Genomic DNA, 66,433 nt, shown 5'->3' with positions numbered 1-66,433 from the left:
AGCATCATCTTCAAAACTAAGCAAACATAAAATACAGGAGGAGGGAGAGGGGAGGGGGAAGGAGAGGAGAGGGAACAAAATCTGCAGCTATTTTGAATAGTTAGCTCTGGTCCAGGGCTGTAAGAGGCTGATTCTGAGACTGGGATGCATTCGGCAGCAACTCTTGTGTGCTGTGGGCTTAGTACTGGTACAGTTAGCTTTCCCGGCAAATGTTTGGAATAGACAGTGTTTCCCAGTAGATACTTAGAAACACACCTGCTAAGACACCACTTCCCTGAGGACTCGTGGAGACCTATTCCTAAGACAAAAGGATCACCATTCACTCTCTCCCTGTGCCTCCTATGTTATAGAAGACAGAGCTCATAGTGTGCCCAGCCATGCCTCTGTGGTCAGTATTCCTTATTGGCTTAGCATCTAGGTTATCTTTTTCCTCTATCAAGGTGAAAGATGGTAGCCAGAATTCTCTGGATGAATTAGGCTTACCAAAAAAGTTCTACTCTAAACTGGACACTGCCTTCATCAGATCAAATTCTTATTCTTTTAACTTCAGTAGATAAAGGGTCGTCCTCTTGCCCACTTTCAGAATAAGAAAACACATGGGAGATAGTTGCTCCTGGGAAATCTCCCTAACCCACATACACAACTTAATGTCTTAAAATACTAGTAATTAGAAGTAGACAGACAAAGACTTGGATCCCAGCTTTTGATCATAATTAGTTTATAAGCCCCCAAATTGGACATTAATGACTTCATGTGGCTGCTGAGCAGACAAAAAATTCCATAAACAGAAACTTTTACTATTATGATGACGTAAAGGGAGTTGAACGGGTTGAATTTTTAGAAGCAACATGAAAAGAAAAATACCTAGACTATAGAGTGGGGATAAATGAAATGGAGCTCAGTGTCCCACAGTGAAGAGGCCACCCAGCTGCTTAGAGGCTCTCAATGGTTAAATGCATCATGGCCTTGAGCCCAGTCTCAATTTCCAAAACTCGGGAATCATTTCATACAGGGAGTTTGACTTGGACCCACAAAGTCCTAGAGATGTGTACATAGGCTAGACACCAGTAGTCAGTGAACAGGACAGATGTTAGCCTGGTAGGCACAATCCTTCTCTAGAAACTAGCTTCATGGGCAAACACCCGATCAGTAGGTACTCCTAACAGTAGGAATACTAACAGAGATGTTGGTTTTGGTACTTCAGAATTCAAGGGCAGCTGTCCATGTTGGTTAGCAGCACAGGTATACAATAGAGACACCTAAGAGAGGAACAGATATTCCTGGAAGACTGGTCCCTCTGCCAGATGGAGCCCTAAGATGTGTGGCCAGGATTCTTGCAGAGGCTCCTCTCTTGGCATTCACGCTGAACCACTTCCTTTTAGATCAACGATCCTGTAGGTATGTTTACAGCTCATATAGTTCTTAGTATTTCCAAGCTCCTGGGAAGGGCAGTTTCCATGGACAACTTTGGATGGCCTACAGGAATGATGATCTCTATTTCCTCACTTCTAAGGAAACAGGTTCAAAAAAAGGACAGCAGAAACTAGAACAGCCCCCTCCTGACTCCTCCCTTCGACCGATGCCGCTTTCCCAAAGCCTTGTTGGCAGCTGTGACCACACACTAGGTTTTTAAACCTCAATTGCACTCCAGCTTCTGCCCCTTCCTCTCTTTTTTTCTCTAATCCTTATTTGGAAGAAGAGGGGGGATTTTTGATGAATGAGATAATCTGGCAACAAATGTGGTAAAAGAAACTTTTTTCAATGATTCCCTTAACTAAACCCAGGCTCAAAACTTATCCTGGATATGGGCACAGACTGGCAGAGGAGTGGTCAGTAGAGTAGCCCTTAAGCTTCTCAGCCTTAGTTACATTTGCCGTGGCGCCTCCAACTGATGACTTAGCTGGGCCACAGGCATTTCACCAACCTGCCTTCTTTCCCAACAACAGTCACCAAAACACCAGGATTGGGACTGGAAATGTAGTTCAGTTGTTGCAATGCTTGATTTCCATGCATAACGACAAACCATGCTCAGGAGAGCCTGGGGCTATCTTTATACCTGCAGAAGACCCACAGCATTCTCTGGGTCTCCTGGGCCATTTGTTGGGTCACCTTACATGTTCCAACACAATTTTTCACTCTTTTCTAGGACAGTGATGGATTTCCAAGGTCTGAATATTTGAAGCCAAACGCCTAAGCTCTTAGGCAATTGCCTGTAACAAGGTCATTTCTTTGGCAAGTGTTGGTTGAGTGCATACTGTAGGCATCACCAATAGTTGCCTGGCAGTAGCAACATACTAAAATGCATACCACATCCTCTGAGGAAGGCATTTGCCAAAAATATTTTTCCGGTTTCATTAATCTTGAGGAAACAATCAGACCATCCACAATGTGAGACTTTCCATCAAGTAACTAACTGGACTAGACTGGTTTGTTTTGGGAGACAGAAAGCCCAGCTGCTGGCTTTCTCTTGGGAAAGAAAGGCAATGCTATTTGAGATAGACACACACACACACACACACACACATACACACACACACACAGAGAGAGAGAGAGAGAGAGAGAGAGAGAGAGAGAGAGAGAGAGAGAGAGAGAGAGAGAGAGAGAGAGAGAGAGAGAGTTCCAGGCCAGCCAAAGCACATCAGCGGAGCTATACGCCTACAGAAAACCCACAACCTTCCCTTCTCTGGGTCTGTCCTTTCCCTCTGGATTGCTGGGCTATCTGTTGGATCACCTTATATGCTATAATTGCTTATATGCTATATAAGTTATATATATGATTATGTGCATAATTATTTATTTTATATAAACAGTTCCGGTCACCCGGGCTGCTCCATGAGAACTTGTCTCAAGGAACAAACACAACAGGCTGGTTATTTGTGCATTAAATAATTACTGTCACACAATTAAGTGACCAAAAGTCAAACAGAAGGACAAGGACTGAGGTAGAAATTAACTGGCTCAGTGAACGGCTCAGTGAGTAAAGATGTTTTCAGCTCCAGTGAATTTGATCACTGATACTCACATGGTGGAAGGAGACAATTAACTCCCCAGGTTTGACCTCTGACTGCCACACACCATGACACACACTCAGCTATATACATATGCATGTACACATGCACAAAAAATGAAAACATAGGCTAATCATTAAAATACCCGTATTGCCCCACATAGTAGCTACTAGCCAAAGGTATTTAAGAGGCAGGTTGGGGGCCAGGCAGTGGTGGCGCATGCCTTTAATTCCAGCACCAGGGAAGCAGAGGCAAGTAGATCTCTGTGGGTTTGATGCCAGCCTGGTCTACAGAGCAAGTTCCAGGACAGACTCCAAAGCTACACAAAGAAACTCTGTCTCCAAAAACAAAACAAAATAAAAGTAGGTTGGCAACTGGAGAGGAGACTTTTTTTCCCTTTGGTTTTTCGAGAACTGGCTGTTTTTTCAGTGGACCCAAGTTCAATTCCCAGGAGCCACATGGCAGATCACACTTGTCTGTGACCCAGGCCCAGAGGAACCATCCCTCTTCTAGTCTTTGTAGGAACTGCATGCATGTAGTACACACACATTCAGGCAGACACTGATACAAATAAAAATAAACAACAACAAAAAATGGTTAGGTAATTGATGAACTTTTTAAAAAATTTATTCTTTTTAAATTAATTTAAATGTAAATAGCAACACATGGCTACTGAGTCCCATAATGGGCTCATCATAGTCTTGGATTATAAGAAACTTGAGAGAGTAAAGATGTAGTTCACAGAATGCTTGCCTAATATGCATGAGGCTCCGGGTTCCATTTCATCACTGCAAAAAGAAGAAACAGAGGCAGAGAGACACAGGGAGACAAATACAGACTACAGATAATAACTAAATGCCATCCATGAGCCGGCACTGGATTCTGTATCAGAGGTGGGGAGACATGAGAAAAAGTATTTGGAGACCTATAAAGAAGGAGAAATCCATATTATTAGATGATATGTTAAAATTGAGACCAATTTTCTTTAAAGTGTGAATTACTTGATCCTATAGGAAGTGCCAGGGTACATTCTACCCTAGCAGAGAAGTTATAGTGGCAGAAACTAGTAGCGTTGTGTTGACCGTCAGGAAACACAGAGCAATGAAGGCTGGTGGTCCGCCTGCTCTCTCCTTTGTATTTAGTCCCGGACCCCAGGCCATAGGATGGTGTTGCATACATGTATGTAATGTGGGTCTTCCTACCTAATTTAATCTAATCTAGAAACTCCCTCAAATTATGCCTGCAAGTCTGTTCCTGGGGGGGGGGTCCCTGCAAGTGTCATGGTAGGCAGGGAAATGAACCTGGAGAGCTGGAGAGACAAGAAGGAAAACTGCTCACCCCAACTTAGTTGGTACTTCCAGAGAGTCTAACAACAGGTAACTGCAGATTGCCACCATATTTAAGCAGTACAATTTGGAAAAGTTTCCAGGTAATAGCCATTAAAATTCCAGGTTTACAATATAGCTTTGACTGCATAGAAACTCCTTCAAAGCACATGTGACCATGAAGATGGTTCTATAGCTTAGGGCCTAGGATCTGCTGTGGTCTCTGATGGAGATAGCAGAGGTCAGAAGGCTATAAAATACGTGTGACATCTCCCCTAAGAATGAACTCTATTAACTAGAGCGAAAGATAAAAATCTAGGGATGGAAGTCTAGGATAAGCATTCTGGAGGACTTGGGTGAGGTCTGGCTCTCCAGATAGCAACGATCACTAGGTCAGTGACAATATATCTACTCCCAGTTTTCTGGGTGGAAAACGGGTATTTGTTTCCTTCATTAAGTAGACACTCCTGCATTATTAATACTCCTGGTTTCGACAGTGTTCATCTGTGAGCATGAAGACCTCCTGCCCTCTACATGGTGATTCTAAATTCTATCAAGTTGACAATCAAGACTAGCCATCGTAATTGATAAACCAGTGAAAGAGCAAAGTGGTGTGAATTTTTTTCTTCTGCAGGCTCAAAAAATTCAGGATAAAAGATGAGAAGCAAAAGTTAAAAATGAGGGAGACAGATACCCACCAAGAGAGTGGCAGTGACCGTACAAAGGTGACCACTGTTCCTGGCTTCCAAACTCCATTCCCAGTCTGTGTGAGCAATTCAGATTTCCAGAATCCACCCCCTCCTGTTTGTTTGTTTGTTTGTTTGTTTGTTTGTTTGTTTTTTCAAGACAGGGTTTCTCTGTGTAACAGTCCTAGATGTCTAGGAACCCTCTCTGTAGACCAGACTGGCCTCAAACTCACAGAGATCTGCCTGCCTCTGCCTCCTGAGTGCTGAGATTAAAGACACACACCACTATCACCCTGGCTTTTTTCAAGTTTTTTGAGACAGGGTTTCTCTGTATAACAGCTCTGGCTGTCCAGGAACTCACACTGTAGACCAGGCTGGCCTTGAACTCATAGAGACCCATCCACCTGCCTCTGCCTCTTGAGTGCTGAGACTAAATTGTGAGCTACCACCACCATCTGGCTTAGATTTCCAGACTCTAAATACGGTTTCTTGTCTCATGTTTATAACTCTCTCCCTGAGAAACTACAATCAGAATGGCATTTTAGTAAGAAGGGAAGACGCCTATCTCCATCAAAAGAGTAAGATTACTTCTTTTCTCTTTTCAAGATGTCTGAGGCCCGAACTCAGGGAGATCCACCTGTCTCTGCCCCCCAAATGCTGGGATTAAAGGCAAGTGCAACTACTGCCTAGTAAAATTTCTGATCTTTTTAAAGATTTTTTTTAATGCATTTGAGTATTTTTTCTGTATGTGAGCCACATGTGTGTCTGATGCCAGGAAAGGCCAGAAGAGGGCATCAGTGTCTATAGCAATACCACCATGAAAACATCTGATCTCATCAGCAAAGGTCGTTGGATCCCTGGAACCAGAGTTACAAGCGGTGGTGAGTTTGTGAGCTGCTGTGGGGTGCTGGGAACTGAACTTGGGTCCTCTGTGAGTGTAAGAGGTGCTGTGCTCTTCACCAATGAGCCACCCCCCCCCCAGCCTGGAATATTTGACTTCTGATTCTCTTGCTTTTGCCTCCTAAAGCGCTGAGATTATAGGCCTGTGCTGTCAAGCCTGGCCTGTGATTACTCCTCTGGCAGGAATTCTGTGACTTTGGAGAGCAACAGACTTGTGCATCTCTTAAGTCTTGACCCCCCACCTTTCTGATTTAAGAATCTGGGCCAAACACAAACCTTTGAAGTTCTCATACACTTCGCAACATTCTGTAAGTCAAATGATTATAAATGTCATGCCTGAGACAGCTCTGGCAGGGTTCAGGCCCCAAAGGCGGGGTGGAGGGGGGTGGCAAGACCCATATGATACAATCTGAGGTTGAATTGGGATGACTGCCTGTTTATTGAAAAAAGAGTGCTGTGAGTTCAAGGCCAGCCTGGCCTACAAAGAGAGTTCCAGGACAGCCAAGGCAGTTACACAGAGAAACCCTGTCTCAAAAACACAAAAACTGGAAAAAAAGAAAAAAGAAAGAAAATAATACACCTTTTATACTCTATAGTGCACATAAGATTAAGTGAGAGAAAAGAGGCATATGAGCTGGGGTGTGGCTTGAGATCAGGGATTGAGGAAGCTAACATTGACCTTAACACAGTCATAGACACCAGTCATATGTTAATAGAAGGGCCACAAGTTCCTCTTGCCACAGATAAGAATGACTCCTTTTTTAGCAAGCAGGAACTTTCTTCAAGCCCCTGAGAGAATGAGAATTTTTGTTTAAATATCTGATCTTGAGAAAGGAGCTCTCTTGGGGGATCAGACACTCCATTATAGAATATTACAGTGTTTTGTATTACTTAGTTTATCCAAAAGCTAAAGCTTAAAGTGAGCAAAGACAAAGGTAGACAAATATTACTGTGAACCCAACTAGACCTTAGGAATTTATAAATCTTGATTATCAAATATACCTTATTTATCAAGAAAATATTATTTATCAAACATACCTTATTTATTAGGCAGCAAATGTTAAATTTCCTAACAGCTTGATGTTAACTTGTATGGGAGTAGGCAGAGTTATCATGATATATGGTTCCATGGGGATTTTTTTCCAAAGAATTATTTTGTTTAGGGAGGCTGCCATTTTATTGATTCTCATCCTTTAAAGCCCGAACAAAATTTCCCAAAGGAAAAGGCATAAGGGAACTCCCATTACACATAGTGAGAATCACCAAAAATGAAAGCCAAAGGCTACTGGAGAATTATGATCTGAAAAGTAGAAATGCTGGGACTTTGTCAAGCACCAATGGTCACCATACGGTCCACACCACTGTCACATAATTTCAAAAATATGTATTCTTGGAAACCTTATTATTTTTATGTATATGGGTGTTTTGCCTGCATGTATGTGCAACACCTGTGTGCAGTACCTGCAAGACCTGCATTACAGGTGGCTGTGAGCCACCAATGCAGGTGCAGGGACTTAAACCTGGGTCCTCTGGAAGAGCAACCAGGTGCTCTTAACCGCTGAGTCATTTCTCCACCCCAGTTGTTACATAATTAAGTAACCCAGTGTCAAACTGACCAGCACTCGGGAGGCAGAGGCAGGCGGATCTCTGTGAGTTCGAGGCCGGGCTGGACCGATAGCCTCCGAAACAATACAGAGAAACCCTGTCTCGTAAAAAAAAAAAAAAAAAAAAGAAAAAGAAAAAGAAAGAAAGGAAGGAAGAAGAGAAAAGAAGAGGGTAGAGTTTGTGCCTGGATTTAATTCCCCAAAACTACAAAATTGGGTGTGGATACGGAAGAATCGCAAGTTCAAGTTCAACATGTAGGTCGTTGAGGCCAACTTAGCCTACAGAAAACCCTATCTCAAACAAACAAACAAAAAAAAACATTTAAAAAAAAGTGGAGCTTATCCTACCAGCCACAGCTCCTATCTAAAGGTCAGACAGGACAGAAAAATTACAGGTAGGAACATTAAACATATTTTCCAATCAGTTTATGATTATTCAGAAACAATAGCAGCAACAAAAGGAAATGACCCGGTGCTGGTGTAAGAAAATGTGGAAGTGTGAATGGGGAACTCTCTCTTGTTTATTCTGTACTGCTATTGCCAAGGCTAGTTTTAAGGTTTTTTTCTTGGTGACTTTTGGCAGATTTTTCTAAGGATTGATCTCTTGGGACAAATGTCCCTGAATCTGCCAGTTATTGGTTATATGGGAAACATGATATCGAATTTACATGGTTACAGATTTGACTGGGTAGTTGAGACAAGAAGCAGAGAATTCACTTGGAACATGATGGAGTAGTTTATCTTAGTGTTATAAAACCTTAAAAATGTGATAAAACCTTCTGGAAACCTGTAAAGTGTGATGAAAAAAAACATTTGGGGGACAGATTTAGGCAGAAGAGATCATGGCCTATGTAGTTCAAGTTGGTCCGCGAAGTTGCTTTCAAACCCCTTGTAGGAAGGGGTGGAGGAATCCTTGAACACGCTATGTTACAGAAGATGATGACCTTGGATTTTCTGATCTTCCTGTCTCCATCTCCCCAACACAAGAATTACAAGCTTGTGCCACTACGCCGAATTTCAGAATTGTTTTAAAATAGATTTCTGAACGCTTGAAAGTTTGAAAACCTTGAAACTTAGCTAGGTTTGCGCAAGATAGTTAGGAAACTACATTTCCCAGGAGTCCACTCGGCAAGTCTCCACACTCACCCGGTCGCTTCATCAAGAAGTCCGCTGGGAAATGTAGTGCTTGCAGCAGCGGGGCACACATCGCTGGGGAAGGAAGGCGGGAAGTGCGCCGCCGGTGGCAGGACAGGGACCGGACAACGACTCAGCACACCCCCAATTTTGTGCGGTTGGAGAAGGGCCCAGGTCCTCTGTACCTAGCGGAGCGAGGTGCCAGTAGGGTTCACGCGCTGGCGAGCTGCCTGGAGGTCCCTGACGGGAAGGTGCCAACCGCAGGGGGTCGAGCTCGAACCTGCCCCACCCTGGCTGCGGCCGCGCCGGGAGGAAGCGCGCAGAGGCCGAGTGCAAAAGTTTCCTTTTCTGCTTTCCCGTCAGCAGAGCAGCTTCAGCTAACCGAGGGTGGGGATGCATGACTTCAGTCGGAAGAAAGCCCGGGAGCCCAAGAGGCTAAAATAAGCGACTTCCCGAAAAAAAATTTAAAAACAAACAAAAAAACCAAACCAATACAACAACAACAACAAAAAACCTCTCCCCACCGCTAGTCATGGGCAGCCGCGATCACCTGTTCAAGGTGCTGGTGGTGGGGGACGCCGCTGTGGGCAAGACGTCGCTGGTCCAGCGCTACTCCCAGGACAGCTTCAGCAAGCACTACAAGTCCACCGTGGGAGGTGAGAGGCCGCGGGCGCCGGGGAGCAGGCTTCGGGGCTTGCAGCCGGCAGCCTCCGGGTACTGGGGTCGTCTCTGGGGGCTTCCCAGCCAGTGCCAACTGCCGGCAAAGATGGGAAACGGAGAAGGTGGAGGGGTCTGAGTAGGGCTGTTCACAGCAGCCAGCAGCACCCTCCCGCAGCCATACGCTGCCCTGAGCAACTTCTCCAATCGGCAGAGGCCGTGGTTCAAGTGCAAGCTGAGGAGGGTTATCCTGTGTCTCACCAACATGAGACAGGTGTTGAGGAAGGTACCGACTTGAGCTGAGGAGGAGAGCCCAGGGGCTAGGCAGTCAGAAGGACCGGATGTGGGGAAGATTGGGAGACAGATTCTGGTCAGGACTGATGAGCCCTGTGGGTTGCTTTAGTAAAGATAATTCGTGGGCTTCGTGGGAAATTGTGAGGAATTCAAGCAAGAATGTGAAATACACTCCGAGTGGCCTGTCTTCCCACCCTTCTTCTCTCACGCTGGGGAAGGGAGGGAGGAGGGAAAGGAACTCCAAAAGTTAATTAATTTCTTTCCTAGTGTGGCCTTTGAACCTAACTGAGCTGTACCCCCCCACACACACACACACACAACCACTGCAAGTAGAAGTTAGTTAACCATGTGGTGATGGGAAAGACTAACCTAAAACAAAAATACAAATTTTTATTTAAAACTCGCACCAACATAGATTTTGAAAGCATGTGCCAGTGTTCATATAAAAGTTGTTTTTGCATTAACTATTTACTCCGAAATGAAAACTTTAAAAAATATTTGGCCAAGTATGGGAGAGATGACACAGTGGGTAACGGAGCTTTATGCCAAGCCTGACGCCTGAGCTGGAGTCCCCAACCCCACAAGATGGACAGAGAAGAGACTCCCAGCATCTGTCTTCTGACCTCCGTGGGAGCACTGTGGCATGAGCATCCACAGACACACACTGTAAAACATTATCATTTTTCAAGAGAACCTGACAAAACTAAGGGCTTACTTAGCATTTCAAAGACTGTGTTCCTAACTACTTTGCTCCAAAATATGAGTCACTGTTTCATGGATTTGGGTTGAAAGTGTTCTTTGAATTAATTCTTAGTTTTCCTACAGCATGAATATAATCGATTCTGGCAAGTTTGGGTTTGTTTGTTTCCCAGCGTTTGTTATACATTCTCCCTAGTTTTTACTTCGGTCACAGATGTAGAAGAGTATGTTTTCAAACTGAAACTGCTGTTTGTCTCCTTGACAAATAGCTTTTCCTGCACAGTGTGGCTTCCTGTGCCTTTAGCTCCACACTCGGGAGGTGGGGCAGCAAGACCTCAAATTGGTGCTAACCTGCACTGCACAACGTTGGGAGGTTCCCCACGGATAGTTAGTGGTTCAGCCCAAGGTCATGGAGTTTTAGCATCTCCAGACCCCATGACAGATTCCAGGACAGCTCTTAAACTTCATCCTCTGGAACCTTTTCAATTATCCCATTGTGTCTGCCTGACACAATTACGAACGCTTATGGAGGACAGAGAGTTTTTTGCTGTGTTTTCTCATCACACTATTTGATTAGATACCAACAGTGACGTTGAATGTGGAAGATACAAAACTAACCACACCTCAACTTCATTTCCTTCATCTGCCCATCATCTTTTCCTTGAGAAAACCCCCTAAGAACTCCCAAAGGTCATTTAACCTGCGAATAGGAATTATTTCCATAGTCACTCCCACTTGCCTGTTCCTAGTCATGGAGATAACGAGTATCAAATAACTTGATCTGATGACGGAGGAGAAAACACTGAATGGCTATGAATTATGTGTCCTTCACTGATACACTGTGTGGACTCATCTCCATTTATTGAAGGCTTAAATCTAATTGGAGTTTCAAGATCCAGGGGTTGTCATTGTGTATTTAATCTGAGCTTATCCCTGGTTTTGTTGTTGTTGGTTTTTTTGTTTGTTTGTTTTTGTTTTTGTTTTTTGAGACAGGGTTTCTCTGTGGCTTTGGAGGCTGTCCTGGAACTAGCTCTTGTAGACCAGGCTGGTATCGAACTCAAAGAGATCTGCCTGCCTCTGCCTCCCGAATGCTGGGATTAAAGGTGTGTGCTGCCACCACCCAGCACTTATCCCTGTTTTGGTTTTGATTTTTAAAAATAAAACACATTTATTTTGTGTGTATGTATGTATGCATAATGACATCCATGTCGAAGTCAGAGGATAATTTGTAGGGTTTAGGTTGTGGGGACTAAATTTGGGTTGAGAGGCTTGGCAAAAAGTACCTTTAGCTTACCCACAGAACCATCTCACTAGCCCATCCCTGGATTTTTTTTGAAAGGCAGATTTTTATTAAAGTATACTATGCATATATTTTCAGTGGACTTTGCTCTGAAGGTTCTCCAGTGGTCTGACTCAGAGATGGTGCGGCTTCAATTGTGGGATATTGCAGGTAAAAGGGAAAGATAAGATGGGAACAAGGGAAGAAATTATTTAACCAGCAGGCTGCCTGGGGTGGGGTGGAGGTAGTGTGGAAAAGGAATGGCAAAACCAGTATCTTTTTTTCCCCCTGAAGCTGCAAGTTTGAGCTGCTCTGAGCTTTTGAGGTGATTTTGGAGATGTCCTGCCCCAGAGACAAAGAGATGTGGTGCCATCTCTATGGGTGCTGCTAAGGAGGCAGAGCATCCAGGCCACCCACGGATGGATGCTTCCCTAGTAGGAGGGTGCCCTCTGCATCTTCAGCTGACTTTAGTGAGAAATAAGAGCTCCAGGAAATAAGACAATGACCACGGGGAATCCTTATTATGTGCTGTTCTTCCAAGTATTTCAAATTGACTGGTTCACTAACTTTGTCATGAAAGCTTTTATCATACTAGACACAGGACAGATCTGAAGTGCTCAGCCTGATTTTCATAAAGTCACATAGATGATAAGTGGCAGATGGGGATGTGGACATTGCAATTTGGATACAGAATCTGCAGTGGAAGTGATTGAGTTTACTAATCCCTTAATGGGATAGATAGAGTCAGAAGGGAGAGGTAAGGGCCCTCTCTGATGTATACAAAGATGCCCTGTCCTACAGTGAAGGGAGAGTAGAGGGTATCGGAGAGGGTGACCACTCCAGACTCACCTTTTGAGAGCCTTCTCTTCCTTCCAGGACAGGAGCGGTTCACCTCTATGACACGACTATACTATCGAGATGCTTCTGCCTGTGTTATTATGTTTGATGTCACCAATGCCACTACTTTCAGCAACAGCCAAAGATGGAAACAGGATCTGGACAGCAAGCTCACACTACCCAGTGGAGAGCCAGTGCCCTGCCTACTCTTGGCCAACAAGGTGTGTGGCCAGTTTAAGTAAATGGCCCCTGGCATCTATCAGTGGCTAGAGTAAAGGTATCTAAAAGGCTCTGTGTTTCTGAACATGCATATCCTCTTTCACTTTTTTGTTTTTTAAGCTAGAATCTGTATAGACAAGGCAGACCTAAACTAACAGTTCTGCTTCTGTTGTCCATTACCATAATTAGTGCCACTATGTCTGGCCACCAGCATGCCAGCATGCCTGTTTGTCCCTTTCAAGTTGGCAGTCACCTCCACTTTCTTTTGAAGAGATATTGAGAAAGTGACTTTCTGTTTGTTTTTTTCTGTCTTACATTTTGTGTGGAGTATGTTTTGTCTGCATGTATGTTTATACATCATGTGTGTTCCTAGTGCCCAAGGAGACCAGAAGAGGGTGTCAGACTCCTTGGATCTAGAGTTACACAACACTACGAGCTGGCACGTGGGTGCTAGGACTTGAACCTGGGTTCTCTGAAGAGCAGCCAGTGCTCTAACTGCTAAGCCAACTCAACATTCCTGAGAGTGACTCTTTTGTTTTAAAGGGAGACTCTTGACTGCAGATTTTAGATGTTGGTGGTCTCAGTCATTGTTTGAAAATTGTTCTAAATGTACAGATTCCTATGAAGATTATGGTATTGTCACTTATATATTTCCTTTGTCAGAGTGATCTGTCCCCTTGGGCAGTGAGCAGGGACCAGATTGACCGGTTCAGTAAAGAGAACGGTTTCACAGGTTGGACAGAAACATCAGTCAAGGAGAACAGAAATATTAATGAGGCCATGAGGTGAGTAGCTCTTGGTGTTCTGGGGACACACACACAGACTGTGACCCTCTTTTCTGATTTCTGAGCAAACAAGTACAGATGAAGCCACTGGAATGCCAGTGTCCCAAAGATAATTGAGGACAAAGGGGTGCTTAAACCTGGTGTCCTTCTGGAGTTCTGCCTGGTGATAAGACAATGCCAACTGTGTCTTCCTTTTCACTGTCTACCTTCTAGGGCCTTACTTTTCTTATTTTCTTTTTTAAAAGAGTCCTTGTTGAAAAGATGATGAACAATTCCAGAGAAGATATAATGTCTTTGTCCACTCAAGGGAACTACATCAATCTCCAAGCCAAGTCCTCCTCTGGCTGGACATGCTGCTAGTTCTGTTTTCCAGGTAGGTCTCCGAGTCTTCCCACCTCTTGCTGTTGGTTGCCCACCAAACATAAAAAGCCTGGAAGAACATTTGAACTGCTTCTTGTCAGCTGCCCAGAAAGGAGGCCCATTGGGACTTGGGAAAGGGACCTATGTGCACTTTGGTTGCTCTTGGATGTTGCCTCTGACTTACTGATGGCCCGTGTAGTCCAGTTAGACTTCCTATGTGACAGTGATCACCTCATCCCCTAACTGTGGCATGAGTTTATGGGAAGGATTTAAAATTAGCACCTGTGTGTTTGTTTGTGTTTGTGGTGTTGGGGATTAAACTCGGGGCCTTGTACATGCTGGGCAAGCACATTGCTACTGATGTACATCCTAGCTCTAGCATCTGGGTTTGAAAATAACTCTCAGGGCCAGCAAGGTGGCTCAGTGCATAAAGGTATTTGCCACCCAGCCAGAAAACCTGAGATCAGTCCCTGGGGCCACGTGTTGGAAGGACTGGCTCATATAGACTTGTCCTGTGACTTCCACACACTCACCATGGCACACTCATGCTCTCACACATACAGAGTAAATAAGTAAATATCAAAAGTACAAATAAAATAATTCTCAAAGACACTTGTGGTGCATATGCCTAGAATTCTAGTAACTAGTTGGCTGAGGCAGGAGGATTAAACTTGATTGGACAATTTGATCTATATAGCATAAGATCCCATCTTTAAAACGAATAATAATAGCACTATAAGGTTAGTTCTCACCAATATTTTGAGATTTTTTTTCTAGTTGATGTAGAAAAACACCATGAGCTCAGACTGAGGGGAAATAAGATCAGATAGCCTTTCAACCAAATTCCATTTTCTTTCAGATTCTTCCTGTATTGGATTTGACATTTCAACATTAGATTCTGGAGTGCATTAGATATCTACTGGTTTAGGGCTATTGTGGTGAAACAGGATCACTGTATATCTGATGTTTTAGTCATAATTAACTTTACCTTGTCTTGGCTTCAAGCATAGTCAAGCTTTGGGCTGGAGAGAGGGTTCAGCAGTTAAGAGCATTGCTGCTTTTAGGAAGAAGAGGAACTTGACCTCCAGCACCCACGCTGGTGACAGTCACACTGGTGGCACTCACACTGGTGACTGACTGGCGATCACCTGTAACCCCAGATGCAAGGGGATTTGTCACCTGTGTTCAAATGCATGTACAGACATGCACATGCATACATGACATGCACATACCTATACATAATTAAAAATACATCTAAAAAGCAAAGCAGCAAAACAAGGTCATCTTCAGTCACATTTTTTAAAAAAGTCAAACTTTTGGCTAGGAGTAGTAGTACTCCTCTGTAATCCCGCCACTTGGAAGGCCAAGGCAGGAGAATTTGAGACCAGTCTGTGCTACTGAATGAGACTATGTTTGAAAACAATAAAAAGAGCCTGGAGAGATGGCTCAGCTACTCTTCCAAGGGACTAAGGTTCAATTCCCAGCACCCATGTGGCGGTTCACAATGGACTGTAACTCCTGTTTTCAGGGGATCTGACGCTCCCTCCGGCATCCTCGGACATTGCACTGCATGAAGTGCAGAAATACATGCAGGCAAAACACCCATGTGCATAAAATAAAGGTTAAAAAGCCAACAATAACAGAAACACTTCAGCTGTAAAACTACCTATTGGCTTTTGAAACGGGATCACACTGTATTGTCCAGGCAGCTTCACTCTCCCAAGTGTTCTGATACAAAGCTAGCACCACTGATGCCCGTTGCCCAGCCTTTTCTCACCTCGAGATTCTCAATATTGCCATCTTCAGATAGTGTTCTGACTACAGCTATCCTCTCCTGCCTCCCCTTGGTTTTTATAGAAAGCACCTTAACATTCACCCAGGCAGACTCTAAACCACAATCACCTCGCTTCAGTCTCCTGAGTGCTTGGATTAGAGGTGGACACCATCACTGCCAGGCCTAACTGTGGTGGTTGTAGAGACAGAAATGTAATGGAGGATGTCCTTCTGTGTCTATGTTTCTCTTATTGGTTGATGAATAAAACACTGGCCAATAGGGGCAGGAAAATAGGCGGGACTAGGAGACTAAGAGAATTCCAGGAAAGGTAGGCAGAGAGGCGCCGCAAAGAGACATGTAGAGACTGGGAGGATAGGACACACCAGGTGTTCTCTGGTAAAATAAGGCCATGTATAAATACATAGATTAGTAGCTATGGGTTAATAATTAAGACAGAGCTAGCCAATATGAAGCCCTAGTCATCAGTCAACGATTTTGTAATTAATTTATCGTCCATGTGTTTCTTTGGGGTTGAGAGGGGCAGCGGGACCTGGTAGGACAAGAAACTCCAGTAAGAGAAATGTCTTAACAAATTTCATTTATGTGAAGAGAACATTGATTTTTATGAACTTATTTGAATGACTGAAAAAATTACAGATGGGAACTCGGCTTTGTATTCATGGTAGGTAGTACTTATTGGCCTTTAGTATATGTTTGTTAAAGAGCTGTTTATGCTATTTATTCAAGAGTATTGTGAAAATGGAAAGGATCTTTTTCTTTTTTGGCCTTTTGAGATGAGGTTTTGTATCAGGCCAGTATCAAACTTGGTATTTAGCCAAAAATGACCCTAAGCTTTGTATTCTCCTGCCTGTACCCCCCCAAATTCTGATATTTCAGGTGTCTTCTATCACATCCAGTCTTTGTAGACCTGGGGCTGGAATCTAGGGCATCATGCATGTTAGACAGACTCTCCCTCTGAGCTACATCCTCAGCCCACTACCCTGTTTTTAAAAGAGTACAAACACTCTGTTAATTTATTAATGCTGGCTGCTTAAGTACAATGGCCTGTAATGATGCAATTCCTTTCTTGTTTATTTTTATTGCTTTTTTGAGACATGGTTTCTCTGTGTAGCCTTGACTGTCCTGGAACTTACTCTGTAGACTAAGCTGGCCTCAAACTCAGAGATCTGCCTGCCTCTGCCTCCCTAGTGCTGGGACTAAAGGCGTGTGCCACCATCCCTGTTGTAGAATATTAGTTAAAGATGTATTACATTCTTGTATGCTATGGAACACTTGATTAATGATGCAAAGATGTGTTGCATTTGTTTAATTCTGGGAAGCTGTATTACTTTGCCTGCCTAAAACACCTGATTGGTCTAATAAAGAGCTGAACTGCCAATAGCTGGGCAGGAGAGAGAAATAGGTGGGGGTTGGTAGGCAGAGAGAATAAATGGGAAGAAAAAAGAATCCAGGAGCAAGAAAAGGAGTGACAACACCACGGGTCAGCCACCCCGCTACACAACAAACCATGGAGTAAGAAGTCAAGAAAGGTATATAGAATAGAGAAAGAGGCTGACTGTGGTGGTGCACACCTCTAATGCCAGTACTCTGGAGGCAGAGACAGGCAGATCTCTGTGAGTTTGAGGCTACTCTATCTACAAAACGAGTTCCATGTCAGCTTCCAAAGCTAAACAGAGAAACCCTGTCTCGAAAAGAAAGAGATAAAAGCCTAGAGGCAAAATGTAGACAGGATAATTTAATTTAAGAAAAGCTGCCTAGAAAGAAGCCAAGCTTAGGTCAGGCATTTATAAGTAAGAGTGAGACTCCGTGCGTATTTATTTGTGAGCTGGGTGGTGGGCCCCAGGAGAGTAAAGAATACAATAGCATAAGAGTAAAAAAACCAACTACAATGCCCAGCAAATGATTCAATTCTTTTTTTTTTAAACATTTATTTATTTATTATGTATACAGCATATGTTTGTATGCCCGCAGGCCAGAAGAGGGCACCAGATCTCATTACAGATGTCTGTGAGCCACCATGTGGTTGCTGGGAATTGAACTCAGGACCTCTGGAAGAGCAGGCAGTGCTCTTATCCTCTGAGCCATCTCTCCAGCCCGATTCAATTCTTTTGTTGTTGTTGTTGTTGTTGTTGTTTTTCGAGACAGGGTTTCTCTGTATTGTTTTGGAGGCTGTCCTGGAACTCGCTCTGTAGACCAGGCTGGCCTCGAACTCACAGAGATCCGCCTGCCTCTGCCTCCCGAGTGCTGGGATTAAAGGCGTGCGCCACCAACGCCCAGCCCATGATTCAATTCTTAATAAAAAGAAAGAAAAAAAGAAGAAAGAAAAAATACCATCAATACTGCTTGAAGATATAACCATTCTTTGTTGTTGTTTTATGATATTTTTCCCCTTGAGATGGGGTCTTATGTAGCTCAAGTTTGCCTAAAACTCCTGATCTCCTGCTGGGTTTACAAGCATGTACTATGCCTGGCTGTGACCATTTTAAAAGATGAACATTCTTTCTTTCCCATTTGTTGACTCAGGGTCTACATGCCTTTTTGAGCATTGCTAGAGGCTGGCTTGACAGTTTGTCTAGGTTTTCTCTCATAATTGGGAGACATTATAATCCTAATCCTCATTAAAGGAGGACCTGAGGGCCTAGGAGAGGCCTCGGTGGGTAAAGACACCACACAGGCCTACCAGCCTGAATTTACTCCCAGGGCCCATATGAGAAGCCCTGCATTCCCTGTGGAAAGATGTCAGGTAGAAACAGTGGGCCCACAACTAGCAGACTGGATAGTATGTAGCACATAGTGCAGCATAGGCCAGAAACCCTGTCTCAAAATCAAGGTGGAAGGGGAGAACTGACTCCTAAAAGTTTGTCCTCTGACCTCCCCAAGCACACTGGAGTGCATGTACCTGCACATACATACAATGACCAGGCTGGTCTCGAACTCATAGAGATCCACCTGCCTCTGCCTCCCCAATGCTGGGATTAAAGGCGTGTGCCACCAATGCCTGCCATGGAGGCATTTTCTAAATTGAAGTTCTCTTTTTCCAAATGACCCTAGTTTGTGTCAAGTTGACAAAAACAAAACACAACACTGACCATCATGTTAATATACTTAGAATATGAACACTGGGCCGTGCTATGTTTTACTCTGGCCTTTTTGAGGGGCCTACCACCCAGCTCCCAAATAAATCACACACGGTGGCTTATTCTTAGACATGAATGCCCAGCCTTAGCTTGGCTTGTTTCTTGCCAGCTTTTCTTAAATTGTCCCATCTACCTTTTGCCTCTGGGCTTTTATCTTTCTTGCTTCTGTATATTTTACTCTCCTTCTTACCCCAGGGCTGGCTGTGTGGCTGGCCCCTCCTGTCCTCCTCTCCTTGTCCTCTTACTGCTCTTCTTCTGCCTCATTCCTTCTGTTTATACTGTCTGTCTGTCTGTCTGTCTGTCAGGTGTCAGACACGCCTATCCTTGCTCCTGCCTCACTATTGGTTGTTCAGATCTTTATTGGGACCATGAGGTGTTTTAGACAGGCAAAGAATCACAGCTTCACAGAGTTAAATTTATTTGGCATAAACAAAAGTCACATACCTGCAAATACTATTCACACATTGGACTAGGGAGGTGGCTCGGTCACTAAAGTGCTTCCCTTGCAAGTGTGAGGACTTAAGCACTCACTCACATAGCAATCAGGGCAGGCAGCATGTGCCTTGGGCTTGCTGGCCTGCCACTCCAGCTACTCAGTCCATCTCGTCTAAGGACAAGATTCCCCTCCAGACAACACATATATTCTCTCCCTTTCTCAAATAGGAGACAAAACTATGAACAGAAATGTGTTATAATCCCCAGAGCACTCTGCCACACAGTACCATGTGGAGTCTGCTAGAGACAGAGAGAAATGAGCACTTTACCTTGCAACGCAGCATAGCTGTGCCAGCAATTCATTCCCTAAGTATTGTTTTACCTCTTTGTCTATCACTTAATTTCTACTCTTGCGAATATGTCTCCTGATGGCTTCGCTTTGTTTGTGCATTGCTTGGTTAGGTTTTAGGACTGCTGTCTGTTTCTCCACCAGTCTACTGTAGGCATTCTCTACTATACCCCAGCCACATCCCATACAGCCCTTATTCCTGTATATTTTCTACTTTCTTGTGTCCTAAAGCCTGCTCTTTTTACTGATTAATTATAAACTTCTGTTACCTTTAACAATCTCCAACAGGATCCCAACTTTCCCTTCCTAGCTGTTTTTTATGTGTTTTTGATTTTTGAGACAAGGTTTCTCTGTATAACAGCCCTAGCAGTCCTGGAACTAGCTCTGTAGACCAGGCTGATCTTGAACTCACAGAGATCTGCGTGCCTGTGCCTCTGGAGTGCTGGGATTAAAAGAGTGTACCACCGCTGCCCAGCTCCAAGCTATATTTTACAGATCTCAATTTTCTTTGCTTTTTTTTCAAGTTAATCTGATACTTTCTCCTCCTTACAATTTCTAGTTCCTAATCTTGCCAACAAAAATCCAGGTCTACTCCACACCGTCCTTGGTTGTTTGCCCTCCAATAGTTATTGAAGATGAGGGGCCATTGTTATTGATCAGCTAGTGTACGGTGGCAGTATCAAACAGATGCAGTTATTCTCCTAGCCCATACCTTACTCAGAAGATAATACAGAGCTACACCTGGAGTCCAGAGCTCCTGGACGGAGGAATTATTTTCTTAACTACATAGTCAACACTACTACATCCAAGTCCCACTTGAACACTGCCAGTATGTCAACTGAAGAATACAGCTAATAAAAAAATAATAATAAATCGGATGGTGGTAGTACATGCCTTTAATCCCAGCAGAGGCAGGTAGATCTCTGTGAGTTCGAGGACAGCTTGTTCTACAGAGTGAGTTCCAGGACAGCCTCCAAAGCTAGTGTCTGAAAAACTAATTATGATGATGATAATAATAACAATAATAATAATAATAAGTCAAGCAAAGAAAAATGACCAAATGTGTAAATCTAAAGAAAAACCAATCTGAAATGCTATAAATAAATAAAAAACAGCAAGTCAAATAAAAAACTATGTTAAGTCTCAGCAATAGAGCAGATGAGGGAGAGGATAGAGTCTCTGCACTTGACGACAAGATGGGAGAACTGGAACAGTTCAACAAGGGCAAAGATAAAATAAGAAAATTCCAGTGGGAATTCCAAGAGATATGAGATACTCTGAAAAGACCAAAACCATGAGGTATAGGCACAGAGAAAAATCTCACCCTAAAGTCATACATCTTCAAAAGAATCATAATAGAAAACTTCCCAGAGTTAGATGTCACTCCAGATACTCCTCTTGTCAGTTATAATTAAAACACTGAATATACAGACCAAAGGAAGCGTGTTGAAAGCATAAAGAAACATCAACTCACATGTAAAGGCAGGTCCATCAGGATAACATGAAATTATTCATCTGAAATATTAAAAGCAAGAAGTTGCTTGGAGTGATGTATTTCAAATTCTGAAAGATAGCGGCTACCAACCCAGAATACTATGCTATCTGTCAGAATTAAAGGACAATAAAAAACTTTCCAGTATAAAAATAGACTAAAGGAATTTGTGATTACTAAGCCAGCTCTGCACAAGAGAGTTGAGGGAATCCTTAAAGAGGAAAAACAAGGCCACAGGAAAGAATAAATCATACTGGAATAATAATAAGCAATAGAGGCAAAGCAAGGAGCAAACAGCACAACACAATCAACACAATGGCAGCAATCAGCACTTAACCTTCAGAGATAATTGTCAATATTAATAGTCTCAATCCCTCAAAAGACGTAGACAGTATATTGGATCCAAAAAGCAGAAGCTGCCGGGCGTTTGAGGTGCACGCCTTTAATCCCAGCACTCGGGAGGCACAGGCAGGCGGATCTCTGTGAGTTCCAGACCAGTCCGGTCTACAGAACGAATTCCAGGACAGGCTCCAAAGCAATGCAGAGAAACCCTGTCTCAAAAAAACAAAAACAAAACAACAACAACAAAAAGCAGAAGCTTCCAAGAAACACACCTTGCTATATTACCTTATGGTGAAATGGTGGAAAAAGGTATTCCAAACAAATGGTCCTAAGAAACAAGCCAATGTTGCTATTAAAATATCTGACAAAATAGCAGCTATAAAGAAAAGTGAAATTTGCAAGAGAATGGATTGAACTGTAAAATACTATATTAAATGATACAACCCAGGTCTAAAATGACAAACGGCACATGTTCATCTCATGCGAATACTAGCTTTGAATTTTTAGATATGTGTGCTTAATTTGCAGAGCTCAGGAAGCTAGACAGGGCCCATGAGGGAGTGGATAGTAGAACACATATGAAAATAGGAGGAGGGAATACTGGGGACTAAAGATTTAAGCAGGGATAGCAGTTTAGAGACAGGAGAGAAGGGAGTAAGAGTAGCAAAGCTAATAGTATATGGAAATCAACCGCTTTGTGAGCTAATTAAAAATATGACTTTTTTTAGGTTTTATTTTTTATGTGTGTCAGTGTTTTACCCGCTTGTATGTATGTGTGTGCATAATGTGCACGTCTGGTACTCTGGGAGTTTGGAAGAGAGCATCAGTCCTCTGAACATAAAGTTAGAGACGGTTGTGGGCCACCATATGGGCACTGGAACTCAACTGGATCCTTTGCAGCAGCAACAAGCAGTTTTAAACCATTTGAGTAGAGGGGCTGAAGAGGTGGCCCCATGACCAAGAACACCTATTGCTCTTGCAGAGAACTCAGGTTTGGTTCCCACAATACACATGGTGGCTCCCAAACGTCTGTAACTCCAGTCCAAGGGGATCTGATGCCTTTCTTGGTCTCTGCAGGTACTGTATAAGTGTGATGCACAGACATACACAAAAGAAAACACCCTATATATAAGAAATAAAAATATATATTTAGAAGAGTTTTAGTACAGGTATTCTGCATGTGTGGACTACGCTCCTCCCAGAATACACGAGTGATTGAGTGAAAATCTCATTTCTGGGTGTGTAGTATTTCCCTGTAAATTATTTGTCAGGGAACTCCAGAAGCCCCAAAACAATAGAGGCTTGCCACTGCTCTTGGTCGTCCACCAGAACTAGATAATAAGACTCTGTTGATGAAAATACAACATACTTTAGTTGCAGGACATAATGAAACCGAGCTGAAATTGACATGATAGCTTTCATAGTGGATAGCTTTCATAGTGAATAGCTTCCATCGGGCCAGGCAAGGCTACACAGACAGATGAGGGAGAAAAGCCACCAGTAAACCTCATACCACAATTCTGGAATGCCAATCAACATATGCCCACTGGCATAATAGTGGCACAAAGGTTATGAGAGTAACTGACTACTTTGGGATTGGATTTGAGGCCTGTCCCACAGGAGGAAATTCATGCCTGCAAACTTTGTCAAAAGTCTGAGGCTTGGAAGGCCTTAGTCCCTAGTGGGGAACATACTACAGTTATCTCACCAAATAGACATGCTGCCAAGCTGCCTGCTAAACATTTATGTTCATACACATAGATTACTGTTGCCCTCAACATAAGTCAGAGAAGCTTGTCTCTGCAGTGGTTAGCAGTTAATGTAGACTGATAACTGTCAAATTGCTAAGTGATTACTGAGGGCTCAGCCCCCAATAGGACATCTGTTATCAGCCACCACTACCACCTACCCTGATCAAAGGCCCAGTGAATATCAAAGAAGAAGGATCAGAAAGAACATGAGGGCTGGAGGATTGAGAAGAAAGCTGTGAAATGCCATCTTCTGGACAGGACGAGGGCATTGCACTCGTGAACTCACTGAAGCTATGGCCACCTTCACAAGATCAAGCTAACTACATCAGTCAGGCAGCAGCAATTGAACTCACTGGGTTTTCAGAGGAAAAAGAGAGAGAAAGAAGACATAAGAAGTGTAGAGGGGGATGTGTTGGGGATGCATGGGAGGAGTAGGGATGAGTGGGGATGATGAAGACAAGATACATTGTTTAAAATAAAGACTTTCTATTTATAGAGATACATTATTTAGAATAAAGCCCCCTCCAACCACTCAGGTAATTTTTGGCCAATAAGAAAATGCAAGAATTCTCTACATTGTTTTCTGAAAACTCCAATGAATGACTGAGAACAGGGCTGCCCTGGCTTTGTTCTTTGAACAGGAGGACAGGTGACTAAATAAACAAAGGAGAATAGCCGTGGGGCAGCCAATTGGGGCCATCAGCATCTGAGTGAAGATTTGTTCTTTATCTTTACTAAGTATCCAGGATTATTCCACAAGGCTTCCGTAAGTGACTGGTAAGGTGCAATTGAATTCCTCATCCTTAAATTTCCCTCCCTGTTTTGTTGTTGTTATTTGAGTCAGAGTCTCAATGTGTAGCACAATTTGGCCTAGAACTCACTATGCAGTCCAAATTGGTCTCAAACTCTAAGCAATCCTTTTGCCTCAGCTTCCTGAATGCTAAAATTACAGGCGTGAGCATTGTCTCCAAATTAACTTCATTCGTTACATGGTCTGTCTTGCTTCTTTGGGGCACTGCCCCATTCTTTCTGGGGGTTTTCTTTTCTTTTTTTCTTTGTAGCTCTAGCTGGCCTACAACTCACTAAGTAGACCAGGCTGGACTCAAGCTTCAAGAGATCTGAATGCCTCGACCTTTGCCTCCTGAGTTCTAGAATTCAAGGCATGTGCCACCATGCCCAGCCAATGAGGCTTTTCTTATCTGCCATCCTTTTGTATGCAGTAAGCTGCATTTGACACGATCTAAGAGCACGATTATAAGATGAAATTCTGTAAAATCTGGTGAGCCAATTGCCCAAGGAAACAAACCTCAGTGTTACCTAGGATTACTAGGTACCAGAAGATTCCTCGACTAAGTAAATTACTCACCACTAAATAGAGTCAAGCAAGATGTCACAAATCTACAACTCAGGAAGCTCAGGTAAAACTGCAAGTTTCAGGCCAGCCTGGGTTACAAGACAAGACCCTGTCTCAATAGATAACAGTAATCATCATCGTCATCATCACAAAATAACTCCCAAGGCTGCAAGTGGGGGAGGAAAGAAGTCACTAGAAAACCATCCATCAGAACTCTCCATGTATTTGCCATTCAGACATAAATACCAGAAAATGCAGACTCTGTCTAGATATGACCTGGTAGGAAAATTCTGCTGTAGTTTCGAGAGCAATCTGGAGAGTTTCTGCATGATAGTGGTGCGTGTACCTGTTATACGGAACTGTCTCACATGAGATTGTGAATGCTAGTGAGTCCCAACATCCAGTTCCAGCGTGGGTTCTGAAGGCCAGAAAACTGGGAGAGCCATTATTCCAGTCTCATTGAAGGATGTCAGGCAGGGCTCTCTCAAGCTTGAGAGAAAGCAGTCTTTTGTTCTACCGGGGCCTTCAGCTGATTGGCTGAGGCTTCCCCACATTAGGGAGAGCTGTCAGTCTGCTTTACGCAGTCTACCAAGAGCATTTGGCCAAATACCTGGACTCTGACTCAGCCAAATTGACATGAAATTAATTATCCGCACATTCTTTATAATTCCTAGGCAGTAACCGGCAGCATTTTGATACCTTCACACAAATTGAATTTGATCCCCATTCAAGTTAAGAACTAACTCTGTTGAGTGGAGATAAAAAGGAGAAGGATGTGAAGATTAAGAATTCATGATTTATGATATGAACCAGAAGAACCGCATTTTGTCACTCAGATCTGCAAGGTGTGTGTGCTTCTTCAGCTGTCTTTGAAATAAGAAAACCAACAGTTCTTTCTATTTTATGCTTGAGGGAACAAATGTCTCAAAATTTGACTGACTGCAAGGCAGCTGGTTGCATTTGTAATTGAGCCAAGACATAACTGCACGTCTTCTCATTCCCCAGCTCTACTCTGTCACTTGGGTTTCTGGGAAACATTTGGCCTAAAAAACCCTTTTTAGAAATTAAGCTCAGACATTTAGAGAAACAGAACTGAGTCCTTCGGGGTTTTAAGCTCCTGATTTGTGTTAGGTGTATTGCTTTTAAGGACGCATCCCTGCATAGGATAGAAACACGTTATTAAATTTGGGGCAAACAAGCTGTAACTTGAATAACAATCAGTACAGGCACTTTGTACAATGTTTCAGCGACCAGTTGTACTGCGATACATCATCAAGTGTAGTGAATATCTGGGTTTCATTTGTTTGTTTGCAAGTCCAGGGACTTTGATGGTTATTCTAATTTCCAACAGCTGCTGGTGAGAGCTAATGTTAACTTGAGTTAACCACATTTTCCTAAACACCCCACACAGACCATTTTTGTTTTCACAATGACTGTAAGAAAGAAATACAGCTGGGCAGTAGTGGCACATGCCTTTTATCCCAGAACTCAGGAGGCAGAGTGAATTCAAGGCCAGCCTTATCTACAAAGTGAGTTCCAGGACAGCCAGGGCTCCACAGAGAAACCCTTTCTCAAAAAACCAACCCCCCCAAAAAATATAGAAAAAAGAAAAGAAATACCTGAGGAAAGTGAAGCTCCTTGATCCATTTTGTGGAGCTAAAGGTCAAACTCTGGGCCCCATGCACAAGTTCTCTAGACTGAGCTGTGCTCCAGCCCTACTTAAGTAACAGATTCTTTTCCCCACAACTGGTGATTATTCCAACAGTGGTCATCAAATATTCTATTTCTTTCTAATTTGAAAGCACAAATGAAAACAACATTTAAATTAAGGATGTTTCTGGAATGTGTGTTCTATTACACTGATTCTCATACACTGTCAATAACGTGTTGTCAGTGTGTAGGTGTCTTAAACTACATGTTGGCATTGTCAGGCAAAGCATTTCTAATTTTCTTCCTATTTTTTAAAAAAATTCTTGACATTTATTCTCCGGAATAAACTTGAGAGTACTAGTAAATTCTGTGTAGATTTGGGAGATTTGTTGATTCATGTGCGATGATGCAAGCTCGATCCCTGGTGTGTGCCTATAATCCTAGCACTTGTACAGTGAGATGGGAGGTGGAGCCAAGAGGATGTTGGAAGTTCCTGGGCCTCTTAACCTAATACATGCAGGGTAGCAGAAGCCAGAGACTCTGTCTCAACAAGGAAGGAATAGAGAAGCAACTCCTAAAAGTTGTCCTCTGATCTCCATGTGTGTACTATAGGGCATAACTCATGCGCACATACACACAAATAAATACATATTAAGAATTCATATGCATATGCATATATATATATATATATATATATATACACAGATGAACTTTTGTGTAATTGTTAGTTTAGCTCTCTGGTTATAATTGGCTGACTTCTTTTTGGGAAAAAATCATACCTATATCATATATACACATTGCTTTCCTTTCAAAATTAATTTATTATTGTATGTATGTCTATGTGTGGACCTCTGGGCATGTGGAAGTCAGAGGATAACTTACAGGAGCCTGTTCTCTCCTTCTAACATGTGGGTCCCAGGGGACTGAGTCCGGTTGTCAGGCTTGGTGGCAAGCGTCTTTATGCACTGAACCATCTCACTGGCCTTCTTTTCTGAGACAGTCTTGCTATGTAGTCCAGGCTGACCTAGAACTCACTCTATGACTCAGGCTGGTCTGGAAGTGTGATCTTAAGTACTGGGATCACAGGTATGTGTTACCACACCCAACAAGAAGGGAGCATATTTTAAAGACTTTGCATTTAACACCTACAAATCATATGGAGCCGGGCGTTGGTGGCGCACGCCTTTAATCCCAGCACTCGGGAGGCAGAGGCAGGCGGATCTCTGAGTTCGAGGCTGGGCTGGACGGATAGCCTCCAAAACAATACAGAGAAACCCTGTCTCGAAAAACCAAAAAAAAAATCATATGGCATACACTAAACCTTGGTTATATGAACAAATGAATGGGATACAAGAACTAAATAAAATTTTAAAAGAGGATGACAGTTCTTTTCCTGAGTATATGAAATGGGAGGGGGGAGATCATATAGCCCAGGCTTACCTCAAACATTAAGTATACCTGCCCATTGTCTTATGTGTCTCAAATGTTTTCTGCAGTTCATGGCTTTTAAACAGAGTGATCTCACATTTGTTGATGATGAATCTGCTTGTGGTAGCTGGAATTCTGGGTTTAGACGTTACACAACCTGTCTGTACTTTGGGAAAAGCTCTGTGTGGAATGATATGTGGACCGTGTATTAAAAAGATAATACTACCTGTTGCACCTATCACAGATCACAGAATAAGGAAAGTGAGGGCTGCTCTAGTGATGTAAGCAGGGATGGGGTTGTCTTAGTTAGGGTCTCTAGTGCTGTGAAGAGACACTATGGCCACAGCAACTCTTACAAAAGAAAGCATTTAATTGGGGTGGTTTGCTTATAGTTCAGAGGTTCAGCCCATTGTCATCATGGTAGGGAGCATGGCAGCATGCAGGCAGACATGGTGCTGGAGAAGGAGCTGAGAGTTCTACATCTGATCCACAGGTGGCAGGAAGTGAACTGAGACACTGGGCATAGCTTGAACATAAGAGACCTCAAAGCCCTCCCCCACAGTGACACACTTCCTCCAACGAGGCCACATGTACTCCAATGAGATCACATCTCCTCATAGTGCCACTCCCTATGGGCTTATGGGAACCAGTTACATTCAAACTTCCACGGTGGTAATGGAGAAAAGGCAGACACCATGACTTGGCTATAGCTCCCCACCGCCACCAAGTTCTAGTAACTCGATCCGCAGCGTAACTGTCTTGACAGATGATAGGACATTTAAGAGGCCGAGTACATGTAACCTAGAGGAGGGTCATTAGTTCATGGAATTACCATCCTCATAAATAGATGGATGTCTTTCTCTGTAGGGTGGATTAGCGTGGTCTCATGGGAATGCAGTAACATGGGGCTGGATTAACCACTACCAAGAGAGTGGGTTGCTAGGGCGGGTCAGCTTCCCCACTCTCGGTGTCTCGTATATGTATACGCATAATATATATATTATGTATATAAATACACACATATATATATTCTTCCACATATCCCCCACTCCTCCCTCACATTTCTACCATGAGCTGAGGTAGAATGAGGCCCTCACCAGACTCTGAGGAGATTCAGGAACAATATTCTAGGCCCTCCAAGACTGAGCTAAACAAATTCTCTTTCTTTATAAATTATCTAGCCCCAGGTATTATATTATAGCCACATAAACTGTACTAGGTCAGTAAGTAAAAAAAAAATGTACTTTAGGAATGCAATGAAAAAAATAATCAAGAGGTTTTGCACATTGAAGGCTAACAGTGATACACGGAGCTGGAGTCAGGAGTATCAAGGTGTGAGATCAGGTGACTAAGAGAAAGATGGCCTGGGTAGCAAAGGAAGAAACAATTAAAAGACAACCTGAAAAGAGAGAGAATTACTTGCATACCTCATATCTAATAAGGGGTTAGTGTCCATGTATATTAGAAACTCATAAAACTTGATAGCAAGAGTCTGTATGTTCCAATTAAGAATGGGCACTGCATCTGAATAGATGTTTTCCCTAAAAAAACAAACAAATGGACAACAAGTGTATGAAAATGTGCTCAGCTTAACTAATCATCAAAGAAAATGTTAATTTAGGTTAGAGAGGTAGTTCAGTTAGAAACATTTGTGGCTTTTTTTTTTGAGGACCCGAATTAAATTCCCAGCACCCACAAGGAGACTCCCAACCACTTGGTGGCTTACAACCATTTGTAATGAGACCCAGTGCCCTCTTCTGTTGTACAAGCATATATGCAGACAGAACACTGTATACATAATAAATAAATCTTTAAAAAAGAATTTTAAAATATAGACATCAAATACATTAATAAAACTTTTGAAAAGAAGTCAAAAGATAATAAGTATTGGTGAAGATTTGTAGAAAAGGGATTCCTTTATAGCGTTAGTTGAATATAAACTGATAAAGTCATTATGGTGACAGTATTAACATTCCTCAAAAAAGCTGAAAATTTAGGGTGAATGTACTTTTCACAAAGACTGACGACATGTTCAATTTCCCAGGCCCCTCATGGTAGAAAGTTATCCTGTAACCGCCACATGTGTTCCCTGGCACACACAGGATGTATGCATATACATATACAAAAACATATGAATAAATAGTGTGATTTTAAAACGTAAACTTTGTCATTTGATCCAGTATTGTCACATACACAAGGGAAAGGAAACAGAGGGGTAACTACGCCCCCATATTTATTATGGCCTTACTCATAATAATGAGATATAGAATCAGATTATATGTCTATGACGGTTGCATAGATAAAGTAGATGTGACAATCATAACAACAATATTGTTCATCCTTTAAAGAAAGGAGATTGTGCCATTTATGATAACATGGAGGACGTTATACCACATGAAATAAGTCAGCTACACAAAAACAAGTATTTCACTTACATGTGAAATCCTGAAACGTTGAACTCATGGAATATAGTAGAAAAGTTATTCCCATGGGACAGAGGTAGGGGAGATGCAAATGGATATATTTTATAGACCTAATAATGCACAGCATAATAACCACAGTTAATAATGGTGGACTGTCTTCATGAAATGTTCTATGATAATAATCTTAAATATTCTTACCACACCACATGCAAGGTGATCATTTCATGCCATATCCTGAATATCATGTACTACTGAAACACATACAATTTTTACTCGTCAGTTATGGCTTGATAAATCTAGCTGTATAACTGACATATGGGGGGCATTCAGAAAAGAATGTGGGTAAGGGAGGTGATTTGTTTAGCATAGGTAAGTTGAGGTTCTGGATAGCCAAGTGGAAATGTGTGGGTTTAAGACATTGTGTTTACTGGGCTCAAACACAGATTCATAGGGAGGCAGCACAGGTTGGTGGAATCACCCCTATCCTGTGCATGGCTGGAGTGAATTCCTTGGTTTTTTTTTTTTTTTTTTTTTTTTTTTGGTTTTTCGAGACAAGATTTCTCTGTGGCTTTGGAGGCTGTCCTGGAACTCACTCTGTAGACCAGGCTGGCCTCAAACTCACAGAGATCCGCCTGCCTCTGCCTCCCGAGTGCTGGGATTAAAGGTGTGCGCCAGCAACGCCTGGCTCCTTAGGGATTTTTAAGGGGTCCTAGAGAGAGGGAACAGTGTCATGGACACTCACAGTGCTGCAAGCTGGCTACACTCTGGCCTCGGCTCGCCTTTCTCCATCCGAGGAATACGATTGTTGATAGAGCATTTATCAGGATGATGTTGGTGTACTCAGCTATAAAGAATAGGGCAAATGGTCCTTGTTAACTCTGTTCCCTTGGTGATTTCTGTTGGAGGAATAAGGCTGCTGTTGGACTTTGAGTTTGTTCTGTAGTGAAAACAATGTGATCCCATCCAGTGCACACAGTACTCCATAGATACAGACTACATTCGCAAGTGACCCCATTTTCTCCTCTTGTTACTGTGCTAACCTTGTGAGGTAGGAAAGAGCAAGCATCATTTATCTTCCCTTTACTGAGGAAGTCACTGCCCAGTGTGTTTGAAATTTGTGAACACAATCTAGGTTGTAAATCACAAAGCTCAGTCAGGTATTCTTCTTTTTAATATAACATATTCCTTTTAATTTTTGAGAATTTCACCAGGCATGCTGGCACACATCTGACCAGCATAGGAAGAGACTGGCAGACCTTGGATCCTAGAGTTTGAGGTCAGCCTGGTCTACAGAGCAAGTTCCAGGACACCCAGGGCTACACAGAGAAATCCTGTCTCAAAAACCAGAACAAAGTGACAGCACAAAAAAGTTTTAGGAATTTCATACAATGTATTTTGTAATTCCCTTCACTCATCCTTATAAATGCTCCCAGATCCGCTCCCATACCCATCCCACTAAATTTTGTGTTGTTCATATATTTCTGGACCATCCTCTGAAAAGTGGTGGACCTGTCAGGAACTACACCCCTAAAACAATGGCTTTCCCTTCCGGAGAAACCATCAACCATCCACAGGCATTAAGTTACAAATGGGGACTCTTGAAAGTGTTGACAGGCTTGATCTTGTACAGGCCTTGTGCAGACAACCACAACTGTTGTGAGTTCATGAGGGTAGTGGGCTTGTTATGTCCAGAAGATATGGTTTCACTCCAGCTTCAGGCTCTTAAAATCTGTTTACCCTGTCTCTGCAATGGCCCCTGAGCCTTATGGACAGGTTAGTATAGATACCCCATTTGTAGCTGAGCACTCCACTGGAGTGTATTCCCTGAACTTTGGTTGACTAGCTGTGATTCCATTGTCCACTACACAAAGACACTTCTCCAATGAGGCCTGAGAGCTGCATTAATCTGTGGACAGAGACACAAATTTAGAGTGCATTTTGGCACTCTGTCCACTTAATCCAATAATAGAAGTAGATTCACCCTTGGGCCTGTAAGTTCCTCAGTTGTGAATTCCTGGCTGGATTTAGTGCCGGGCATCTGTTTCCTCTTGTGAAGCAGGCCTTAAATCTAACCAGAAAGTGGTTACTTACTCACATAGTATTCATGCCACTATTGCATGCATGGGGATATCTTGCCCAGATGGTCATTATTGAAGTTCACAGGATTTACAGCTGGCATTTTTTCCTCCAGCAGCCTATACAGCACTTCCCAGTACCATGAAAGCTGCCCACCAAGACAGACACTTCCTGGTCAGTACCAACTTGATTTTTCTATGTCTATGACCAATGAGCGTGGTGTCTTGAGCAATACAACCTTGTCATGGAATCCTGGTTGTATTGCTTTGGAGGTATCTGGAACACTAGGCACTGGACTTTTATTTGGCAATCAATAGCTTCTAGGGACAGCATGTGTGTATGGTAACTCCAATTAAACTTTTTTTTGTTTTGTTTTTCTGTATTGTTTTGCAGGCTGGCCTGGAACTCACAGAGATCTGCTTACCGCTGCCTCCCAAGTGCTGGGATTGAAGGTGTGTGCCACCAACGCCGGCTTCCAGTTAAACTTTTAATAAAATATGAAGTATATAGTAGGTTTACATAGGGCCTTTTCAAACATCCCAAATGTGAGCTATTCTTCTCTCTCACCTTCCTTAGCTTTACTTACCATCCTGTTCCTCTCCCCACTTAATTGTCCTTCCCATTATTTCTATTTTCCCTTAATATCACCTATGTTTTACTACCTCTCCTTCCTTAAGATATCTCTTCCCTCTTCCCTTTCTAGTTTTCTGGATTCTACAGCTACTCCAAATTAAACACACAAATCTAAATATTTAACCCTAAGATCCACGCATTAGTGAGACCATGCAACATGTATCTTTCTGAGCCTGGGTCACTTCACTCAAAATGATGTTACCTAGCTCCATTCATTTACCAGCAAATTTCATTTTTCTTCACAGCCGAATAGAATTCTATTGTGTTTAGGAGCTAGGCTGTTTCACATAACTATTGTGAATAACTATGACCATGGATGAGCATGTGTCTCTGTAGTAGGAAACAGAGTCCTTTTGAGTATATGCCCAGGAGCTGTACAGTCGAATCATTTGGTAGATCTATGTCTAATTTTCTGAAGAACCACCCTACTGATTTCCATAGTGGCTGCACCAATTTGCATTCTTTTTTTTTTTTTTTGAGACAGGGTTTCTCTGTATTGTTTTGGAGGCTGTCCTGGAACTAGCTCTGTAGACCAGGCTGGCCTCAAACTCACAGAGATCCACCTGCCTCTGCCTCCCAAGTTCTGGGATTAAAGGTGTGAGCTACCAATGCCTGGCCGATTTGTATTCTTTTTTTTTTTTTTTTTTTTTTTTTTTTTTTGGTTTTTTGAGACAGGGTTTCTCTGTGGCTTTGGAGGCTGTCCTGGAACTCGCTCTGTAGACCAGGCTGGCCTCGAACTCACAGAGATCCGCCTGCCTCTGCCTCCCGAGTGCTGGGATTAAAGGCGTGCACCACCAACGCCCGGCCCCCGATTTGTATTCTTAACAGCATGCATCAGGAGCCCTTATTTCCCCCACATGCTCCCCAGCATGTTGTGGGTTTACTTTGTTTTAGATTTATTTTATTTCCAATTTGTCTGTCTTCTGTCTATTCGTCTTGTGTGGGTACCTGTAACAAGGGTAAGTGACTAAGGAAGTCAGAAGAAGGCATCAGATCTCCTGAAGCTGGAGTTTCAGGTGGTTATGAGCCACCCTGTGTGGGTGCTGGGAACCGAATTTGGGACCTTTGTAAAAGTAGTGAGCCACTTCTAACCTCTAAGCCATCTTGTCAGCCTCTGTCTTTTGTTTCCTTAATCTTAGTCACTCTGAGGAAGGTAAGAGGAAATCTCAAAGTAGTTTTAATTAGTATTTTCCTGATGGCTAACTTAAAAAGTATTTCTTAGCCAATGGGTTCTGAGAACATTTCAGTTCCACAGCCTGTGTGTGTGTGTGTGTGTGTGTGTGTGTGTGTGTGTGTGTGTTTGTGTGTGTTTCAAGACAGGGTTTCTCTGTGCAGTCCTGGCTGTCCTGGAACTCACTCTGTGAACCAGGCTGGCCTCAAATAAGGAGAACCACCTCCTGAGTGTGGGATTAAAGGTGAGTGCCACCACACCTTAAGAAAGTTCTTAACTAAGCCTGAAATTATCTCTTTCTTCTGGAAGTTTTAGGTTTAACATTGAAATCTTTGATCTATTTGGAATTAATTTGTGTGCAGGGTGAGAGAAAAAGATCACATTTCATTCTTCTATGTGTTTCCCAACATCATATTTGCTAAAGATGCTGTCTTTTCTCCAGTGTTTTTGGCATATATATATATATATATATATATATATATATATATATTCTGTAGGTGCTTGAACTTACATCTAGGTCCTCAATTCTCTTTCACTGATCATTGATCATTGTACCTGGTTGTGTGCCAATACAATGCTGTTATTACCATCATGCTCTGTATTGTAACTTGAAATCAGGAATAGCAGTACGTCCAGAAATGCCTTTATTGCATAAGATAGTTTTAGCTATGAATTTTCCACATGAATTTTAAGGTTGTTTTTACTTGATTTCTGGGAAGAATTGTCTTAGAATTTTGATGGGTATTGCATTAAACTTATTGTTAGATAGCTTTGGTGGGATAGTCATTTTCACAATATCAATTCTGCTAATCTATTTGCATGGGATGTCTCTCCATCTTTTGATGTCTTCTTCAATTTCTTTCTTCATTGTTTTGAGTTTTCATTGTATTGATCGGTGCTGGCTAATTTTATATCAACCTGATACAGGCTAAAATCATCTGAGAGGAGGGAACCACAATTGAAAAAAATGCCTCCATGAGATCAAGCTTCAGGCAATCCTACAGGGCATTTTCTTAATGAGTGATAGATGTGAGAGGGTGTAGAATAAATCTTTTTGTACACTGTGAAGATGTGTCTTTGCCAAGGCACATTCTGATTGTTTTAATAAAGAGCTGAATGGTCAATAGCTAGGCAGGAAGAAGCTAGGTGGGACTTACAGACAGACAGAGAAGAGGAGAAGACAAATCTAGGAGAGATTCTATAGAACATGGAGAAGAAATAGGAAGCACAAGATGGAAGAGAAGTAAAAAGCCCAAGGCAAACATAGATTAACATAAATGGGTTAATTTAAGTTAAAAGAGCTAGTAGGACAAGCCTAAGCTATAGGCTGAACTTTCACAATTAATTAGTCTTCGTGTCTTTTTTTTTGTGTGTGTGAGTTGACAGGCCAAAGAAAAATCAGTCTACAGGAGGACACAGTCCATTGTAGGTGGTGCCACCCCTGGGCTGGTGGTGATGGGTGAGATAAGAAAGTAGGTTGAGCGAATCATAGGGAGCAAGCCAGTAAGCAGCACCCCTCCATGGCCTCTGCATCAGCTCCTGTCTCCAGGTTCCTGCGCTGTTTGAGCTCCTGTCCTGGATTCATTCAATGATGAACAGTGACTTGGAAACACAAACCAAATAAACCCTTTCCTTTCCCAGTTACTTTTAGTCATGGTGTTTCATCACAGCAATTGTCAAGTTGTGCATCATCCTTGTTTTAGCAGCAGATAGTCCCCTAAGCTTAGCTCTTAACATTCTTCAAAGCAAGGAAGAAGGTGGAAGTCTGGAATAAAATGAAGGAACAAACAAACAACAGCACACTGGCTATGTGGCTCAGTTGGCAGAATGTTCCTATCATGAACAAAGTTCTGGGTTCAATCATCAGCAGTGTGCAAATCAGGCATGATAACACACACTTATCTCAGCTCTCAGAAATCGGAGGCAGGAGGGCAAAGTGTTCAAAGTAATCCTCAGCTACATAGCAAGTTCAAGGTTGACCTGGGCTACCTGAGACCCTGTTTCAGGAGCAGCAGGGGGAGGAGGAGGCTCAGAGGAAGACAGAAAGGAAGGAGGAAGCACTTGAAAAGATGGAGACTTATAGCTGTATCCTATCTTAGCCTCAGGCTGTACAGGGTTAGCCCAAGGTACAGAGCCCCTCTATCCCATGGAGTCATCTAGAGTGACAGAGTCATCAGGCTGACAGTAATTTTTTTTTATTTAAGCTGGGGGGTTGCTGGAAAAATGGTTCAGTGTTAAGAGCTCTGGCTTTTCTTTCAAAGGACCCATGTTTGATTCTCAGCATTCGCATGACAGCTCATAACTATCAGTAGCTCCAGTACCTGAGGGTCCGGTATTTTATTCTGGCCTCCCCAGGTACCAGGTACACACATGGTATACACACACACACATATGCAGGCAGAATGCCCATACACATAAAATACAACAAAATAGTTATTTGGGTGTTTTAATGAGACAGTATGTAGCCCAGGCTAGCTGCAAACTAGGTAAGTGTCCTTGAACTTGAACTCTCACCTTTCTGCCTCCACTTCCCAGGCTGGGATCACAGATGTGTGCCACCAAACCCAGTTCTTGGAGATAGAACCATTTAAGAACAACCAGACAAGTGGCACATGCCTGGGATCCCAGCACTCAGGAGGTGGAAGAAGGAGGATCAGGAGGTTTAGCCCAATCTGGGCTAAATAACAGACCTAGTCTCAGCTGAGGAAAAGAAGAAATAGACCTAGAGCTAGAAGGAGAACAGGGAGAGACATGCCCTGCTCAGAGTAGGCACTATAAGGTTGCCCTGAGGACTCCCCACCTCCCTCTGGCTGCCTTCTGAACCCCATGTGCGTTCACCTAATCTCAGCTGGTCTGCCAGAGACACCCTGAGCACGAACCCTGATCCCTCTCACAGTCTGATCCAACAAAATGAAAGAAACTATCACGACCCAGGAAAAACTCACCAAACTGGGCACAAGTGCGTATTGGCGGAAAAGGAACTATTCACAGAAAGAAGTGGTTCATAGCACAGCCACAGCAGGTGATGGCAAACTTCAGTTCTCTTTACAGAAGTTAGGTATAAACGATATCTCGTATGGAAGAGGAACAGTGATCCGTTTTAACACCCTAAAATTCAGGCCAAAAACACTTCCACCATTAAAGGCCATGCTGAGACACAGCAGCTGGCAGAAATGCTTCCCAGTGTCCTATATCAGCTTGGTGCAGACAGCCTGACTGGTTTAAGGAGGAAGGCAGAAGCTCTGCCCAAACAACTGGGGAATGGCAAAGTGTCAGTTGCCATTGGAGAGGAGGAGGAGGAGGAAGTTGCAGGTCATGTAGAGAATTTAGATGAGGCTTCTATGAATGGGGCAAACTGAATTGAGGCAACTTGTGGAAAAGATGAAACCTGGAGAAGTTACTGCGATTCCATGTCATGACTGCTTTCAGAAATTCTCTTGTGTATGAATCCGACAAAACCTAGATCTCTAATATTTTTAGGTCTAAGCACCTTGGACACTGCAGCTCTTTTTGGTTGTTGTTTATACACAGTTCATTCTTTGTAGTAAACTAAGCTGAAGAAGCCTGGGAATCAAGTTTGAAAAAAGGTTAATAAAATTCTTCGCCTAGTTAAAAAGAAGATGAATAAGGAGGAGGAGGACGAGGAGGAGAAAAAGGTCCTAGGTATTACAGCACAGTCCTTTAAGGAATGGGCTGGGTTCTTCTCAGGGTCATGGGGGGGCTCATCAGTCCTGCCATCTTAACACTGCCCAGCCTTAGCTTAGTTGTTGTGGTGTGTGTGTGTGTGTGCGAATGTGCTCAAGTGTGTACAGGTACAAAATGGTAGAGATAAACTCAGGGCTTCATTGAGTTCCTATCCCACCTCTCACTGTTTTTAAATTTTATCTTCATTTTTGTTTGTGCGTTTGTGTGTGTGTGCCCAGGGAGACTAGAAGGAGGCATCATATTCCCAGGAGTTGCAGTTACATTTTATGTCACATTTATGTCAAGACAGGATTTCTCTGTGTAGTCCTGGCTGTCCTAGAACTCACTCTGCAGACCAGGCTGACCTTGAACTCAGAGACCTGCCTGCTTCTGTCTCCTTAGTGCTGGGACTAAAGGTGTGCGCCCCTGCCACTGCCCCGGTATGGTGGAGACTTTTTTAGTGAAGATGGAATGATGTTGAATGGGAAGGATCAAGGATGACTTTTAAAATGTTTCCCTGTTGTACTGTGCTGTTCTTTTCCAAGTTTTACAAAGGAGACTTTCAGGAAGCAGATAGTGGCGCGGTTTGTTTCTTGGGGACTGTATCTTCCCTTGGTTTTGTTGTTGACTGTGGTGCTGTCCTAGCCCAAACTGTCCTCACACTCCCTGTGTAGTCAGAGATAACCCTGAGCTTCTACCTCCTTTTGTTCCTCCTGCCTCTGTGTCCTTGGCTAAAGGCTTCACATGTGTGCGCCATCCTGCCCTGTTTTAGGTGGGCTGAATTCGGGCCTTTCTGTATGCTGGGCAAGCGCTATCAAGTGAGCAACATCTCCACCTGTGGCAAGGACTGTAGCCTATTTATAATGGTAAAGAGTTTTCTATTGTTTAGACTTGAAATACAACTTATAAGGATGCATTTATTTTGCTATGGTTTCAGGTGTTTCCATTGAGGGCTGCTTGGTCCTATGGCTTTGGGCCTGTTGAGGTAGGACATTGTGGTGAAAAGCATGTCAGCAAAGTAAACCTGATCATATGGTGGCCACAGGAAAACAAAGAGACAGGTTGCCCAGCCGTGGTCTCAATGTCTTTAAGACCACACTCCTAATGTGCTAATATCCTGCCTCATAAAAACTCTACCACAGACTGACTACTTTGGTATGTAGACCGATGAAGGACAGATATCCAAACTATAACATGAATCCTAGCTATTCCTACAGGGATACTGAGCTCTACTTCTGAGAGATTCAAGCATTCAGTAAATGTTCACGTATTTTTAACCAGATAATCTGAGTTGCTCTTGGTTATAATTCAAAAGTCTTGAAGCAGTCCCAATTGCTTCTTCTAATAAAAACTAAAGCTAGCACTTAAGTCCAGACTAAATGCCTTCAAGTATACTACCTCATTTAATTCTTTTGTTTGTTTGTTTTTTGTTTGTTTTGTTTTTCAAAACAATATAACAGCTCTGGGTGTCCTGGAACTTGCTTTGCAGACCAGGCTGGCCTCGAACTCACTAAAATGCACCTCCCCACTGCTGATGAGTCACCACGCCCAGCATCATTTAATTCTAGTAATAAGGTAGTGTTGTTCCCAGTTCTACTTATCATAAAACTGAGGTGTAGAAAGTGGAACCTAGTCAATTACGAAGCCTTAGAATTCTGAAGCAAGTATTTTTGTCACCACTCCCACTCTTAATCATCCAGCTCTTTCTCTTTGAAATGGTAACGTCAGGAAATGGGGTTTTAATGAGTATGGAGTAGCTCTCAAAGATCAGAATGAAGAAGAATGGGATCGAAATATTCCTTGATTGTGAGCATAGCTCTGAATTCCGGCAGCGTGGCTGAGCCCTGGGAGGTTAACTCTACAGACAGAGCACAGGATTTCTAAGATTAAGGTCAAATTTTTGAATTTAGGAAATTTCCCTCCAATTCTGAAGTAGTCTCTTAGTGACGAATCTGCTGCCTATCTCACGAGTCATGCAGTTAGCTGATGTGCAGAAAGTCACCCCAGGAGAAATTAAATCCACGTCACGAACACTTGGTCCACACTGAACTCTATATAAGCCAGGTTCTTTGAGGGGCTCACAATATAACCCTCGCCGAATCTGCAGGTCTGGTATGGAAGGCAGGGGGCGGGCAATCGGCGACCATTTTTGTTTTGCGGCCCTGCGCTCTCAGCGCATCTTGACTAACAGGACCCCATGGAGGAGGCGGGGCCTACCAGGGAGCGGGGCGGGGCCTCGGAGGCGTGATGATTCAAACGGACTAATGACTAGGGCGCGTCTGGCAGAAGCCACCAATGAGCGGGCGTGCTGGGGCAGGGCGGGCGTGCTGGGGCGGGGAGCCCAAAGCCTAGCGGGTCTGGTTGCGCCACGGCTTTGGCGCATTTTCGGCTGGTTTGATTCATCCATTTTGAGGAGACGGGGGAGCGGGGGGCTCGTCAGATCCAAGGGCCCGAAACAAGCAGCCTCGGACTCTTAAGAAGCCAGCAGCTCCGGGCTCGGCAGCAGCGGCCCCGCCGGCCGGAGCGGGGGGGTGGGGCGCCGAGCGCGCGCGGGGAGGGGGGTCCTGGTCCTCGGCTCCTGGACTCGGTCGAGCCTCGACAGCGAACATGTCTCGGCCTGTCAGGTCAGTGCGGAGTCCCAGGCCCGGGGCGGGCTGGTCTGGCCGGGGTGAGTGGCGAAGAAGCTGGGCCACGGGCCTGGAGTCGTGCTCCTGACTACCACGCGCGGCCTTCTCTCGGGGTTCAAGCGCGCCCCTGCGCGTGGGGTGCTCGGCGGCGCGCGGGGTGGGGGTGGCGCGCCCGTGCGCGCCGCCGCCACCGCCACCTCCCAGGGCCCGGGTCGGTTCGCGGCCGCTCCGACCTCCGCCCTGGCTTGGCGCGGGCGCGCAGCCGGCGGTCCGGTAGGCCGCACCCTGGAGCCCGGCCCGAGCCTGCTGCCGAGCCGGGGACAGCCACGCGGGATTGCGTCCTCCCGAGGCTTGCGGGCAGCCTGGCGTCCTGGCGAGCGGGTTCCCGGTGCCCCGCCGCCCGGCCCCGCCTCCGTCCTCGGGGTCACGGCAGACCCCGCCTCCTAGTCCGGCCTGGGCGGGACCCATGCTTTCTTTTTCCCTTGGGGCAAAAGTGAGTTTTGACACTAAGGCCCGGAAAATAAGGGCCGCTTCTTCTCCCCACCTACGAGTTCTGAACGAGTTAACCCCGTTTTCCTTTTCCTTCGTCTGCAAATGTCCTTCCTCCGGGGACGTGCGAGTTAACCGCACGACCCAAATCCCGCGTGGTTCTCGTTCCCCCTCACCCTCGTACACGTCTCGGATACGTGTGTAACCATCTCTTCCCGAGTGACATTCGTCATGAAAGGACTACGTTCCGTTAGCGATCAGACTTAAACTCGCATGGTGTCAAGAAGTTTTCAGTTCTCCCTCTCGGTGGGCTCCCCTTTAATGTCTTCCAGGGCTGGTGTATGGAATGTGCCTTGGGTGGAGGGGCGTGGTTTAGTCCAGTCTGTTGAGGCCAGAAAGAGAGAGGAGAGACCAAAGTCAATACCTGTTACTCGTAAAGGAGCAGCTCCTTTGCCTAGAGTTTTTCTAAATAGGTAAAGATTTAGTTCTTGAGTGTTCTTACACTTGTCAATTCTCCATTCCAAGTTTCGGTATCGGAAGTATGTTGATGCCGAAGCGGTTTGGATCTGGCAACGGTTTGGTGCCCCACCATTGTGTCTCCCATAAAAATGATCTCCTGTTGGTGATAGTTTAGGACTGCGTACCCCTCCCACGCGCGGGGGTGGGACTACTGAGAATGACTTACCTATCTGCTTGCTTTTTCCAGTTTGCTTCAACCCGCACCTCCAAACTGCCATCTCTCCTGTGAGCTTTGCTGCCATTTGGGCAAGCAGTCATTATGACTCTTTCAGGTTATGGTGGGGACATAAAACTGATCAAACTACCATCTGCTCGAAATACAGACAATATTAAGCTTATCATTACCGCTTGGAAGTAATTACTATAGTAGTTTACTCCCTTTTAATTTAAGCACACTAAGTTTTGGAGTTCGAATTTGAGTCTGCAGGGCAATTACTTTAGGTCTTAGATTCAAGTTAATTGCATAACATAGTCCAGGGTTAGGAAGAAAGTGAGGTAAAAGCAATGGGAGGGGGAGGGGCTGGCAGGCAGCCTAAAAGGGACCTGGGTAAAAGTGTTTCCTTGCATTAGTTGGGACTAGAACTTGGGTTGTTTTATTTTTTTTTTTCCTTTTGCTAAATAGATTATTTTTTCTGAGAGGGCTCTCACTGTGTAACCTTGGCAAGTGTGGAACTCAGACTGGCTTCAAATTCAGATCTGAGACACAACTCATTTAACTTTGTAACCAGCTGTCCCACTAGATGGCAAGGAGTCAGGAGTCTGGGTGGCTATTGAAAGTTAGGATACCTGGAATGAAAACTTCTCTTTCCCACTCATCCTGTGCATGCAGGTAGGGTGGGGGGCATGAGCTGTGTTTTAACACTAAACAAGTCCAGGTGGCAATGGAGGCCATCAAAAATACCCCTTATTCTACAAAATAGCAATACTGTTTTCTAAAAGGATTTTTTTTCTCAAAGGGAAATAAAAAATAGGTGAAATTTATGGTAGTAGGCATCATCTATCAAAGTGACCTGTAAAACCTACATTTCATAGTTAACAGAGTCCACCTCCACAGTGACTACTTGATCTTCTGCTTGGTGAATAGTATGTTGCCAGTGTTGATTAAAGCACATAGTGTATGTCTTTTTCTTTTAAACTCTTAAACCTTGAAAAGAAAGAAGATGTTTATAAAAGATGAGAATTGGCTCAGCACGGTGACACACACCTTTAATCTCAGCACTTGAGGCAGAAGCAGATGGCTAGTCTAGTCAGGGCTATACAGTGAGATCTTGTTTTACTGAAATAAAAAGAAAAGGGGGCTGGAGAGATGGCTCAGTGTTAAGAGCACTGGTTGCTCCTCTGGAAGACCCTGGTTCAATTCCCAGCACCCACATAGCAACTCACAACTGTCTAACTCTAGTTCCAGGAGACCTGACACCTCACACAGACATACATGCAGGCAAAACACCAATGTACATAAATAAGTCTTAAAGAAGAAGAAAAGATGAGAAGGCCCAGAGTTACTAGTTCATCCAGGTTTCTTGATCCAACATAGTAAGTAGACTCCCTGTCTACCCAGTGAAGTAAGTCCCCTAATATCGGCACTCTTTTGTAACCTAGCTCTGATTGATTGCACTTTGTTTAAAGTTAACTTTACTTGAGTATATGTGTGTGGCTGTACATACCACCTGTCTGGTTACGGTCAGTGGGCAATTTGTGGATGTTAGTTCCATTCTTGTGGATTCTGGGGATTAAACTTATTCTTGGCACAAGTGCCTTTAGCCTGTGAACCATCTCATTAGCTCTGTTTTTTTTTGTTTGTTTTAATTTTCCCCTCTGAGATGCTGCAAGTGTGTATACATGTGTGCAAAGAGGTCAAACAAAAGCAGACTTCGTGTGTTTTCTATCACTCTTTTTGAGGTAGAGTCTCTTCCTGGACCTGATGTTCACGTTTTCTAAATTGGTTAGACAATAAGCATTGGGACCCTTCAGTTTATGCCTCTTGGAGCTGGAGTTGCAGCCATGCTCTGGGACACCAGGCTTATTGTGTGGGCACTAGTATCCAAACTCCTGTCCTCATGATTTTGCAACAAACACTCCTAACCACTGAGGCATACCACTCTATGAGTGTTTTGTTGTTTGTTTTGGGGTGTTTTGTTTTTTGAACTGGTGTCTTATATAGCTCCAGGCCAACCTTAGGCTTGTTGTCTAGCTAAAGATGACCTTAAATCCTGCCCTTAACTCCCCAAATGATGACACTTTTGGTTTTGGTTGTTCTCTATTCCAACACACACACACACACACACACACACACACACAGTCTTTGCCATTAAATGAAAAGGTATAGGCTCTTATAAATTGATTAAAATTAGTTTTGTTTTCAAGGAAAATTGAGATGTCTGAATTCTAAAATTTAATGTTCTTTCTTAACAAAAAAAGTTTAAAGAAGACCCTAGCTAAGTTTGACAATTGGAGATATTTTAGAATTTAACAACTAAGTGCAAGAATGTGCTTAAATTTAGTATCCAGTTAAATGTGGGTTGATGAACCTGTTTCCTTGTGGGGTTTGTTCTTTACTTCCAGATGTATGTATGCCTGTGAACAAGAAGTGTGACTTTAAAGAAATTCCTATCTGTAGACTTAAATGTTTAAAGCTTCGGGGATATCTTATAAAGCTTGTCGGCCTAGTACTTGAGAAACTGAAACAGGAATATGGAAAGTGCAAGGTCTACCTGGCCTACATAATGAGATGTAGCCCTGGTTGGCCTGGAACTCACTATGTAGACCCAGCCCTGAAACTCAGAGAGCCACCTGCCTCTGCTAGGATTAAAGGTAGACACCAGCATGCCCTGCCTACGAGTCCTACATGTTCTTAACTGCTGAGCCATTTCTCTAGTCCGTGAGACAAATTTTTTAAAATATGAATTACAACACAAATTTATACTGTCTGGTTGGTTTTCTACTGCTGAGTTATACCTTTACACCCAAATATATACTCTTACATGTTGATTTTACTATTTCTTTTGTTTGTTTAGTTTTGTTTTTTTGAGACAGTGTTTCTCGGTGTAGTTTTGTAAACTAGGCTGGCCTGGAACTCACAGAGATCTGCCTGGGATTAAAGGTGTGCGCCACCACCAGGCTAATGATTTTACTATTTCTGACAGTCTTGTGTATAGCCAGCTGGTTATAACTTAATATGTAGTTAAGGATGAGCTTGGGTTTCTGTTTCTTCTACTTCCTGGGATTACAAACCTGATACCAGGCTTAATTTATGTAGTGCTGAGATTTGAACCCAGAGCTTTGTGCATGCTGGGCAAGCACTCTACCAACTGAGCTGTATCTCCAGCCCTGATTTACTTTTAGATGGACAATTTTATGCCCTAAAAAGTTCAATGATTTAAGTAAACGCTTTGCTTTTTTTGGTTTTTAAAATGAGACAGACGTAGCTTACTGTTTGGCTAGCATGCATGAAGCCCTAAATTTTACTTCAGCATCACAGAAGGGAAACATAAAAGGTTTATTAGAGCAAAAGAATTCTGTGAAAAATGCTGAGTTTTTATTTTAACAAAGGTTTTTCAGTTTCACATCAGGATCTCGGGAGATAGAGAAATCCAAACAGAATGATGTCTCAGATGGACAAATGTTGTAATCTTCTGTTCTTGGCCTATCATTATGTCTCCCCCCTCCATGGGAGGGGGTCTCTATTCTTGATGAATTATTATTCATCAAGAATTATTATTATTATTCTCTTATTCTTGGTGAAGGCTGATGGCATTTGCAGAAGATAGGAAGTTGAGAGAAATGTAGTATGTTGAAATGATGGTGTGAGAGAAGTCATTAGAATTATAGTGTAAAATCTGTGCAAAGAAACAAAGAACTGAGATCTTGGATTGTGTTAACAGCATAAATAGAATTAGTAGAGGAAGGTGTAATCCTTACTTATTCCCCTCTCTTTTATGAACCTTTTTGTTAACATTTACTGGGCAGATTTTACTTTATCCTTTGTTTGGAGGAAACAACTAGAGCATCACAAAGGTACTTTAAATATGTGATAAGTGAGTTGTTAAACCATAGTGTTGAGGGACTGGGAATGGTATACACTTAATAACCTAGCACTGGGGCGACGAGGCAAGTAGATATCTTGAGTTTGAGTTCAGCCTTGTCTACCTAGTGAGTGACAGCACAGGGGCTATGTAGAGACTGTCTTAGGAAGACAAAACCAAACAAACAAAAACATACTTACTTTGCAAGAGAAAAAATGAGGTTAATATAAATATTAAGGGCTGCTCTGAGGAGGAAGGGATAGGATTAGACAAGGTAATTACGGTAGCTAGAACTATATGACCTAGTCAGTAGATGGTGGAAACAGGTTTGCACTCCCTATGAAGAACTATTTAATGAGTGAATTTTACCTTGGCTCTCTTGGGATTTTGTTGACAAGATTCAAGGTTGGATAAGATCATTTAGAATTTAGTATCCATAACAGAATCTGCAGAATTTTGCTGTGTCTCCTTATCACACTACCAAAATCTGGTAGGTCTTTATTTTTATTTATTATTTTTTGAGACCGGGTCACCTTAGCCCTGGCTGTCCTGGAGCCTACTGTGTAGATCATGCTAACCTCAGAACTCAGGCCTGCCTCTGCCCCCTCCCCCACATGCTGGGATTAAAGGCATGCACAACTGCACCTGACTGGCAGTGTTTAAACTTTAAGAAACTTGGTGCCTCAAACGAAAGATATTTTGAGCCAGGTTTGGTGGTATGCTCCATATTTTCTGCACAGAGGAGGCTTAAAATAGAATGATCATCAGTTTTAGACCAAGCTATAGAAGAGGAAGGGTTAAAGAGATTTCTCAGTGATTAAGAGCTCTTGCTGTCTCCCAGAGGATCTGCTGCCCACAACCATCTGTAACTCCAGCCCTGGGTGGGACACGGACACACACACCTCTCTTGGTTTCTTCCATGAGCACTGCACACATGTGGATTTACAAACAAAAATGCCATGTTTGTTGCCAAAATCTGGAAGTGTCCTTGCAGTTCTGCAGTCTCCTTTTTCCCCCCCTAAGTGGCTCTTGAGCTACTTTGGTAGAATTCCAGTTGAAATCTGTGTATGTTATAATCCACTCAAGATTGGGAACTTACGAGTGCTAGAGTACAGGGGTTTTTTTGTTGTTGTTATTTTCTATTTGCTGTTTTTCTTTTAAAATGCTGTTTAGGCACCAATAAATGATTCCACAGCCCAGTAACAGAGGTTTATAGCCTATAAGTTGAAAAGCTGTTCTGCAGGATCTCATTCATTTGATAAATGAGATGCTGACTGCCAACGTGTATGTATATGTGTGTGCCATTTGAGTGTCTTGTGCCAAAAGAGAGTATTGGATCCTTTAGAACTGGAGTTACAAGTGATTGACTTAGATGCTGGGATCTGAACTCAGCCAGTACTGTTGATGGCTGGGCCACCTCTCTAGCCCCCTGAAAATTCAGTTTTTTTATAATAAAAATTAACTTTGGGATAGAAGTAGCAGTGCAGTCAAACATTGGTTGAACTTTAGATTGTTTAAAAGTCTCTTAGACGTATTTTTAAAATGGCTATGTTCTCCATGGTGTAAAATTTAAGGTCCTGATAATTAGATTAGATTTTGCAATTGACAGTTGTTAATTCAGCTTTCCTTATGTAGATTTCAGATAGATGTGTAGACTTGTTATAAAAAATTAAATTCTAGGACTGGCATCATTGCACACAATTTTAATTTTAGCCCTCAGGGAGCAGAGGCAGGTGGGTCTCTATGAATTCAAGGCCAGCCTGGTCTACATAGTGAGTTCTATGCTAGTTAGTCAAAGCTACATAGTGAGACTCTGTCTCAAAGCTAAGTTCTGTGGCCTTGGTTCCATTTTCTTATTGTAAAATTGAGGGGGTTAAGAAATAATTTCAAAACGCAGTAATTTTTTTCTAACTATAAAACCTTGCACTCCGTTGAGCAGTAGTAGTGCACGCCTTTAATGGGAGGCAGAGACAGGTGGATCTTTGTGAGTTTGAGACCAATGTGATCTACTGATCAAGTTCAGGACACAGGCTCCAAAGCTACAGAGAAACCCTGTGAGAAGGGGGCTTGGGGGGCATACCCCTTCATTCTTCAGAGTACTTTTTGTTAGAGCTAACAAAAGTGATATTTCTGGTTGTGAAATTGATGTTCTCGTTCTTAAATATATATATATGTTAAGAGAAGCTTTCCTTGAGAGGAGCCTTCCCGCCAGCCTGGTTCTAGAGCCGCATCAGTCCCAAATAAACACACAGGAGGCTATATTAATTATGAAGCTGTTGGCCTTGCTTGTTTCTAACTGGCTAGCTCTGACTTAAGTAATTACCCCATAATTGTTAATCTAATTATGTTTCTTACCAGAGAATAGTTCTAGGCTTCCTACCCCCATGGCATTACATGTTGACTCTCTTGTGTTTCTCCTTCCCAGAATCCTCCTGGACTCCTAGCCCCACCTATCTAGATTCCTATTGGCCAGCAGTAATTTATTAACATATACACAGGACTTCCCCAACATATATATATATTTGTGTGATATGCATGTGGGTATGCACATGTCATATCCTCCTTGTGGAGGACAGAGGACAATCGTGGGAACCATTCTTTTCCACCATGCTGGTCCTAGAGATTGAACTTGGGTCATCAGAGTTGATGACCAGTATCTTTACCCATTTTATCAGCCCTCAATAAATATTCTGTCACTATTAGATAGTCTTTAACTTTAAAGAATGCATATTTATTTCTAATTATGTGTGGGCATGTGCATGTGGAGTTCAGATGATTGGGTAGTATTCTCTAGAGTTATAAGAGTTTTGAGCCACCTGCTGGGAGTGGAAATGGTCAAGAGCACTTTAGCCACTGAGCCATGCTTCCAGCCCTACTCTTGAGTATTTTGTATTCCTCCTGTTTTACATGGTTAGTGAGGACGAATTTCTTCCTCAAGGACAGAACTAGTTGTGGCAGGGCCCTGATTTAGTTTATTTCAGTCATCTGTGCTATGTTGAAATGGTATATTTGCTCACATTTCTGGTAGTTGCTGTTCATGTGGAGAGTTAGTTCCACTTGGCATTTACATAGTAGCAGTTTGAGACTAGGGCTCTCTGAAGCTTAGTCCACATCAGTCTCTTGACCTTCCTGGGGACTGGATGACAGGCTTTCCACCATTTCTGGCTCTCTGGTAGGATTTTGACAAGACTTTTGTTGTTTTGATTAGAAATAAATAGAGCATGTCATGCCCTTGTATTTTATTAATCCTCCTCTTAAATGTTAGGTTTGGATCATGGTAAATTTCCTTAGCTTCCAATTCATTAAAAAAAATGTACTTTAGCCCTACAACAAGCATCCAAGTTTCTTATATAGAGTGCTGTATATGACCTTTGCACATTCTCCTGTATACTTCAAAGTCATCTCCAGATCTCATAGTTTTCTTAGAACAAAACAGAAGGCATAGTTCCATTGGTTTGGTATGATGTTACACAGTTGTAATTGGAGCAGGGGAAGCAGGATCATGAGTTTGAAGTCAGCTTTTGCTACATAGTGAGATCCTGTCTCAAAACAAAAAGCAAACACCCAAGTTAGGTACCCTTACAACCACCAGGAATCTAAGACCTTCTGCCCTACATGAATACCAGAACACAACACGGTGTGCATACACGTACATAGATAATGTACATATAAAGCACACCTTTTTTTAAAGCATCTTTTGACTACAGTGAATTTTTTTCTTCTAAAGCTTAGTTTTATCATAATTTGGGAGCATTATAACATATATCTTAAAAACTTTTTTGCTTAGCCGTAATCTTGTTTTACCAAGTATAAGTGTCTATGTATATAACAGTAAAAATAAAATAACACCCTCCTCCCCCCCTCAAAAAAAAGACTGGCTGGTGGTAGAGCACACCTTTAATCCCAGCATTCAGGAGCCGGGGCAGGTGGATCTTTGAATTCTAGACCAGCTTGGTCTACACAGTGAGTTCCAGAACAGCCAGGGCTACATGGTAAAACTCTTGTCTCAAAAAACAAAAGAAAAATTAACAACCAAACATGGTGTCAAATACCTTTAATCCTACTATTGGGGAGACAAAGGCAAAGAATCTCTTGAGTTAGAGGATAGCCTGGTCTATATAAGCAAATTCCAGAACAGCCAGAGCTGTATAATACAGAAAAATGTGGGTGGGAGGGGGTAGTTAACACTTAACATTTTCACCCATGAATGTTTATGTATTGTAGGTAGACTTTTTTTTACGAGACAGGGTTTCTCTGTATTGTTTTGGAGGCTGTCGGTCCAGCCCGGCCTCCAACTCACAGAGATCCTCCCGAGTGCTGGGATTAAAGGCGTGCGCCACCACCGCCCAGCTGTAGGTAGACTTTTTTGTCTCACCAGCCACTCCCCCAAAAAATCACACAGAGACTTAAGATTTATTATGAATGCTCCCTATAACTTAAGCTTTTTTTTTTTTAGCTAGCTCTTATAACTAAATGAATCCATTTCTGTTAATCTATGTGCAGCCCCATGGCTTGTTTACCTCATGTATGAACTTTCCATGCTGCTTCTCTGCTTCTTCTGAGACTCCACCCTTCTTCCTAGTGCCCTCCCAGACCGGCTTTCTTGCCCAGTCTTTTCCTATCCATAGCTGTAGGCCAGTCAGCTCATTATTAACCAGTGAGAGTAATACATATTTACAGTGTACAAAGACTGTTCCACAGCAATGTATAATAAATGTGGAATATCTATCTATGTATAGTGGATACATGTGGTGAACAGCCCTGCTTGCCTGTTCTGCTCTTTGGGAGGTGGGAAGTTTAAAGCTTGGGAAGAATAGTTTAAGCTGTCACTGAGGTAAGTGGTGTAAGTTTGAGAGTTGATTTTTGTCTGTTTTGGTTTTTGTTGTTATTTTTGTTATGAGGCAGAGTCTTACTATTTTACTATATAGGCAGACCAGGCTAGCTTCAAACTCATACATCTGCCTGCTTTTCTTTCCCAAGAACTGGAGTTAAAGGCATGTGTCATTACACCTGGACTGGGAACCATTCTGTTTATAAAACTGAAATGTGTTTTTTGGTGTTTTAGAAGTCAAACTTTTTTTTTTAATTATCTAAATTTGTCTCTCTGCAGAAATAGGAAGGTCGTTGATTACTCACAGTTTCAGGAATCAGATGATGCAGGTATGTTTGTGATTTCTACAAGTCACGTATTGTCCTGACAGACCTGTGTCTGTGCTTTTTATCATGCTTTTAAAGGTCTGTCTATTATTTAAAAGTACCCAGTGATCTGTGTCAAAGAAAATAAAAGGTTAACTTGTCCTCTTTTATTTATTTATTTTGATAGGAGGTCGGTTATATAGCCTAGGTTGTCCTTGAACTCAAAATGCTCTTGCCTTAACCTCACGATTGCTGGATTGCAGGTGTGTGCTACTATGCCTGGCATTTAGCTTTTTCTGTAAATCATTGAAATAAACCACTGACTTTTTTTCTTATCTGATTTTAGGCTCCAACAGTTAAATGTCCAGTAATTTATGATGCATTGTTTATTTATATAAAATACCTGCAACTAGCTAAGCACAGTAGTATGACTGTCCAGGTTGTATCTGCAGAATAGGTTGTTTTTTATAGAATAATACTACTACAGAATCTTCTGTTTTATTTATAGTTAAGAAAACTGAAGCAGAGTTGATACTTAGTTGGCATGTAGCTGTTTTTGACCTTTTTCTTTTTAACTTTTAAAAATGTAGTTAAGGGCTTGTAATGTGCCCAGCCTGATAACTTGAATTTGATCTCTAGAATGCACATAGTGGAAGGAGAGAATTGATTCCTTCGAGCTGTCCTCTGTCCTTCTTCATGTATAACCTGGCAAGCATGTCCCCCCACTCGAACGTTTCTTGTTTTTAATGTGGTTAAGGGTCATTTTTGGTGGGTTTTTGTTTGTTTTCTTTTTGAAATGGTCTCTGTAGCTTTGGAGGCTGTACTGGAACTTGCTCTGTATCAGACTGACCTTGAACTCACGGAGCTCCACCTGCCTCTGCCTCCCGAGTGCTGGGATTAAAGACATGTGCCACCAGTGGCCTACACGGTTAAGGGTTGGGCACTGCACCAATCTCACTTATTTAGGTCTTTTTTCTTTTAGTTATTTTTAAGAAGCAGAAGATAGTACACTAGTTAATAGCATATTCTGCTGTTGCAGAGGATCTGAGTTCAGTTCTCAACATCCATGCTAAGCTCATGTGCACATAACCACATATACTCTACACATACATATAATTAAAATAAACATTGCTGATAATGATTAGACTATTCTGTTAAGGAATTCATAATGAATGCAGCAATTTAAGAATTGCTGAAGTCCCAGGATACTTCTAGGTTCTCATTGTTACACTGTTACTGTGGTTGTAGAGTAATCATCATTTAAGATAAGGTTTTCTTATGGGGCTTTTGCAGTTGGAGGTATTTTCCTAAAGTTATGACTATCCAGAGTTGGTTTAAGAGTAATTTACTTGATCACACTATTATGTTAAGATTGTAGATTTTAGGCTTTTTGAGATGTTTATAACAAAATATTAATGAAATTTCAGGTAAATAACATGGGGAGATCATAACTAAATGGGAATGGTATAAAATGATAAACTGTTGTGTAAATGTATAAAATGTGAGTATATAAGGACCAGACAATTATAATTTATTACATAAAATAGATAGGACTGGAATTCAGGTTGTGAGCCTCCATGTAGGTGTTGGGAATCAAACCCAGGTCTTCTGGAGGAACAGCATGTGCCATCTCTCCATCTCCCCCTATCCCTTTTAAGTAAAGAAACCCTGAGGGAAATCTAGTCACACTTATTTAAATAGTATGAGGATTAATGTGTGATTTCAGCATGTAAACATAATATAATTAACTGAATTTGGAAAATTGCTTGTTTAGATGAAGACTATGGAAGAGATTCAGGCCCTCCTGCGAAGAAAATTCGGTCATCTCCTCGAGAAGCTAAAAATAAGAGGCGATCTGGAAAGAATTCACAAGAAGACAGGTAGGAGGCGCCATTGTTTTTATCTTCCTAGTTACATTGTCAGAACTCTGAAATGAAGACAGTCTGTGTACTATAACTAGGTGAAGTTTCTATATGCAGTCTGTTTCATGTCATGTCAGCTATGCTTCTAGGCCTGCAGGTCAACTTCTTCCCCAGAAGCTACTTGGTCTGAACTTTGGATCAGACGTGACCTCCAGGAATGCTTTTTGCTGCTTCCTCAAACTTAAGAGCATTAGCCCAAAGAATGCTTTAGGCTTGTAATTTGTTATCCAAGGTTGGTATTGACACTTGATTGTAGTGGTCAATAGCAGGAAACAGAAACTAAAGCTTGTGGAAGTCTAAGCACTGTACCCTATTGAATTTTACTCTCAAAATGAGTCTTTCTTGTTCAAATAGTCATTTTAGATACTTGCCTCTCACCATTCTTTTTCTTGTTGCAGTGCTAAGAATGGAGCCAGGACCTTAAATGTGCTGGGCAAACATTCTGCCACTGAGCTAGTCATCTCCAGACCTTTTCCTTTAGTTTCACAAATTGCATGAATTGGATGAATTGCGATTTAACTGTAACATAACTACATTGAGAGCAGAATGATAGAATTTTTCTCCTGGTTTTAAAAGTGAACACAGACTTTTCATGATGTCTAACTTTAAGACATGATGATGATGAAGATGATGATGATGAAGTAAGAATGTTAGTGTGGGGCCACATTGTGCTTTATGTACATGGTCACTTAGTTCTCATAACACATCTATAAGGTTGAGGGGTTCAGTGAATGAAGCAGGGGGTTGATTTTGATTTTGAAACCATACTCAGTAGACCACAAATTCCACTTTTAACCATCAGGCTGTACCACTTTCAAGTGCTCCTATTACATACAGATAAGCAATTCAAAGAAATGAAATAATATTTCTCAATCATTCTAAGACTCATGGATGCTGGAGAAATGGCTCAGTGGTTAATAGCACTGACTGCTCTTCTAGAGGACCCAGGGTCCATTCCCAGTATCCACATAATAGCTCACAGCTCTCTGTAATACTAGATTCAGGGGATCCAATGCCACCTTTTGGTCTTGATGGGCACCAGGCACACATTTGGTATACAGACACATGCAGACAAAGCACCCATACACATGAAATAATAATTTTTAAACAAAATTAAGGCTTAGGATATTAAAATCCCTATAAATGTATTCGTTTATTGAATAGTTTGTTTGTTTGTATATATATATCTTAATGTTTTACAGAAATGTGATTTTTTTTTAGAAAATAATAATTCATTGTTATACCACTGGGAGACAGATCTTCTCAAGTTTAGGGTATATCTCTCTTACCCAGTTTTAAATAGCCCAACTTAGAAATATTTTTTATTGTATTCACCTATATTTCTCCTAAATATGAACCATTTATAATCTGTTAACATTGTCTCATCAGTGCCTGGAGGTGGTGGTGTACACCTTTAATCCCAGCACTCGGCAGGCAGATCTCTGTGAGTTCCAGACCACCCTGGTCTACAAAAGCTAGTTCCAGGACAGCCTCCAAAGCCACAGAGAAACCCTGTCTCACAAAAATAAAAATAAAAAGGCAGAGCAAAAAAATTGTCTAATCAGTGTCTATATCTGGCCTGAAGTTTTTCTTTGTGTTTTGGTCAGGGGTCAGGCAGGATCTCAGAGCATATAGCTCAGATTAACCTTTAGGTTGGTTGATCTTAAACCTGTAAGTCAATGTTTTGTTGAGTTTTCAGTTTTCTATCCATTTCTATTTAAGAATTGAGCTTTTCTCAGACTTTGCTCATTGAAATAGCAGAGAAAAATCACACACTTCATCAAAAGTTAGATTTATAAACTTTCCTTCACTGTTTTTTGTTTCTGAATTTGTTTGTTGTGGCCCTGGGAAGAAGGATTAAGCTGGGGACCTTGCTCATGCAGGGCCCTTGGGGTTTTGTTTGTTCAAGATACTTTCTCCCTTTCCTATTGAGTCTTGGGACTCAGTTTATTTTTCCATGAGGAGTTAAATTATAATCACTGTGTAAGGTAAGGGAATAATGAAGCAGTTTCATTCCTCGGCATCTGTTTGAACATTTTTTTTTTGAGACAGGGTTTCTTTGTGTAATAAACTGTGGGTGTCCTAGAACTTGCCCTATAGATCAGGCTGGCCTGGAACTCACAGGGATCCACCTGCCTCTGCCTCCCCCGAGTGCTGGGATTAAAGGTGTGTGCCACCACTGCCCTGGCCTTGTTTGTGTGAAGCATTATCAGTGTTCTTCTCAATTCTGGCATTAGAAATTTGATTCTACTTTTTGTTGTTATTGTTGTCTGAAGACAGAGTCTTTTGGTTTTTTGAGGTGTGTTTCTCTGTGTTACCTTGACTGGTCTTAGCTTTTTAAAAGACAAAGCCTCCTATATACCAGGTTGTCATTGACTACACAGAAATCCATCTGCCTCTGCCTCCCAAGTGCTGAGATTAAAGGCATGTGCCACTATACCCAGTTTAGGGTCCTGTTCTTTAGTTCAGGCTGACCTAAAACACACTGTAGCCCAGGATGGGTCTGAACTGATGTCAGTCCTTCTGTTTGAGCATCCTTACTGCTGGGATTACAAATGTAGGTACCCTGCCCATCTTAGACTTTGATCTAAGACTTATAAGCATTTTCTTTTTTCTTTACAGTGAAGACTCAGAAGAAAAAGATCTAAAGACTAAGAAGGATGATTCTCACTCAGCAGGTAAGCTATATTTATTGCAGTAGGAATAATTAATATACTCTTCACTTATTAACAAGCAATTTTGTATGTCAGATACTTTCAAATGCTGGAATTATAAAAGTTTCTATTTTCACACAGGTAAAAATTATTCTTCATCTTTATGGATTTTTTTAAAGTATCTACAGGTTATTTACATGCAAAATTAAGATTGAGACCTTTTTATTAGAGTGGCTGGAGAAATGGCTCAACGATTCCAGGGGACCAGGGTTCAATTCCCAGTACCCACACAGTAGCTCACATCTATCTGTCCATAACTCCAGTTCCAGAAAACCCAACACCCTCATACAGATATACATGTAGTCAGAACACAAATGCACATAAATAAAGAAAATAAAAACATTTAAAAAATATTTTGTTTTTCTGGATGGAAACCTTTAATCCCAGCACTCAAGGAAGCAGAGGTAGGTGGATCTCTGTAAGTTTGAGGCCAGTCTGGTCCACAGAGTTGAGTTCCAGGACAGCCAGAGCTGCACAAAGAAACACTGTCTTAAAAAACAAAATTGTTTTGTTGTTTGAGACAGGGTTTCACTATGTGCCATGACTATGCTGGAACTCAAATAGACCAGGCTGGCCTCAAAATCAGAGACCCAACTGTCTATTTCTTCAATGCTGGGATTAAAGGCATGTGCCACCATTCCCAGCTGCTATTCAACTTTTACTTGAATAAAGAAATTACAGCAAACTAAGTAAATGCCATTTGAAGTAATAGTCATAGAAAAAATACTTTGTAAAATTTTAAAATTATTTATTTATTTTGAGGCAGGGTTTCTCTGTGGCTTTGGAGGATGTCCGGGAACTAGCTCTTGTAGACCAGGCTGGTTTCAAACTCAGAGATCTGCTTGCCTCTGCCTCCCAAGTGCTGGGATTAAAGGCATGCACCACCACCACCTGGCTAAAAATTTTTGAATTTAAAGAATTAATGGGAATGAGGTATGGTAGAATATACCCTTTAATACCAGCATTCCAGATACCGAGACAGGAGAATTCCTGCAAAGTACAAAGCCAGCCAGGGAGTTCTATAAGGAGATTCTGTCAAACAGTAACAGAAGGACTAGAGAGATGGCTCAGCAGTTACAGAGTGCTGGCTGCTTTTACAGAGAGCCTGAGTTCTATTCCCAGTATCCATATCTGGTGGCTTATAGCTTTCTATATTCTATATTCCTTATTGCTTCCGGCTACTTTCATTTTGACCCTTCCTTTGTCTTCTTAGATGTTGTTTTTTCATGACTGCTGTTGAACAATACAATAAATAGACAACATTCTGCTAAATTCGCTCTACTGACATGTTTTTGCCTTCTCTCCTACTTAAATTATACTATCGAGTGACCCAGAGATAATGTCTTTGACATTCATGTTCTTTGTGAGCCTTAATTTGAATTTCTTACCTTTAAGATTTTTAATATTTTAAGATACATGACTCTGTACTTGTAATAAACACAACTCTTGCCAACTGGATTTAGTTTAGGGTCCACCATAGTTTGATTTATTCTCTAGTTGTCTCTAGACTCATCTTTTGCTCTAGAAATAGTTAAAATATTGACCATGAAGGGGAGAGCCTTACAAAAACCCAACCATTGTGTAGGAAGTCTTTGACAGTTAGCAGTTACTCATACTCAGAGAAAATCTGTCTCAAAAAAAAAAAAATCAGCCAGGCATTGGTGGCACACACCTTTAATCCCAGCACTCGGGAGGCAGAGGCAGTCGGATCTCTGTGAGTTCAAGGCCAGCCTGGTCTACAGAGTGAGTTCCAGGACAGCCTCCAAAACAATACAGAGAAACCCTGTCTCGAAAAAAAAAAAAAATCAAAATGTATTTGCCTCCGTCTCCTGAGTGCTGGCATTAAAGTATGTGTCATCACTGCCTGGCCTTTTTTTTTTTTTTTTTTTTCCTTCCCTCAGAAGAAAAACGTGGACCATGGGAAAGCCCTATGGGACTGTTTTAAAAGTATGACAGACTAGAGTAGGGAAGCCTAAAAGTTCAGGAAAGAGCCATGAGTAGAGACTAGTAAAATAAAGCTTAGTCTAGAGCTAGTAGGCCAGCAGGTTCACCTTCAGTTTGCAAGCTAAATAACTGCATTGGTGAAACAGTAATTAATTCGTTGTAGTATATGAGTAATGTTTATAAGCTTCTCCTTGGATCTTTAGCTAGCTCATTTAATTAATGTGCTTTTAAAGATTTCCCTCTGCCTGACTCTAGATTGAAAAGGTCACCCAATCCATTGTATGGAGTAGTAATTTAGCATGGTTTTTTGTGTTTTATATCTTAGGATAATTGGAAGGCTTCCTTACTGCTTCTATTTTAAAATATTTTTCTTACTTTAGCTTCTAAAATCAGTAAACATAGATTGGCATATAATTTTAGAATTAAACAGTTATAAATTTTAAGTATTCACAGTTTAATTCAGCTTTGCAGTTTCTTAAAGCTACATGTCTATGGCAGGCATGATGACAGAGAGGCAGGCAAGTCTCCATAATTTTGAGGTCACCCATGTCTATATATCACAAGTACATTTATTTTTAAGTTGATTCTTAACATTAGCACTCTATATTTTACAAGATTATTTTTTGTTTTTTTTTTTTATTTATTTCTTTGAGAGCTTCATATCTTGTACCCCAGTTCCATTCACCTCCTGGTCCTCCTACCAAAGAAAACAAAACAAAGTAAGCAAGCAAACAAAAGTGAAGAGAGAAAAAAAAAAAACAAGAACAACAAGCCTCTTTGCTTCTCCTCCTTTCCTGCCTCTCTCACACTCCATTTGTCCTGGTGCCAATGGGGCCTCAGCCTGTACACCCTTTTGTCCCATCAGCTTTGCTTGAAAATGTTCATTACCGTGAGTCACTGGTCTGGTTCAAGGCCTCTGGTTTCTGGTATACCTTCATAATTGGATCCTCACTGAAACTCTTGGGATACCCTGTGGCCTCCCTGAGTCATGGAGATCCTGTGGGTATTGTTCTACAGGGCTAGTCCCTTGATGAGCTCCAGCAGGTCTTAGATGGGGTAGATGTTTTAGGGTGAGCCTGGGTGGTAGCTGAGCTGGTCAGTCTAGGCCACTGGGGTCAGAGTTAGCTCCCTAGCATCCATGCCATCAGGGTCAGTTTGCCCTCTTCTAAGGTGTGATCATCCTCAGTGCAGGGGCCAGCTCTCCCAGGGCCAACGAAGGGCAGAGCTGGCTCAACATGGCCCTCTGATTTCACCTTGCATGTTTCCTAAAGCCTGCTGAGGTGAAACGGGCCACAGGCATCAACACAGATCCCAACTGCAGCTAGACCATCGACCCACTCATGGCCCACAGTAGCAGCTTGAGCCCAGATGATATCCTGGCTCTGGGTGGAAGCAATGGCCTCTCTGGTTGGAATGGTTCTAGCGGCCACATGGCCACTGAATACCACCAAGGCCTCCGGTTGCAGCCCCAACCCTTGGCTTCTATGTAACTTTTGGTGGCAATATGAAACTTAGACTTTAGCACAGACCCCAGCCATGGTAGGACCATGGATCCAGATGTGGTCCTTGGCAGCAGCTGGGAGTGTAGGCCACTCAGATTGGCACAGGCCTCAGCCACAGTATAGCTCAGACACCAACATGACTCCCAATCACATGTGTCTTCAGGCCTTCAAACCTAACAGGAGCCCGAGACATCAGCATAGACCCTGACATGGCCCTTAGCTGCAGCTCTAGCCCAAATGTCACCATGGCAATGAGTGGCAACACAGGCCACTCAGATCTGGATACATCCTGGTCCTTGGACGCCAACGTGGTCTCAGGTGGCTGATCTGACCCTGGGCATTCTCACAGCCCTCTGTGGCAACAGGCACCACATACATCAATCCAGACCCTGGCCACTATAGGGCCATGACCCTCGGCAGCAGACTGGGCCCAGCTGACAACATGGCCCCAGCTGGCAGCACAGGCCACCCAGATCTCCCACCAAGCTGCAAGCTCCAGCTCAGATCCCAGGCCTCTATGTACTAAACCACAGATTTCAGCACAGATGCCAGCTGCAGCTGGGCCACATACCCAAGCATGTCCGTCATTGTTGGCGTTGTCCTCCCCCCCACGCAACAGCTTGGCCTGGTAGAATCCTAGCTCCCCAGCCACACAGATCAGAATGGGTCTGGCAGCAGCATGCCTCTTGGACACCAACAAGGCCACAGGTTGCAGACCCAGCCCCTAGGCTTCATGTAGTCTTTTGTGGGCCATGGACATTAACATAGACCTTGGCTGTGATAGAACTACAGACCCAGAAATAGTCCTCTGCAGCAGCCTGGGTCTGATTGTCATCATGGTCCTAAGTGGCAGAGAAGGTCACCCAGATTGACAGCCCAGACCAGTGGCACTTGATGGCAGTAGGAGCCACTGATATCCTGGCTAACTCAGATATGGCCCTGGATGGCAAGCAAACCTCCCCACTCAATTTACTCTTCATCACCTTCATCATGGTCCCAGGTGGTAAGCAGGCCTCCATCATGAGTCCAGTTCTCACTGTCTTCATCCTTTCTGTGTCTTTCCACAATGTATGAACCATTCTGCTTCTCTTTATCTGCCATTTCTCCACCACATGATTGCTTATTATAATGAGGCCCACCTGACTGCTTGATTGTGGCCCCTCTGTGTAGTGCAGATAGATCCTGAACTCTTTATCTTCTAGATGGGACTGTAGATATGTACCACCATATCTGACTTTTTAAGGATTTTGTTTGTTTGGCGTTTTTTGTTTGTTTTTGGTTTTTCAAGATAGGGTCTCTGTGTAGCACTGGCTATATGTACGTTGGTGTTTTTCCTGCATGTGTTTCTCTATGTGGGTGTTGGATCCCCTGGAACAGGAATTATAGATAGTTGTGAGCTGCCTTGTGGGTGTTGGGATTCGAATTTAGGTCCTCTGGAAGAGCAGTCAGTGATCTTAACTACTGAGCCATCTCTCCAGCCCCAACTTTAAAGATTTTTTAAGGTTAGATTTTTACTTCTTTTTGAGTGAAGTTATACTGCTATATCTTCTGTCAGCAGATGTAAAATTCTTTGATTGTTGAAGTTATTGTGTCACAGTAACTTTTATATTACAGATGACAGTGAAGACGAAAAAGATGATCATAAAAATGTACGCCAGCAACGACAGGCAGCATCTAAAGCAGCTTCTAAACAGAGAGAGATGCTCTTAGAAGATGTTGGCAGTGAGGAAGAGCCAGAAGAAGATGATGAGGCACCATTCCAAGAGAGTATGTAAAGTTACTTTCTGACTGTTCTTTAGTCATTTGTTTAGCCCATATTGGCCTCAATTTATTGTGTAGTTGAAGATGACCTTGAAGTACTGATCTGCCTGTACCACTCCTCCCGTTTTCATGGAGAAGTGAGGACCTAACCCAGGGCTTTGCATGTGAGGCAGGTCAATGGAGCGTCATCTCTTTTGCATTTGTAGTTTATGACTGTGGTGTTTTCTAAGAAGCTAAATGTATCCAGTCCCTTGCATTTAGGTAGATGCTACCTGTTAAAAGATAGAACTGTGCAGCCAAGTTTGGTGGAACACACCTTTAATCCCAGCACTCAGGAGGTAGAGGCTGGCCTAGTCTACAAAGTGAGTTCCACAACAGCCAGAGCTACATTGTGAGGTCCTGTCTCTAAAACAAAAGAATAAAACTATGGGCATACGGAGATGGCTCAGCTTCTCCTCCTCCTCTGGAGCATTCTAAACACTTGTATGTTTATATAAGTGAAAAATTAAAACTTTTTTTTTAAAAACCAGTAGAAATGGGGCTGGAGAGTAACTCAGTGGTTCAGGGCACTGACTGCTTTTCCAGATGACCCAGGTTCAATTCCCAGCACCCACATGGCAAAGGACCTGACACCAATGGCCAAGCACCAATGCACATAAAATAAAAATAAATAAGTTAAAATTTCTTTAAATTAAAAAAAAAGAATCAGGGGTGCTGTGGAGATGGCTCAGAGGATAAGAGCACTGGTTGCTCTTCTAGAGGTCCCAAGTTCAATTCCCAGAACCCACATAGTGGCTCACAACCATCTGTAATGCTCTGACATCCTATTCTGGCCTGCAGGCATACATGCAGACAGAACACTGTATACATAATAAATAAATCTTTTTAAAAAATATCAGAATTTGCAGTAAATCTATCTAATCTTGAACTTAAAAAGGAGTTTCTTGCCGGGCAGTGGTGGTGCACGCCTTTAATCCCAGCACTCGGGAGGCAGAGGCAGGCGCATCTCTGTGAGTTCAAGGCCAGGCTAGACTGACAGCCTCCAAAACAAAAACAATACAGAGAAACCCTGTCTCATAAAAACCAAAAAAAAAAAAAGTTTCTTTCTACTCTAAGATACTATGTTATATTATCTTAGTATAGTCCATTCTATACCCATTCTATAGTGGGTCAGGGATAACTCTGACAAGTTGGTAGTGTAACTCCTTGTTGAATCCAATAATGCTTAACTCCCAAATCCTATCCTCCAGTCATTCTCAGCATTCTTTCCCTTTGTTCACTTGGAAGGATGTATACATTTAAGTTGGACGTTGAAATTCTTCTTTCCTCTCAGAAGATTCTGGCAGCGATGAAGATTTCCTAATGGAAGACGATGATGATAGTGATTATGGCAGTTCAAAAAAGAAAAACAAAAAGATTGTTAAGAAGTCCAAACCTGAGAGAAAAGAAAAGAAAATGCCCAAACCCAGACTAAAGGCTACAGGTGAGGCCCGGGAAAGTAAAACCACATTTGTCTTTAAAAGTTTTTTAGGAACTTAACTCTTCTCAACACAGATTCTTCATTAGACTTCAGCATTGGCCTTGTATTTGGTAGAAATAGGAGAAATCCAAAAGGCTTTCACGTGTGCCTTTGGTCCCTTTGACAACACTGGGGCAGGAGATGTGGCTCGGTGATTCAGAGCACTGGCTGCTCTTCAGAAGACCCACATTCAGTTCCAGGTTCACAGCGCCGCTGATAACCACCTGTGACCCAAGCTCACACTGCTGACTCTTTTAGGCACCTGCACGCATGTGCATACCCACATACAGGCACACACATAATTAAAAATAATAAATCTTGAAAAAAAGGAAAAAATGGACTGGCAAAATGGCTCAGTGATTAAAAGCAGTGACTGCTTTTCCAGAGGACCTCAGTTCAATTCCCAGCACCAGCACCCACGTGGCTGCTCATACCTGTCTGTAACACCAGTTCCAGGGGATCTGCTACCCTCACATCGACATGCATGCAGATAAGACACCAGTGTACATAAAAATATATAAATATTAAAAAAATAAAAAGAACATGTGTGCTTGGCTTGTATGTGGGAATGACCTGTTTGTATCAGGTATAGTGTTCCTCACTGTGTTCACATAGTACTCACTGCTCTGTTGTTGGTCAGCAATTAAGGGGCTCTCTAACAATACTGACAGTAGAAACAAAACCACCCATGACAATAAGGATTCATCTGGGTCTTCGAGGGTTCTGCCAGGTACTTACCCAGTTGGAGCTAGATTTGTTGATAGTTTTAATCTGACAAATACAATTTCTTGTTGTTTTAAACTTTTACTCCAAAAACTGTTTGGCTCCAGTTCTGCTCAGAATGCTATGTTATCCTCTTTAGGAGTAATAGGCTTTTTTCCTGTGGACATGTGTTTCCTTTTAAGTGAGGTGGGATTATTTATTCTATATTTACAAACTTGTATTTTTGTAGCTGATTTTTTAAAGGCATTTTTTCTCTTTCTGTCCCCAAACGGTTACTTTCTTTATTTCAGTGACGCCAAGTCCAGTGAAAGGCAAAGGAAAAGTGGGTCGTCCTACAGCTTCAAAGGCATCTAAGGAAAAAGCTCCTTCTCCCAAAGAAGAGGATGAGGAAGAAGAAAGCCCTCCAGAAAAGAAGACCTCTGCAAGCCCCCCACTCGAGAAGTCTGGAGATGAAGGGTCTGAAGATGAAGCCCCATCTGGGGAAGATTAAAAGTGATGTTTGGGGAGAGATTTTATTAAAAAACAAAACAAAAAACAAAAAGGAAACCTATGTAGGACACGGTTTGGGCTGTGGCTTGACTCATGGGCTTTCAGTGCTATTTCATTTGTCTGAAACAATGTTTCTATCTATCTCTATCTCTCACTCTGAAAACCATTGTATGTTGAAAGGTTTAAGTTGCCATTTTGTCTAATGGTCTTATTTCTTTGCCAACCCCTCTTCCTCCTCCTGATGAAAGCCATGTCAATTAATCACTGGGTTGACTGCTTCATCTTTGTATTTTTAATGGAAGTTAGGAATCCCTCGGCTGTAAAGCAATAAGATTTGAGATGGACTCTATGGAAACTTTGCTTTTTGCTAAAGAATAGCAACTTTAACAGTAATCAAAAAAACTAGAAAGGTTTTAGGTAAAAATTATTTTTCTTTTCTTGTGCTTTTGACAGACCAGTTGTTGTTTAACATGAGCTTATATGTCTAAAGTGTAAATGTCAAAAAGAATCATGACTCTAAACTCTCACTGATGAGGCAGTTGGGAGGTGAACATGAATTTTGGGTTCTTAACTCAGTACTCACATTATCCCTTGGGTGTGGAAGGAATCCTGGAGCTTGTCTGGAAATGTGGGCTTTCCTTTTTTTTTTTTTTTTTTTTCCTTCTTCTGGTTTTTCGAGACAGGGTTTCTCTGTATTGTTTTGGAGGCTGTCCTGGAACTCGCTCTGTAGACCAGGCAGGCCTAGAACTCACAGAGATCTGCCTGCTTCTGCCTCCTGAGTGCTGGAATTAAAGGCATGTGCCACCAGCACCTGGCTGGGCTTTCTTATTTAATACTTGTTTTTCTCACAGAGACTCAGAACCAGTGGTCCTTTTTTCTCAGTAACTTTTTCTAAAAAATGGGGCCACCAGGACCCAGAATCATTTTTAATTTCTTATTTCATTCATGTTTTCATTGATTCCTGTTTTTAAATATATATATATATCCTATTTTTGGATAGTTTTACCAATGATCAAAAATTAATTAAAAAGAAATTCCCTAGAATTTTGATGACAAGATAAGTGTACGCCTCACAGTGCATTTCTTTACAGGCTGATGATGTTAAAAGTTTTAAGCAAATAAAGTTTGAGTTAATGTGAAGCTCAGATACAAAGGATTGGGATTTATCCTTTATAAATACGTATAATTGAAGTTCCTTTATGCTGTAGATGTGTTGTTTCAAGGGCCCATGAACCATACCAGTTTTATTTGGGGATAGAAACAATTTCCTTTTGATAATTAAACCTTTTCTTCATAGTGGCACACTATGATACCTGTCTCACAAGTTCGTCCTGCTGCTACAGAGTCTCACAGTTCTACCATGGATTATCATTTTCACTCACTGACAGTGTGGGAGTGTGCTAAATGCTGCCTCCATGCTGTTTTGCTTGCTTCCTAGTCGTTCTGACCCCCTTCTTTCTGTTTGTTTCTTAAAGCAAGGGCCCGAGCCTCAACAGGATGAGTGAACTGTATTTTAGGGTGCCTATGTGCCACTGAACAGTCTAGACACCTTAGCAGAACATCAGGACATAGAGCTATAGGTTTTTTTTTTTCCTTTTTCTTTTTTTTTTTTTTTTTTTTTTTTCTTTTTTTGAGACAGGGTTTCTCTGTGGCTTTGGAGGCTGTCCTGGAACTCGCTTGGTAGTCCAGGCTGGTCTCGAACTCACAGAGATCCGCCTGCCTCTGCCTCCCGAGTGCTGGGATTAAAGGCGTGCGCCACCAACGCCCGGCTAGAGCTATAGGTTTGATTCTTCACATTCAGATCTCATGCACAAATAGAAGCAAGGTTTAGGGTCCTATTGTGCTACTAAATTAAGATTTAGTGGAATTAATTTCTGTATATTTTTCTGCACTTAAGCTAAATTTGCTCCCTCAGTATTCTGCTTTTGTGTTTTTTAAGTGACATGTTTGTCTCAGACAATGTCATTTTCTTATAGGTATTCATAGGACAAAGGGTTATTTAAGAAATATTTTTACTTGGGGTTTCTAAAACACTTTAAAGAACATTCTTAGATCTGCTTTAAAATAAAATAAAGTAATAAAACACCTAGTGGCAGAGAATCATTTCAACCCTGCACTGTTAATAAATGAATATTAAATACGGCCAAAATAGAAAAGTGAACGTTTAAGCAGTTGGGTTATTATATTATGTAATGGAATGGATAGTTGTGAACTGTGTAGTGGGGTATTACAGATTATCTGTTTGCTTTAGTGGGCTTGCTCAGGTACCCATCCTTAAGCAAAGAAGAGATTCACCCTTGTTTCCACCAGGCATCTCTCCTTTTTAGGGGTTTACAACTCAATCTTACATTCCTAGTGACATTTGGGCTTTATTTAGGATAGGGTCTCTTTCAATTTTAGCCTTTTTTTTATTTTTAAGTTTCTTTATTAATCTGCACTAACATCTCTTATTTTATCTAGCTATAATAGAGAAATATTACTGTCTTGTAGGTTGCTTGTGTCTGGGTGGGCTTCTTGTTTAGAGGCCCCTTTAAAACTGACTCATTAGGTTGAAAAGTCTATTTTCTAATTACAGGCTGCTTAGGTTGATTGGTGTCTTAAGTGAGCACATAGGCTCCAAATGACCTTTGCTTTCAGGTTTTTTTAGTTGTTTATAACACTGGTCTTCCTTCAAATCATGCATGCAAATAGGAAGGCATTTAACGTGACTCAACTGGAAACAGATGCTTAGCAGTTAGGTCACAGCTCATAATGACTGGCCCTTGGCACCTCCGTGGCTTACTGTCTGTCCTCTTACTTTTTCCCCTGTGTGCCTATAGTAAGGTGGCAATGCTTTCACTGTCTTGCTTTGCAGTGCTCAGGAAATGGGATGTTCTTTTGAAGGTGCTTGTCTGTTACCTAATCTCTGCTAGGGTTACCTCTGTCAGAGTGCAGCAGCTCTGCTGACTAACACTACATTCTAGTTCTTGAGGCTCTTTTAAAACCTTTCTGTCCCCCAGCCAGAAATGGTAGCCTCTGTCTCACCCAGTGGTAACTTACTGCTGCTTTTAACCCTCCACCCCAAATTGGGTTTGGAGAGGAAACCCAAAGGATATATTTTAAATACCTCCCACTCAGAATTAACCCTACAAAGAAAAAACTGATAGATGTTTCTTCTAGAATGGTAAGAGAATTCCCCCACAAAAGCCTTTTCTTTAAAAAAACAACACACATTTTGTGTACCCCGAGCTGCCTCAAACCCCTGCTTGTTTTTTGTTTTGTTTTTTTTAACAACTTTTATTTCATTCTTAAATATTTTTGTTTGGTATTAGTTCAAATAGCATTTTCTTCCAGATAGCAAATCAGCAATGAAATTTGAAGTTCTAATCTAGTATGATTTTTGATGGATAGTCATCTGAACTTGACTTTCTTTTTAACATGGTTTTACTATGTAGCCTGGCTGAGAATCCCCCTTCCTCCTTCACTCTTAACACTGCTGGGAATTATACCACCATGGCAGGTGACACTTTCTGAAGATAGGTTTTTTATTTTTATGACCATGAACATGCAGGTGACAAGT

General features: G+C 42.3%; 2 protein-coding genes and 1 pseudogene across 12 annotated transcripts; all 3 read left to right on the top strand.

Annotated features, from left to right (window-relative positions):
• The first annotated feature begins 8,634 nt into the window (after window positions 1-8,634).
• Window positions 8,635-33,165, top strand: Rab29 (RAB29, member RAS oncogene family). Of its 10 annotated transcripts, XR_002381619.2 has the most exons (9): window positions 8,636-9,313; window positions 11,686-11,757; window positions 12,463-12,644; window positions 13,306-13,427; window positions 13,673-13,800; window positions 23,730-23,865; window positions 25,117-25,287; window positions 32,135-32,193; window positions 32,413-33,165. XR_002381619.2 is itself a non-coding variant. In XM_021223737.2 (6 exons), exons 1-5 carry the CDS (start codon window positions 9,190-9,192, stop codon window positions 13,785-13,787), a joined length of 615 nt encoding a protein of 204 aa, XP_021079396.1. In that variant the 5' UTR covers window positions 8,635-9,189; the 3' UTR covers window positions 13,788-13,800; window positions 32,138-33,165. The 10 variants fall into 10 exon arrangements, 5 of the variants coding, with proteins under 5 accessions (XP_021079396.1, XP_021079397.1, XP_021079394.1 ...); XR_005874058.1 differs by having other exon boundaries at window positions 32,135-33,165; XR_005874059.1 differs by lacking the exons at window positions 23,730-23,865; window positions 25,117-25,287 and having other exon boundaries at window positions 8,635-9,313; window positions 32,138-32,193.
• Window positions 33,166-33,360: 195 nt separating this feature from the next.
• Window positions 33,361-38,945, top strand: LOC121137045 (annotated as a pseudogene).
• A 922-nt stretch (window positions 38,946-39,867) lies between these two features.
• On the top strand, window positions 39,868-64,065 carry Nucks1 (nuclear casein kinase and cyclin dependent kinase substrate 1). Of its 2 annotated transcripts, none has more exons than XM_040737282.1 (7): window positions 39,868-40,131; window positions 50,275-50,324; window positions 52,075-52,180; window positions 54,845-54,900; window positions 59,997-60,149; window positions 61,480-61,626; window positions 62,676-64,065. In XM_040737282.1, exons 1-7 carry the CDS (start codon window positions 40,115-40,117, stop codon window positions 62,873-62,875), a joined length of 729 nt encoding a protein of 242 aa, XP_040593216.1. In that variant the 5' UTR covers window positions 39,868-40,114; the 3' UTR covers window positions 62,876-64,065. The 2 variants fall into 2 exon arrangements, with proteins under 2 accessions (XP_040593216.1, XP_021079392.2); XM_021223733.2 differs by having other exon boundaries at window positions 39,870-40,131; window positions 61,477-61,626.
• The last annotated feature ends 2,368 nt before the right edge of the window (window positions 64,066-66,433 follow it).

The sequence above is a fragment of the Mesocricetus auratus genome, unplaced genomic scaffold (assembly GCF_017639785.1).
Source record: "Mesocricetus auratus isolate SY011 unplaced genomic scaffold, BCM_Maur_2.0 Super-Scaffold_100676, whole genome shotgun sequence".
In the NCBI taxonomy this organism is placed as follows: domain Eukaryota; kingdom Metazoa; phylum Chordata; class Mammalia; order Rodentia; family Cricetidae; genus Mesocricetus; species Mesocricetus auratus.
Note: the sequence above shows the minus strand (reverse complement) of the source record. Positions and strands in the feature narration are given on the sequence as shown.

Excerpts from the sequence above, each read along its gene's own strand:
- Rab29 (XM_021223737.2), top strand. The coding sequence starts at position 9,190 with ATGGGCAGCCGCGATCACCTGTTCAAGGTGCTGGTGGTGGGGGACGCC. Across the intron at positions 9,314-11,685 it reads CTACAAGTCCACCGTGGGAG|TGGACTTTGCTCTGAAGGTT; the intron begins GTGAGAGGCCGC and ends ATATATTTTCAG. Across the intron at positions 13,428-13,672 it reads AATATTAATGAGGCCATGAG|AGTCCTTGTTGAAAAGATGA; the intron begins GTGAGTAGCTCT and ends CTTTTTTAAAAG.
- Nucks1 (XM_021223733.2), top strand. Across the intron at positions 54,901-59,996 it reads GGATGATTCTCACTCAGCAG|ATGACAGTGAAGACGAAAAA; the intron begins GTAAGCTATATT and ends TTTATATTACAG. Across the intron at positions 61,627-62,675 it reads ACCCAGACTAAAGGCTACAG|TGACGCCAAGTCCAGTGAAA; the intron begins GTGAGGCCCGGG and ends TCTTTATTTCAG.